Below are 72089 nucleotides of genomic sequence, written 5' to 3'. Positions count from 1 at the left end.
ATTGCCAAATTTGGGGTATTCCAAGCAGATACACAAGGCAGAACTGAGACCGGTTGACATGGGACTGCTCATAGCGAAGCGCCGGGTGGCGATAAGCTGGTCCAGAGGCCCTACACCCACTATGGCAAAGTGATCGCACTACATGCTGTACTGCAGTACGCAAACTGAAAACTTTAGTGAACTACTTCCTCCCTGAAGTCGACCCAAGAACTTCTGGGGACTATACACAACATACCTGTCCACTAGAGGGACCAACATGAATGATATGGGTGACTTCACGCTAGATAGCACTAACCCCACTCCTGATCCTTAGCTTGCTATTTGTTATTCATCTTCAGCTGCTTAATCTTGGGTGGCATGGGCCCCGACTCTATGTTTCCAATACAATACACTTGTGCGGGAGGGAGGGACTGTATATGTAGAATCTGCCAAAATGCTGTGGTTTTAAACCATAATGATACATTTATATGCAGTGGATCTGTAATCAACTGATCGTCATATACTTTATCTGCATTTGTTATGATGTTACACTGTGCACCTAGATTGTTATGTATAACAGCTCAATAAATATATTAATAAAAAAAAACGATTAGGGGGCGTGGCTAGCAGCCGAGCATGGCGGCAGCTTAGAGGACGAGCTCCGTGGTTAGAGCGGCCTCTCCACAAATCCGTGCACCCATCCGATTGATTTCAGACCTCTGTCGGGGGGACCCGACGCCCGGGACCGGGCGGTATCAGTGGCAGTGACTCCGGTTGTATTCGGACACCGGGTGGTCAAGTTATCACTGGGCGCTCCTGAGGCCTGCACGGCGACCAGGATCCGGGGACTGCCGTGTCCGAGGAGCCCGACAGGAAGTGCCGGTGGCCGGGGCAAGTCTGGCCGGAAGTGCCCGAATATCGGAAAGTGGAGCCGCGGCGCTCCGGAAAACGACTGACGGAGTGTGCCGGGGCAGTTCATAGGAGCGGACATGGTAGCGGTGTTACAGCAGAGGTGAGAGCTCCGTGAAATAAGGCCGGATTGCAGGCAGCGAGACTCCGACAATAGCACCGCCATAAAGACGAGCCGCCATCTGTAGGAACTGCGATCCACATATGGCGTGAGCAGGACCTCCATGTAATATTGGAGGGTGGTGAGGTCAAACCGAAGAAAGGGCGCAGCGGCCAAAGAAAACAACACCGACCTGAAGGAGGGCTCCCGGGGCCGGCTCTAGCCGCGAGCTGGGATCTGTGATCTCCCCGGCACCGCAACACATGAAAGTGTGGAGGGAAACCGGCTGCTCGCTGCCGGACCGGACGCACAAGCTTTGGGCTGAGCTGACGCACCCGAACATCATGGGGGTTGGAGGATATCGGCGCTCTGGAGGGACACGAGCCAGCAACTGAGAAGTGATAAGGAGAGCCCCGGTGACCCATCGCACAGTGGGCACCGCAGACTCCGAATGCGCATCGGCCGGTGAACAACCCCGAGCTGAAATTGGAGCAGAGGCAGTTGCCTGAGAGACGTTCCTGCTACCGCATAAAGGTGGGGATCGGCAGTGCATCCGTGAGCAACCCCGGGACCGAATAAACGTTGACATCCTATCCCGACCCCTGATTGCGCTGACCGGGGAGCTGCATGCGGTGGCCTACTGGGTTGCGTTCTTTCTCCTAAGCAACTGGGCCAGTGCGGTGTGGACACCTGGGAATCAGTGAGTCGGACTGCACAGTGTCACACGCCGGCCCCGGCTCAGACATCGAAGAGAGCCCCGAAATAATCACGCCGTAGTGTACGCCAAGATGGCAGGAAGGGGCTCCAAAGGTGGCACGGCACAAGCGCGCCTTGAGAAATATGCCTATGAAAAGGGCGCATCCTCCCCACTGGAGGGGAGACCACCCAGCGGAAAATCAGCGGACGCAGCAGGAGGGAAAAAGGCGACACTGGATGATGTTATGCGAACATTGACACAGGTACAGACTACAGTGGTCTCGATTTCTACCGAGATCACCCTACTAAGAGCGGACCTCCATAAAATGTCGGAGAAGGTGAGCTCGCTGGAGGTAGTCACAAAATCATTAGTGGAAGATGTGTCAGAGCTGCAGACGGCAATGTAACGTGTAACAGCCGAGAATAAAGTGTTGAAAGAAAAGCTTGATGACCAAGAAGGGCGCTCCAGAAGGAACAACATAAGGATCCTGGGAGTTCAGGAATCTGAAGGTACTGGAGCGACAGGCCTATTCATAGAAGACTTGATCAAAACAAAACTACAGCCTAATGGCCTATCCACCTTCTTCTCTGTTGAGAGGGCACACAGAGTACCGGGTGGCCGACCAAAACAGGGTGCAGCTCCAAGACCCATCCTAGCACGACTTTTCAACTTTCGCGACAGGGACGCCATCCTACAGGCAGCGAGGAAGTCCCCTCCTGTTAAGATACAAAATGCGACACTGGCCTTCTTTCCAGACTACACGGCGGAGGTCGCCAGGCGCAGACGAACGTTCTTGGATGTCAAAAGAGAGTTGAGGACGCGTGAAATACCATACTCCATGATCTTCCCGGCCAGACTGCGAATAGTAGCAGATAACAAGACTTGGTTCTTCAACACACCTGAAATGGCCCAGGACTGGCTGGAGGGATGGGGACCAGTCACTCAGCCACGCCGATCGAACAGGACACAGGGAGATCGACACGCAAGGGGTCGTGCAGACTCACAGACTTCAGGACACGAAGAGGGGGAGCGTTCCCCGGTGAGAGGCAGAGTAGAAGAAGATGCTGATACGGGACAGTGACCACCCGGAGAGTAAAGAACAGTTGTTGACGAAGATAGCTGCCCAGGAGACTGCCATTGGACACTGGGCGGAGGGCCTCCGGGGAGAGTAAGAGAGGCCGTCGACTGTGGGGTGTTCCTCACCTCAACGAGCAAGTATTTTGTACGAGGGATGGGTTAAGCACTCTGCTAAGTTGGGGGGGCGGGCGGTTGTAAGTCCGTATAGCACGAGGGCAGGGAGGGGGGAGTTCAAGGGGGGGTAGTTACTGACATTCACACCTTGGAACAAGAGGTATTGTTTATTGACGAGTTGACTCAATGTAGAAAGACACAACGCGAGGTCACTGATAGCATGAAGACTGTAATACAGATGCGACCACACGGGTACTCACCTACGGTGCACACAGGTGCCCCACTCCATGACACACATGGCACAATACAAACAGGCTGACACCCCGCAGGGAGGTCTTCGACTGACACCAGTGACACCGTTTACAGTTCATGTCCTGGAATGTAAGGGGCCTAGGGGATAAGATCAAGCGGGGACTAGTTATGCAGGGCATTAGGAGAGCGAATCCGGCCTTGGTTCTTCTCCAAGAGACGCACTTAGTGGGCACTGCAAGTCAGGCATTAAATAGGAGGGGTTACCATATGATAGTACACTCTGAGTTTACCTCTGGATCGCGGGGGACGGGTATTCTGCTGCGGAAGTCGTCTCCATTTATACTTCTGACTACCAAAACGGACGACCAGGGCCGATTCGCGGCTGCACATGGGCAGAGGGAGGGCAAACCATTGACCGTAGTATCGGTTTACATTCCACCAGCGTTGCATGCCATAGCGTTTCCTGAATTGGGGAAGTTCCTCCTGGAACTCCCAGAGGGCGGCCTAATCATTGGGGGGGACTTCAATGCGGTTGCACATAACACACAGGATAGATTCCCGGTTAGAACACAGACCCCTGGTCCTTCCCGATTCAGCGATTTTCTGGAGGCATAGGGATTGGTGGACGTATGGCGAAGATTACATCCCACTGAGCTGCAATACACATATTACTCAGCTCCGCATAATAGTTTGTCTCGCATTGACTACTTCCTCACTTTGGGCGATGGCCTCCTCACCATAGACGAAATGCAAATCAAACCCAGAGGAATATCAGCCCACTCGCCACTAACTCTTACTTTATCATGTTCAGAAAGGGCCTATAAGAGAATGTACCAGATACGTCCGGGATATCTTGCGATACCAGCTGTAAGGAAGGAGTTGAAGAAGGCGACTCAGTACTATTTTGCAGAAAACGTGGCCTCGGTAGAGTCCCCTACGATTTTATGGGAAGCCTACAAAACAGTTCTGAGGGGCCACGCCATTTCCACCATAGCGGGATACAAACGCGCTCAAGGGAGGGAACTCCTTAAGCTAGAATTCAACCTTACTGAGGCGAACAACGCACACATGGTAGACCCAACAACGGACACACTACACTCACTTCGGCTCTGTCAGCAATTACACGACGATCACTTAAAACAACGAACAATAGAAAACATAGCAGCAACCACACATAAAATATACGATGTGGGGGATAAGGCAAGTAAACGTTTGGCTTGGCTGGAAAAGAGGAAGGGAGGTGGTAGGAGTATATTGCAGCTAGAGGATGCAGGCGGGATGATACACACGCGTCCAGCGGCAATCGTTGAGACATTAGCGGACCACTTTCAGGAGGTATATACCCCAGAAGTTGAGGTAACGGAAGAGATAGCCGTAGCGGCACTCGGTGAGGTGCCGACGCCGACTCTGTCGCAGGACGCGGTAGACGAGCTTGACTCGGACTTTACGACGGAGGAGGTGCAAGCGGCCATCAATATGATACACTCCGGGAAGGCAATGGGCCCTAACGGCATCCCTATCGAATGGTATAAGGCAATGTAGGAAACGCTGAGCCCGCCCCTACTGGCCATGTACGTGGATAGCCTTGACCGGGAGATCCTGCCTCTCGATCAGCGACAGGCAACCATCGTAGCGATCCCGAAGCCGGGCAAACCACCTAATGAATGCGGGTCATACCGCCCTTTCTCGCTCCTTAACGCGGAGGCCAAAATGTTAGCGAAACTGCTGGCCACACAGTTAATGCCACACCTTACACAACTGATTCACCCAGACCAATCGGGCTTTATGCCACACAGAAGTACAGCATTGAACCTCCGTCGGGTGCACGGAGCAATGGCGCGTGCGCCGCTGCTGACAGAACCGGCAGCCATTCTCTCCTTAGATGCCAGGATGGCATTTGATATGGTGGAATGGCGATATCTCTTCGCAGTACTGGCCTATATGGGATTCGGACCCAAATTCATCTCCTGGATACGGCTCTTATATAATAGTCCGGTGGCACGAGTGACGGCTAACGGTCACATCTCCCGTGAGATACCACTGAATAGAGGGACGAGGCAAGGATGCCCGCTCTCACCGTTACTGTTTGCAATAGTCCTGGAGCCTCTGGCCACAGTCCTTAGAACCACCCCATTACTCAAGGGAATCAGGTGGGGGGACAACTGGGAAGATAGAATTTCCCTTTACGCTGATGACATGCTGATCTATCTGACAGACCCAGAAAAGGGCATCCCAGAACTCTCGCGCTGTGTGAAAAGCACGGACAGGCGTCTGGGTAAAAGATCAACTGGACGAAATCAGTGATTTATGAGCTGAGAGGACCCCCTCCAAATCTTCCAAGCGCCTGCCCACTGGAAATAGCGGACACCTCATTCAAATACTTGGGGTACACGTAACACGTAACGCTGCAGATTTCTATGATCTGAACTTATTGCCACTACCAAACAGATTGAGGAGGGATGTCGTACACTGGAAGACCCTTCCTCTGACGCTGCTGGGGAGGGCAGCATTGTATAAAATGGTGGCACTGCCACGGTTCTTGTACGTGATGGAGAATGCTCCGAGTCTGGTGCCGCCACGCTATCTGCAGAGGGTGACAGCAGTGGTGAATAGCTTGTTATGGGGAGAGCGCCCAGCGCGAATAGCGCATTTGAAACTCAACAGAAGCTGGTACGATGGTGGGATAGCCCTGCCCAATATATAATTATATTACTGGGAGGCACAAATTAAAGTTCTCAATCAATGGATACATGCCCCACAGGACGACCCGGCTTACCTAGCAGACAGAGCGCAGCTGGGCACACATAGCTTACTGGCATCACTATATCACAAGGGTTTGGCGGGGAAACTAATAGGTCCAACCAAACACACAGTGACACTGTGGCACAGGGCGCAGTCAAGGCTTAAATGGGGGGGAGTCATAACGAAACAGACACCTCTATGGGACGCCAGGGCACTGGGTCACTTGCGGCGCACCAAAGGCTTCACCCAATGGGACACTATAGGCATTTCTACAGTGGGAGACTTGTGGTCAAAAGATGGGGTGGTCCCGTTTTCGCAACTTCAACAGAACTACAACCTGGGTCCCAGCGAAACATACCGATATATTCAAATTAGGCATGCACTAATGGCAGTGATACCAGCAGGAACCAAGGTCCCGGAGTCCTCTCCACTGGAGGACCGCCTGCTTACTGACTATATGCAGACTAGCGCCACCTCCCTTACATACCGTAAACTGCTGAATAACTTGCCGGACCCCCTAGATAAGTTGCGGGAGACTTGGGTGAGCGAACTGGGAGACATGGATGAGTCGGAATGGAATGCGGCACTGGCGTCCCCGAGAGAAGCTGGCATTTCAGCAAGGTTTCGGCTGGTGCAACTTAAGATCCTGCATCGGGTGTATTTCACGAGAATCACGCTACATAAACTACACAGGGCGGACCACCCATATTGTTTGAGAGGCTGTGGTGGGGAAGGTTCATTTACACATACACTCTGGGAATGCTTGATTGTTACCAACTATTGGCGACAGGTATTGCGCACCATCTCCCAAACACTAGACACAACATTGCTACCCAACCCCCGCACATGCCTACTAAATGTATGGGGCCCTAAAGAACTGACACGTCAGGGTCAATTGTGGGCCACTGTGGGCTTCATGGTCGCCAAACGAGATATAGCACAGAAGTGGGGGGCGGTGGAAACCCCGACTCTGGCCCAATGGTGCAGGAATATGGATGTGCTGATGATGACTGAAAGGGCGGTATACGAAATGAGAGCTAACCCTCGCAAATGGAATAAGGTATGGTCACCCTGGAATAAATACCGGGGAGACCTATGTGACCCTCTGTCAGAGGACGACACAGAAAGCTCAGACGATGAGGAGGAGGAGGGATGAGGAAACATAACTGAAGTTCCATACCGGTGTGACGCCGGGTAGCCGGCAAACAATACACAACCAGACGGGTACACAGGGGGACACTCAGAGTAGGGTTGGGGAAGGTGGGTGCCTAGAATGGCCACAAATAGGAACTTTGCATAATTAGGAGCGATGCTATATGATATTTGTCACACTACTGAGTCAAAAGTTGAGTTATGTTTAGAAAAACACAAAAGTAAGAGACAATATGACTTCGTGATATATGAGGGTATGTTTTTATTGCCGTCTTGATTAATGCTGCCGGACCGAAGGTTGTCGGATGAACAGCTGTGTAACTTGCATCTACCATCAGTATTTACAAAAAGCAGCAGGCCTCAGGGTTGTAGGCATAAAGCTGTGTTTTGTTGGCAACTTTTAATAAAACTCTTACGAACCAAAAAAAAAAAAAAACTATTAGCAAGTGAGGAATGTTAGAGTGCTTCTGGTGATGTGTAGCGGTTACTCCGATGGGTGTAGCAGTGCTGTTACTAGTGCAAGACTGTTGTATGTGAGGAGAGTAAGAATGATTCCAGTAGTGCACACCTAATGTTGTGGTCTTAATTTGAGACTCTAGAGTAGTGCTTATATCAGTCCACGACCCCCTCACTATTGTTTACGGTTGACAGTGGTGACGGATAAACCTACCTATAGTTAAATAGGTATTTTCAAGCTTGATATTTAAAACGGTTTCTATTGGATTACTACCCATTTGTGCTACATTACTTTGTATTGTGCTTTTTTCTTCTGTTTCATTATGTCTACCGTTGACATCCCGCAGCATAGTAGGATGGCGGTTCGCAATCATTTGCAGGCTTATAATGTCTCCTTGGAAGGCATGGCAGTAGTTTTTGTTGTGAGTGCTGACGCGGCTTACCCGTTGGAGCTTTTCTACTCATGGGTTACGTTTCTGTGGTCAATGCAGATACCAATTTGTTTCATACTTACACTCACTCTGCCGTGCCTATGGAGTACACTCCATATTGGACACAGGAGGTTACGATTTCTGCTTGGCAGCACCACGTTTGGTTTAATGGCGCCCTCCCCTCTCTCTAACGGCAGTTAGATTAGGTCCATTGTACATTCCAGGCGCTTCTTGGCCTGTTTTGGCTTGAGGCCCCTTTATACCTCTGCAGTAGCGCTTATTAGGGCCTTAGTTCATTACATTTTCTGTAACCTCAAGGGCGAGGCCCCCGGTGTTGCGGCACATCCAGTTGGGCCGAACAAGTCAAAGCTTAGTCCCGTTATGGTTAATGCGGTTATGGGCAAGCGTCCCCAAGATAAGGATGAAATGCCTTTTTGGCTTGCCGAGAAATTTGACCAACTGGAGGCAGTATTTCCTAATACAACTCCTGTGGAGAAACTCAGGATTCTTACCATTAGTGTGCAGAAACACTTAGTGCCGGAAGTAACTGACTGTACCACTTGGGGTATGATTTTTGCGGCAGTCTATACGAGATGCTTCGGCACATCGTCAATGGCTGTCCTACCCTCTGTCATTAAACGTGTTCAGGATGAGCACGGGCCGGAGGCAGCTGTTGAATTGGGGATGCGACTCGTTGGAGTGTTTGACGTAGTTTCCGATCTGGTCCTTGCTAATGTTAATGGAGATGCGGTGAGCTTTCAAGTGTCTAATGCTTTGCGCGATGTCATCGATGCAGAAAAACCCTGCATATAAGACCATTGGTCATAATAGTTTGGGTGTTAAGCCTTTTGTCACACAAAAGCAAAAGCAAACTCAGGCGGCGAAGTCTGACAAAGATGATCGCCCCTCTGTTCCAAAACAGACTTGGAATAAAAATAAAAAACAGAGGGAAAAGCAACAGAATCAGGGGTCCCGTCCCGCTTCGCCAATACCTGTGTCTACTGAGCGCACTTATGAATTGCGCGACCACGCTACGATTAAGTCACCTGATCGTTTTCAGGTTCCTGATCAACGTTCTCCTCGATCTTTGCAGGATTCATCGGTCTCACCCACTGGTGAAGCAGACGGCATCAGAGGAAGGGGTGCGAAGCAAGAGCAACCCCGCAAGATGGACGGTAAAGGCAAGCAGGACGACTCTCCACGTCAGAGACCCTAGTTTCAGAAAAAGAAAGTTGCTGCTTTAACAGCAAGGTATGCCACGGATAGTGAGAACGCAGCTTCTGAATCTGACATTGGTACTGACGCTGTTGTACAGCATGGCGGAGGTTACCATAGTGCGAGAGGCGCTGCGTCCACTACTGAAGGTGACAGCGACTGTTACATTCATTGTAGTTGAGTCTGCTGACACTAGAGTGGCTCCCCCTGAAAGACTTTTTGGAAATTGTCGTTTTAATTGAAGGTGACACACATCGTACAATAAAAGGGGTATTTTGGGAGAATCTAACTACTACATATGACATTTTGTTGGCGGAGGTCGACTGGCCCCCACATTTTGTTTTAGCAGCTTCGCAAGGGGAGGAGGTAATCCTCCTTAGTTTTGCGCACACAGTGACGAAAGATCAGGCCATGCGTTTTGCAGAAGATTGGGCTAAGGTGCTTGCATCGGCTTTGTACCGTACTCACTGTGGATGGAGATTCCCTTACGGTCTATGCCACAGCCTCAACCCCAATACCCCATGCGACGTGAAGCGAAAGCTCGTGTGGCGGAAATCCTTGAGCAATTGGAATATCAAGGTGTGATTGAAACTTGTGTGTCTCCGATGAATAACCCCCTTTTTACTGTGACTAAGCCTGATGGCTCGTACAGTTTGGTATTGGATTACTGCCACCTGAACTCTCCTTGTAGTACGTGTGCGGTACAGAATACTCACAGTTCTGCTCTTGTGGATAGTCTCGTGCGCAAAAGGTTTAAAACCCCACTTGACATATCCAATGGCTTCTTTGCCCACAATCTGTCCTCAATTAGTAGTCAATGAACAGCTTTTACCAGCGGTGGCAAACAGGGCCAATTCCGCCATTTGGCTATGGGCTATAAAAACAGTCCAGGCGTCTTTGTCGCCTAAATAGTTTCTCTTTTAGAGGGGCTCGAGCCAGATGCATGTTCATATGTGGATGACATTTATCTCACAGACGATGAATTTAGGCCACATCTGTGTCGTGTTGACCGCATAATTTGCAGTCTTGCGGACTTTGGCCATAAATTCAACTTTGCAAAATCACACATTGCAGAGTACACAGTGTTGTTCCTGGGATACGAGCTCAACAATGAAGGTCGAGGTTTGGCTCCTCACTTCCTGGAGAAATGCGCACAGCTGCGCGCTCCTACTGAAAAAACTACAGTCTTTACTGGGCTTTTTGAATTTCGGGCATACTTACATTCCTGATTATGCCCAGCGTATCAAGCCTCTTTACACTTTGGTACAACCTACTTTTTCCAAATCTTGCTGGCTGCCTGCTCGTTCAGCCATCTTGCAATCTTTGCAGGCTGATCTTCTAGAATCTAAATTCTTGTTGACTCGTGATAACCATACCAACCTGGTGATAAGAATCGTACCTGGGGCGGTGGGTTTCACATACCTGACCTTTAATGAGGGTGACACAGTCCCTATCGCTTACAAGTCACACTTGTACGCTTTGGCTGAGTTGCGATTATCCACTATGGAAAAAGTTTTGACAGCAGTGCAAATGGAGATTCTTAAGGAATGTGCACTGTCGCAGGGAAAGCGCATTTTGATTGTTACTCCGTATCCTACCTTCGAGGCAGTGACGAAAGCCAGTGTACCAAATTCAAAGGCTTTGCACCCACGGTGGATACAATGGGCCACGTCCTTGACATCTTCAGATGTCACGTTCATTTTTGATTCCTCTCTGCAGACTCAGGAGTTTTTACAGTATAAATTCGTTCATCCTGCTCCTCTGGCCGTTAGAGGATTTCCATTGTATCATTTACACTGACGGTTCCGCGCAAGCGGCTACGGGTTCTAGACAGGCCTATTCTTCAGCCTCTGCAATAGTGGTTGGTACTATGGTGGATGGTGTATTCAAGTCCGATGTCATGCATACACTGACATTAGGGGACTGTACCGCCCAATTGGCAGCGCTTCGTGCTCTGATGCTTGCATTGGAGTACACAGATCCTAGTGTGACTACTCTTGTTGTAAGTGACTCTTACTACTGTGTCCAATCATACTACATTTATACTTTTGGACTCAAAACAACTTTCGTGATTCCAGCGGTTGCACAATAAAACATAAAATGCTCTGGGTTCGAGTGGCTGAACTAAAAGAACCGCTCCCACTCGTGTTTGTGATTCATACTCTTGGTCACCAGTGTGTTGGAGTTCACGCTGTAGGCAACAGTCTTGCTGATAAAGCGGCAAAGACAGCAGTTGCAACATACTCAGTAGCAGCAGTTACAAGTTCTGAAAGTAAGATTGATGATGATATCTTGGCGGCTATTGCCGCAAAAGAGAAGGGAGGTAATTACTCAAAAGGTTTCCCTTCTAAATACTCTTATCATTTAAGTACTGATAAAGTTCCTTATGTGAGAATTAACGACGTTGGTGACAGGTTGATTCCCAACGGGGACCGCAGGCAGACTTTGATTACAGCAGCCCACGAGGGCATGGCCTCAGCGCATACTGGCATGTCAGCTACTGTATCTCTCCTACAAGAGCGTTACTGGTGGCGGGGATTATACAAACAAACGTGTGATTATGTCCTGCATTGTGACATTTGCCAGCAGATTAAACCTTCTACTGCTGTGCGCACGCCCCTGACACAGTTGTACATATCTAATAAACCACTTGCGTGTGTTTATTTAGATCACTGCTGTCCTTTCTCCTCTGATACTGCGTATAAGTACATCTTAGTTGCAGTTGATTCTTGCACGTGCTTTGTTTGGGTGTGGCCCCAAAGGAGTGCTGATTCCAGAACTGTCGTAAGGGATTTGCGTGTCTTTGTGGGACTTTTTGCATGTGGTACCTTCCATTCGGACCAGGGTCCAGCGTTTGCCTCTAATGCATACAAGGATGCCATGCGTTCATTGGGGGTCCAAGTCAAATTTTCGTCTCCATATCGGCCTGAGGCCAATGTCGTTGTGGAGCAGATGAACCGTGACTTAAAGCAATCCTTGACAGCTAGGGTTTTAGGTACAGGACGGAACTGGCTAGCCCACCTCAATAGCGTTCAGCGTGCACTTAATATTCTCCCTAGAAGGTCTCTGGGAGGGCGGACCCCATATGAAATGCTCTTTGGTATCAAAATGTTTGTTCCTGACCTTGAAGGTCTAGACCAAGCGGCGTCTGCCGCTCCCTTTGACGTAGATGAACATTGTACTGTTTTACAGAATCTACAAAAGACCTGTGACAGTCTTGAAAAGGAACACTTGCCCTCCACATCTGATGCTGCGTTACAGATCCCGGTAGTTGGCTGGCTACCCTAAGTTGGTGAATTGGTCCGAGAAAAGGTCGCAAACAAGAAGGAGTTTGGTCCCTCATATCATGCTCCAGTTCCTGTGCTTGGCGTGTAGGGTACAAGAACAGTCATTTTACCTCCGCTTCCTGGTCGAAAGGAAAACAGGTACATCTCCATGGACAATGTCAAACAACACAGAGTGGCCAGTTCTTCTTAGTATGACACCTGCGGTCTCTTGTCCAGCCATGCTGCGAAACTCTGTTTTGGCTCCGACACCTGCTGCCGGACCTGACGTTGTCATCGAGATGCCTAGGGTTACCAATCCTTTATTGAATCCACCGGCTGCTGATCCTCTTAATGATACTGAGTACACTTATCCCACAGATTTGTCCATGCCTGATTTAGAGACCTGTGTGGCTAATCAATCACATTTTTCATTTGACACTAACTCTACCACCTAAGTCTCCCTCAAAAATGTCACTTTTTGCGGTTTGGTTTAAAAAACATTTTTTGATTCCTCCTTGGACTTACATTTGGCTGGTGCTGTTTTCAATTTTTTTGTTCATGTCCACTGGATTTGTGGTGTATTTTTTCTGTCTTGTGAATGGCCACTATGTTAAAGAAAGAACTACAATTAGACTAATTGATGGAACTTTGGCTCCCCACTCCTCATCACACAGAATGAAGAGGGACCTAACATTCCTGAATATCACTGCTTGGCCTGTCTTAGATGGGATAGTATGGGACGCTGTCAAATTCCAGATACACGGACCCACAGAGGTTATTAATGTCCGAAATGTACTTCGTGTTTCAATGGGGGATGTGGTTAAACAAAATATTCACTCTGATGATTGGGACGTCCGAGCCGTAGAGGCTCTATTTTCTGATTTGAAATATTATGCTGTCTTTAATGCTGAAGATTTGTACTTAGATTCTGCTAATTATGCTGATTTGTTCTGTTACCAACACTATGGCAATCATTTTCTGCACAAAGCAAAGACAATTAGGAATGTGGTTAATTACACACAATGGGAACATTGTCCCGCTCCCGTAGAAGGCAGCTCTAAAACTCTTTTGAAAAACGTTTCTTACTTTACTGATTTTAATAAATCCAACCATGATGCGTTTTATTTTAAGATGACTGAGAAGTCCTCTTTCAAAGTTAGACTTACCCACACAAAATTACTGTATTCAAAGTCCTTTATTGACCAGTTGGCTGTTGAGGGCTATGAACTGTGGAAATATACCATTGATCTTAAATCTGTTTGGGGTTCTAAAAGCTGGCAAGTGCAAGGTACTGAGGCTTTGCATCGTGCATGTCTCATCCCGACCCATATGTTGTTTCTGAATTCTACTATTTCACAAACCACCTGCTTTGGATTGGCTACATCTAAAAAATTAAATGCTCCTTCTGTTCCTGATTTAGGAGAATACTCCAATTTGAAATAATCACACCTGTAGGTCCCTTAGCGATTTACAGGCTCTGTTACAAACATTCAACTTTTAACATTTCCAGTTTGAATCCCCAAGGCTGGCTGTTATGGCTAAAAAGTGCGGATTCATGCCTGCATCGTTTTCTAAATTTGGCACCTGGCTACACACAGGTTAGGGTGGCTCCCCATTTTGAGAGTGACCATTCTGTCACTACCTATTCTGTAGGTAAGCTTTGTCAGAACTGGCTCAAAGACTCCACTTTAGCGTCAGTTAAGCTGCACTTGTCTAAATTGAATACGATGTTGATTTGAATGACTTTGTGAAAGGTCCTGCATCAGGCAGGTCCAAACGATGGATATATTCTATTTTCAAAGAAGTTTGGAAACTATCCCAAATTGAAGCTGCTTCTAGGTTGCGAGCTATTGGTCAAGCTAATTTTAAAAAAGTGCTTGCGGTTGTAGATAATAGCATTAATACACTCTCTTCCCGTATTTACACATTAGATAATATTGTTTCTTCTGTTGTTGATATTGTGCAAGATGAAGTCTCAGTCCTGTACCATGGTCAAAATCAATTGCGTTCCATTATGCTGTTTGCATGGACTTTACAAAATTGGAAAGCTGGGAAGGTGCCTTGGGACTATATGAACACTTCTTCACTGTTTTTACCATTCAATCTGACTGTTAAACAAAAATGTATGTCAATGAAAGATGCTACATTTTCACTTTTGCATATTGAAAAGTTAGAACCCTTACCATTTTCTGTGGCCGAGACAAATTCCGCAGTTTGGCTTATTTATGGGTTAATAATGCAACCTTTCCCGCTGTTTAAATTTGAAGCATGTATGAAGCACTATGCCATAGGCAGATATGAACCATTAGGTAGCACATATCTCCATTAGGTTTGGTCTCTTCCGTTCACCTATAGGTGTCTGAGGGAGGGAAAAGAAGTTTATTTAAAAGGTGAGGATTGCACTTCCGCCCCTGATCACTCATTGGTCTTTAGGAATTTACAATTGCACAGTTCCTGTAACACAGAAGCGCCACATTTGGCCTGTATTTTAAAAGGTACACCTGTCCCAGCTATTACACCTACTTTCAGGTTATTAGCAAATGGTAGTTAAGTAAGGAAGATTGCTGAGGTTTGCTGGCAGGGATTACGTACATAGTGACTGTTTCCCAACGTGTTGTCTGCTGTAAGAATGTTCTGTTTCCTCCTCCGCATGGGACGCTCGATGTATCCATCTGGCCTTCCATTCCGACCTTGAAAGCAGAGTTCAACAAGATGAGTTGAATAAGAGCTCTTTTGTCTCAAAAAGAAGTCGCCATTACATTTGCGCATGAAACATTTGTCCTTCACGTGGCAAATACTCGTACTGAGGTACATGCCTTACTAAACACAGATCTCCCCCTGCATTTTGGGGCGTTGATTCACACTATCTTTAATGCCTCCTCGACCACAGGCTTGGCACACTTTTTTAAAATAGTACGTTCTGGCCTTGTGACCTCTTTTCAAACTATATTCGGTGTAATACCGGCATTTTTTCATTCTATTTTTTCAAGCCTGTTTGGAGGTTTCCCGTTAATACTTGCTCATGCTGCCGGTATATTGCGTTGATTTTCTTGCTGAAAAATGGTTGCACATTCTGTGCCCCTCGACAATCTGTCCCGGCTCCGCCAGCTTCGTAACTGGATGCTTGAATACTATGGATAATAATAATCCACATTTGTAAAGTGAACAATCACCCGTAAGGGTCTCTAGGCACTGGGGGCCATCAGGAAGATTAAGCAAGCTATTGCCCAGAGTCACATGGTGCTGGGCTAATCTGCCGCCTGTGCCGGGGATCGAACCATGATCCCCAGATTCCGGAGTCAGTCACCATAGCCGCGGCGCCACACCTCTCCCAGATCGCTACCACAGGCTACTCTAAGTGTGGCGTATGGTTTGTCTTTCCGGATTTTGTATTTTACGTGCAGTCAGTTTTCCACTGCCTGGATTGCAATTTTGAATGGGCTCTGGGTTTATGTCTCTGCAACACTGTGTCTCCTAACCCGGATTATGATCTACTAATGAGTCCCTTAGTTGCTCATGAACAAGACTGTTCTGGTATCGGGATTATGGCCTGTGCAGCAGCTCATGGAGTCCTAGGCAATTGGAATATATGGACTGCAGCCCATGTCTTTCTGGCACGCAGTTATCTCGAAGAACATCTGAGTTGTCCTCTGATGGTGCTAGAGGCTCCGGCTGTTGAAGAACATGTGTGTTCTTTTCCATTACTGAATTGGATGGCTGAAATGTTCACTGACCAAAACAACGAATTCCTGTTGGAGGCGGTTGCAACGTACTGTGCCTATACAATGTTGGATTGATATTACAATTTTTCTGCTTCATAGACACGTAATGGACTAATGAATTTTTCCCTTCATTTTTTTCCATTTTCCCACTTCACGGGTTACATGTGATTTGTCATTTTACACCCTTGTTGGGTTTTACAATTTTTATTGTTCCTAATTTGGATTTTACTCCCAATTATCCAGTTTGGCAAAATTTTAAGCTTGGTTCATTCTGATTCGAACTTGAACTCTGCGTTCTGAAAAATGTGCCCCCGCTATTGTGTGTTCTCCGATCAAGGGAGGGCGTAGTGAGGGCTGGGCCTTGTTGCTCACACTGCTATGGTAGCATTGGCTTATTAGAAGTTTAAACGCCGTTTTACCTTTTTGCTGCTTTTCCACACAACACTACATATGAATGTTGTTGTAAGTTAGGCTGAGTGAAATGCTTCACATGAGAATGGCTTGTTTTCAGCTTTCCTAGACTTACATCGTGACTCTAGTGTGAACACTGAGAGCTAAAGCCTCCAAGGTTATCATAACAAGGTAGCTGTCGTTCGGGTTGATTGACTCACGTTCACACCATAACATATATGCAGCTGCGACCAACGTGATTCTGGTGCCTTTAATAATGCACTGTAAGCATGATTTCAGACACTTGGAAGAAGCCCGTTTTTCCAGAGAGACAGAGAGCTTTGGCAGATCCTGATGTGATACACTACTGCTGATCTTAGAGGTATGGGGTCCCCCAAACAAGCCTAAGAGACCTTCTATATTTTATAAAACATAGTTCCTATCTAGGGAGGATGTTATACTAGGCACTATAAGACCAGTTGTCACCATCATTGTAATTTAATTTTTCTATTTCTTTTTTTGGAATTGTAACAATGCTGACCATATTATTTCTAATCGAAAGTCTGCTTATGTTGGCAAAAATACTGCATCATAGAACAAGTCGTTAAAATAAATATTTTAATTTTGCCCGTGTGTCTATTTACTCCTGTTTTGGACTGGTATGAGAGTATAACGAAAGAGTGCTCTTGTTTCCCACCATTTCTGAGTATAACCTAAGTTGCATGTTCTGGGTTGTCTAATCATTGGTTCCTTTGCTATAGGACAAAGAGCTAATGTGACACTGATGCTAGCTGGTTAGGGTTTCTAGGCACTAAGGTGAGTTTTCTGGTACACCACAATTCAGTGAGGTCCTGGGTCTCTGTGCACAGTTCTGTGTAGGAGTAGAATCCGTGCGACAACCCCTAGTATGAGGAGTGGGTGTTATATTCCCAAGTTAAGCCCATGTAGCGAAGCAGCTTATTTCTTACATTGTCCTCACAAATAACATTTTCAGCTGTGACCTTTTACATATATTTCAGTGCATGACAATATGGATTATTTTCCCTGAAACTAAACTTGTTTACACATCTAGCTTCACACAACATTATCACAATGCCCTGAACACCATGTAGAAGGCCTCGTTTAGCACTACATACAAATGTCATCGCTATCTTCATCCACGGGCGACAGGGCTATCTACATATCCATAACTTCGCTAATTTATACACACATAACAAGGCTGCTTTCTATTATTAAATATGAGCATCCCAATAGATTAGCAGAGGAGGCTGTTTTGCTGACACTGAGGGTCCTTGCATGTTGAAAAATCACCATGCAGCGGTCTCACATCTTGTGAGTGGTGTCCAGTGTGTGACCAAGACAGGGTCCTTCATTCTCTCCCAAAAGGTAATGGAGTTGGATCGTCCTTTGGGAAATTCTTGTCTCTACACTTACACGCACTCTAGGTACACTTAGAGTAGGGTTTGCATTGTAGGTGGCTGCTCGATTTCTGCCTTTTTTTATATGCCTGCATATATGCATCGTTTTAGCACCATGGTAGAACTATATCAACTATTGACGCTTTTGGTGCTTGTAATCACTTTTATATGCTTCTGTCTGTTAATCATTGCAGCACATGTATTATATACAAGAATAATGTTGGTTCAATAAATATACTGAAAACGTCCCACTGTTTATTTTCTGTATACTTCTCTGAGAACTAGTGAGCACGAGCGACTGGGCAAAAGGTTCTGTATGGTTTCCGCGACAACAGGGGCGGCAAGATCTTGCAATAATGAGCATGTATTTCAGTTCATTTTTATTTTAGGTGAAGACAGATTAGGAAAGTGATGTTGTCTGGTCTGTAAGGCCTACTTCTGCATTTGCAGTAATAATATTCTTGGTTATATGAAGTTCTATGAAGGTATTTTTTCTCACTTTATTCTTGGATTGAATGTTGTTTTATCTACATGCTGCCAAGCTAATAATACTGATATGAGGATGTCACAAAAATACTACGGTCTTATTTATGCACACACCACGGCGATTCAACTAGCATCATTATATCGAAGCACAGCTTGATGTAACAACACAGCCTTGAATGGGATAAGGTGGAGCTTAACTTTAAATGTATTGTGGAGATTAATACCAACACAAGAGGGTTGAAAAAAGTTGGATCAAGGCAAAAATTGTCTTTTCTTACACCCTATCCACCACTTGTCACATCTGTTAACCCCAGAGATAACTTTTCCTAAGAGATATGAAAACCTTCTCTGGCTTTAATAGAAATAAACCATTTGCAACGATTTGGCATTCAGGCTTGAAAAAAACCTGTTGCTTCTCATCAGGCATATGCAGCTCCGTTGGTCAACAGGCAAGGGTCCCTCAGAAAAAAAGTGGTTGCATAATGTCAGAGAGTCTTTGATTAAGGTTCTGTTATCATCTATCGTCCTGAACATAGAGATAACCTTTGCTATAGCTTGTTTTCAATTACTGGGTGTACTCATATCTTGGGTGTCATCTAAACCCCCGAAGACCCTGCAGTGCAGTGGTAACAGTCCTTTAAAGGGCACCCATTCAGCCCAAGGTGAATAAATGTCTGAGAGATATAGGAGAGACCTAGGGTCCCCTCCTCACATTCTGCAGGGTTTATCATTTTGTATTACGTCATTGACTCATTCAGTTATGCACCAGGCAAGGCTGCATTTGCATGTCAGGATACCGTGCACAGAAGTATTGCCTCACATGAATGTCGTTTAGAAAAATATTGTAAACTATATTTAAGCGAAGATATTTATGTCAGACAAGAGTCTGACAACAGTATTCTGGCACCCTATCAAAGCAGCCCTTCCCACATAAACATCCGAGTGCTGTGTTTGCTTGAACACTTCAGAATGACAATTTAATTTGAGCACATCAAAGTACATAGAAGTGAAATATCCTGAAGATAAGCTCATATATCAGTCGTATCAGCTACTATAACCCATTACTGAGAAAGGCAAATGGAGTTGCCAACGTCTTTGGACCAGCATTAAATATGGCGCAATTACTGGCATTATAGTCCAAAATTTCTACTTTACCAGTGAAAACCGGACTCTTCAAACGTATTCAGTAATCTGAAACCTGGCTTAATGGACAGGACAGACAATTGAATGAATTTACACCTTTTGGTGTAAACGCCTTTTGAAGTAAGCAAGCCTTATTACAATGTTGCCTGTCATAGTCACACTGATTGTTAGTAAAATAATGTTTCCAGCATTGTTAGTGAAATTAGAAAGAATCAAATGTAAACTCCTGACCTTAACATCAAGAATGCTGTTTTATTTGTTTCTTTCTGTCCTGTAAACAGGGCCAATGGAATAATGCAATTCAGCGGGTGCAGTTTTTTTCCCGCATAACTACGAATTTGCCACATTTTTCTCATAATGCATCTTCTCCTGCATAATCTGCAGACTTTAACAAAAAAATTGTTTCTAGTGCAAACTGATCTAAAGGTACTAAAAATATGACGAATAGTGGCAGTGGGGCGTCAGGTTTACCTTAATGCAGCATCTCTCCTCCGTTTCTCCTCCGCGTCAGGCCCGAACAGAAAGCACTCAGGCTCCCATAAGCCAATTACAATGCTGAAATGCAGCGTTGTGTTTGGTCTGAGCGCCGTGGTTTGGCGCTCAGGTGGGGCCTGGAAGCCTGGGCATGTTCTGGGACCAGGCTGCAGGCTGCAATGCAGCTTGGGTGGAGAACATGCAAAGTGTGCATTACTTTTTGGCAAGCCCAGGACGGCCGCCCGAACATTCTTGCTCACTTACATAGTGCCCACTACTCCCCACACTATGAGCAGAGCAGCCAGCCCTGCAAAGCTGCTGCAGCAGGAGAACATAAAATGATAATAACATTGAGTTATTATTATTGAAAAGCAGTGGGGCGATGCTCCCCTGGAGCCGCCACACTGGCTAAGTGGGTTTGTGTGCAGTAGAAGGCCATTTGCAAATGTTAACTGGGCACCTTTCAGTTGCTCTTTTCTATATTTGGTTATTAAAGTGGTACTAATGAGGTGAAATCTTTGCCCAGGCAGTATTACCATGGGTAAAAATGACAAAATATTTAATGATTTTTAAAAAATTGCCACATTATGCTGCACAATTTGCTGTTTCTTGCTACATTATATAGTCAACCCCGCCACATAATTTGGTGCTCCACTGCCGCATCATTCCAGCGTCCCTGCCTGTAAAGTACCACAGTACTAAGATAATTCATGTAAGTAATAATCGTTTCTGGGTTTTTATGTGTTAGGTAGTAGTGATTTTAACTGTTTAGCCGAAACTGTTCTTACATAATGTGGCTGTGATTTCTTTTGCAAAAAAAGTGGCATAAAAAAACTACAAAAGAAAATAGCACTGAACAAAACAAGGCTTTGCGACACTTGCATTTTATAACGTTTCGGCAGAAAGTTGACAAAATGGCTTGGATGTCCGCAATTAACATCGTGCATTGCCACAGTACCAGAAAACTAATTAAAGAAAGAGAACGTGTTTCTCATCAGTTCTATACACCGAACTCGTGGAAAAGGTGTCCATTGCGCCAAGCTTTGGAGTGGTGCGTCGGGCTTACCTTATTGCAGCCACTTTCCTTGGTCTCTCCTCCGCATCAGCACAGGACAGAAAGCACCCAGGCTCCCATAAGCCAATCACAATGCTGAAATGCAGTGTTGTGATTGGTGTGAGCGCCGTGGTTTGGCGCTCAGATGGGGACTGGAAGCCTTGGCATGTTCTCGACGCAGGCTGCAGGCTGTATTGCAGCCTGGGTGGAGAACATGCAAAATGTGCATTACTCTTTGGCAAGCCCGAGACGACCGCCCGAACATTCTTACTCAGTTACATAGTGCCCACCACTCCCTGCCCCCCACACTATGAGCAGAGCAGCCAGCCCCGCAAGGCTGCTGCAGCAGGAGAAAATATAATGATAATAACATTGAGTTATTATTATTAAAAAGCAGTGGGGCGATGCTCCCCTGGAGCCGCCACACTGGCTACATGGGTTTGCGTGCAGTAGGCCAGCCGCAGTCGGTTGTAGGAGTTCCTGCAGGGCGGTGACGTGGGGTGGGGCAGGGTGGGGGAAAGTAATCTATGGATTACTGAGTTTAACAGGCAGGGCCGGACTGGCTACCGGGCAGTTGTGTGTCTTGCCGAGCAGGCAGGGCTGGACTGGCTACCGGGCAGTTGTGTGTCCTGCCGAGCAGGGCAATGATTTCTCTGTGGTGTGGGCTTATTTCGTTGATGGGGACGTGCGTGCGCTTTGAAATAAAAAAAGCAAAACGAATTTCATTTTGCACACATAGGTCCCCATCAACGAAATCATCCCCCTGCTCGGCAGGACACACAACTGCCCGGTAGCCAGTCCGGCCCTGTTAACAGGTAAGTAAACATATAAATAAAGCAAATTTTGTTGCGGGCACTGCATTGCATTTGGTGATGCAGTGCACGCAATGAAATTCGTTTTATTTATTTATTATGTTTACTTACCTGTTAAACTCCGTAATCCATACATTACCACCCCCCACCCTGCCCCTCCCCCTCCCACGTCACCGCCCTGCAGGAACTCCTACTACCGACCCCGGCTGCAGTAGGCCATTTGCAAATGTTAACTGGGCATCTTTCAGTTGCTCTTTTCTGTATTTGGTTATTAAAGTGATACTAATGAGGTGAAATCTTTGCCCAGGCAGAGTATTACATGGGTAAAAATGATAAAATAATTAATAATTAAAAAAAATTACCACATTATGCTGCACAATTTGCTGTTTCTTACTACATTATATAGTCACCCCTGCTGCATAATTTGGTGCTCCGCTGCCGCATCATTCCAGCGTCCCTGCCTGTAAAGTAGCACAGTACTAAGAATATTAATGTAAGTAATAATCGTTTCTGGGTTTTTATGTGTTAGGTAGTAGTGATTTTTACTGCTTAGCCGAAACCGTTCTTACATAATGTGGCTGTGATTTCATTTGCAAAAAAGTGGCATAAAAAAACTACAAAAGAAAATAGTACTTAACGAAACGAGGCTTTGCGACACTGCATTTTATAACGTTTCGGCAGAAAGTTGACGTGATGACTTGGATGTCCGCAATTAACATCGCGCTTTGGCACAGTACCAGAAAACTAATAAGAGAAAGACAACTTGTTTCTCATCAGAACTATACACCGAACCCGTTGAAAGGTGTCCATTGTGCCAAGCTTTGGAGAATGTACGATCTTCCTTTCAACATAAAACGCTTTATTTTCCGACCTGCACAAAGGCACTAACTTCAAAGGTTAACAGGGTATTAAGTAAACGGTTATTATTATTATTATTAAGTAAACGGTTAACTACTATTTAAACCAGTTGAATGACAAGTAAAAAAAAACAAGCTAACGCTGGTCTTAAAGGGTTTACGTTAAACAAACTGTCTTTTACATTAGGTTGTTTTGTTTAAACCGTTGTTTTCTTGTATCAAGTAGAAATAGAAATTCGTTTCAAGATAATGTCAAGAAGGAAAGGGAGCCATCGAACTCCAAAGTAGTAAGATCAACCAAGGCGACACATTCCGTTAGGATTGCACTGCCTGGTCTCAAATTGAAGGCTGTTAGGAGCTGTGCGACTCACGTTAAGAAAATGTGACAGCATTTTTATGGCTGTTGATGGGTGTCCCGTGTCCGGATAGTGAAGTGAGGATACTTTTAAGGAAACGAGCGAGAATATAAACGCGAATATACACCGAGAGTGTGCCAACACAATGCTCTAATGTAGGCTGTTGTGAGGGAACATAGTTGGAGTACAGAAGACGGAGTTTTATGCTCACAATAAAGCTCTGTTTAAAATCGGCTTGCCAATACACGTCGCTATACCTCATGTTAAGAAAAGTGTTTTAAAAAAATGTTTGAAGAGTCCGGGGTCCACCTTGTTTGAAGACTGAGTGTTTTAACATAATTATTGAGGTTTTTTTCTCACAATTTTGAATTCACGCCTATCACACTAATCACCACAAGCTGCACTGACTATAATATTTAAACGTTTGTTTCAAAGCGGGAAAAGATGTGCTTAATTTAACTTTGTACACATAGCGATAAGGCCACACAACCCCCATTATTTTTATAGGCAGCAAAACTGGCACCGCGCTACAGTGTTTTCATTTTGCACCATAAATATGACTACGGCGAGTGGGGTTGATTCGTTGTTTAATGATTTCCTGTTCCTGGGTTAGGGAGATGAGGTGCCATCTACTAGGACCTAGTAGATGGCACCTCATCTCCTATCCCAGCTACTCTGACAGAACATACAAGCTGATGTTATTTCAGCGATTGTCATATGACACCGAGATTAGCATTGAGAAATCAAATTACAAGGCTAAAATATAATGCACAGTGGGTGTGCATAGTGTGTAGGCTTCGCCAAGTGCGGGGGTTGCATTTGCCAAAATTGCCAGTAAACACGCAGAGAAGGGAACAGGACGACCAGGTGACGAAAGGTCAGGGACGGATGTTGCTGCCCGTGTGAGTGGGCGAAGGACGAGGCAAGGTCCAGAGGCAGCAGCTTGGGACTCGAATGTCTCCTTCCGGAAACCCTCGTCGCCTCCTGCAGGATTTACTGGGACGTCATACCTTCCAGCTTCTAGACGAGGCGATGTGAATCGAGACTGGAAGTATGACGCAACGACGCAACGGCAGTCTCACTCCCACGTCACAGAGAGACCACGCTCCCAACAGAATCTACCGTGGCTTCATGCCGCCAGTCACTCCCACAGTGGCTCCGCCCATTCGCGCCTGTTGACTGCTGCTGGGCAGCGCGTGCCCGCTCCAGACACCAGGTGCAGCCCCATAAAGCTGACAGTAGCCGAGAGGCGCCTGTCACTCGCTCACCTGACGGCAGCCAACATGCTCCTGCTGCTGCAGTGCGCCATACTGCTGCTCCCCGCCTGCCTGGCGGTAAGTCACCCTCGCAGCTGGACACCTGCCGCCCCAGCTCAGCTTTGTGGTCTTAAGAGCTCGCCCTCACCCTTACACTTTTCTCTTTACAGCAACCGCCACCCAACATAGAGAACTGCTGTATCCTGGACGGACGATTTGTAAGTACAATGTCTATTTATTGCGTATGTGCAACGCTTATCAAAGAGACCCCCAAGAGTCTGCAGGCGTGAGACCCGAGAGTTTATCCCCCAAGCCTAAGGATTTGTAAAAAACATAGAGTTCCAAGGTGTCAGCATGTCTTGAGTATATCAGACTGGCCAAGACTGAGCCTAAGGAGTTTAATGTCTAAGGTGTGAATTTGACCTAGGCCTGAGCTATCTATTATCACAGCAGGACAGCAGCAGTGTCTAGACTTGTTTTAGGTGGGGCACATAAAAGGCCACAGATAAAACTGTCAGGGCTACCTACAATGGGAGGTTATAAAGATTGTGCGCATGTGTGCTAATAACGCACGCACACAGTAATTTAAACGTTCTAAGCAGACTGTAAATTAAACATTACTATGATCTGTACATGGACAGGGTCTTCGGAGTGTCTCAGTCACACCTGTTCTCTTCAAACCAATCTCTCTCTCAGTCTATTTGTTAGACATTTATGCTCTTTTTTCTCCTTATATCTTTTCTGAAGCACCCAATCTGAAGATTTCACACCTCATATTTTTCCTCTTTAGCACTCTCTTTTCACTATCTCCTGCACTACTTCTTTTCATCTCCTTCACTAACATATACAATGCACATACTCACATATATGCACTACATTTTCACACTGTCAGTCTCTTGATACCTGCGTACCTTACCTCCTTTGCACATAATCACAATAACTGTTGGCACTCCTGCCCACTGCACTGTGCAATCCTCAGAGAGGCCAATGATTTGATTTGTATTTTTTAATTTAAGTTTGTGGCCCACCCATGAACTCACACAGATACACAGGAGTGTTTTTTTCACACTATACATGAGTAGTATGTTGAATGATAAAACTACAGAAACATACCACCCTGGAAAATGCAAATACTCTTCCTAGGGCTGATAAAGCGTGTCTATTTTTGCTGTCACTGGTGATGGGACACTCTGGAGAGCCTGGAAATTTACAGACATCCCCCATCACCCCTGCGATGCCTGTACAGGGAAGGTTATCAAACAAGACAAGATGTCCTGATATTTATATAACACTTCAGTGAGCTCATAATGAGTAATTCTTTGTCCCAGTAGAAGCCCCCCCCACCTAAAGATGGAATGACTCCTTCATTCTTTGCCACATTTTGTTCGCCCCCACCTTTCCAAGGAAGTAACCTTGCTTGACTTTCTTCGTGAGCATTACTTTATTTTGAGAATTTTATAACAATCAAAACACCTTTTGGTCACTTGGGATATTAATGTGAAAATATAATCTGTCTAGAAAACACTTGCACACCTTGCAGGTCCTTACAACGAGCCCATTCCAGACCAGTGTGAGTGATTGAAGCAAGGGATTGCTTTGAACTCCCTCTGTATAAAGACATAATGAATCCCCAAGGATTCAGTATTGCAAACACTTTCTGTAATTCACTTTGGCTAGAAAGGATCATGTTGATCTGGTCTCTAGTCTTACGGAATGTACATCTTCAAGTTTATTTTGTTTCGGATTCCCTGCTAATCAGCCATGTATTTGTATGTGCTATGAATGCAGGGAGAATATTGTCCAACGACATGCGGTATTGCGGATTTCTTGGAGAATTACACGCCAGACGTAGAAAGAGAACTTCAGATGCTTGAAGGCCAGTTGCGGCAGATCACTAACCACACTACTGGAGCACAATATCTAATCAGAGAAATAAAAGAAACGAGTCCACAGCTTGTCACGTTTCCTGCACAAGGTAAGAGCTCTTTTGTTACTGTTTTTCTTCCTTCCTTCCCCCCTCACTTCCTTTGTCTCTCCCTCTTGCTGCCCTTTCTTCCCTTCCCTACCTTCTTTGCTTCATTTCGCTCCATTGCTTTTTCCACTTCTATCCTTACTTCCCTCCATGAGTTTGTTGCCTCCATTCCACACTTCCATAACTTTCTTGCTTCGTTTGTTCCATTCCTTCACTTACTTCCTTGCTTTCCTCCCCCATGATTTCTTCCCTTTCTTTCCATGTGTCATCACTTCCTTGTTTCTATTCGTTCCTTTCTTTTCCACCTTTTTAATTCCTCTCTCAGTAAACGCCATCTTTTAAGGAACTAAATGTGATCTCCTTCCCACAGACTTGGTAGATCCTTACATCAAAAAGTCCAGAACCATGGTGCAAGACATAGCTAAATATGAGAACATGGCGACGACCCTGGAAAGTCAAATACAGTGGGTGTTTCAACCTTAAACACTATTTTATAATTAAATGCATCAGACCAACATATTTGTTAAATACTTATAGCAAAATGTCATCTGACCCTTCTCATGTAGTTGATGTATTTCATTTTGAACCTTCGGCTGTCACAATCCAACAAGACCCTACTTCACAACTGCATTTGTCAGTGATACCAAAGTATAATTTAGCACAAACTATAAAATGCCCCACAGCTTCACAAATTAAGGCAGGAACCGAGGGCACTCCACAAATCCCCCGATGCTTTGTGGCCCAAGGTAGGATGCTTCTTAAAGCACAAAGCTTCACGGTGCTGAAGTAGACATTGTTCAGAAAGACGAACTTAATATTTAAATAGGTAGGTCTTTAAGAAGTTCCTGAATTATAGCAAACTCGGCTTCGGTGATCCATTCCTTTGCAGCGACCGTAGAGAGCTCTGTAACTGAATCTGACTTCTGATTTTGGTAACTCAGAAAAGTGATTGTGAGTCGGATGGCAGAGTGTGATTGGACGTATTACAATTATTTTTTGTCAAAAACTCTGAGGCATAAATATTGCAGATTTGTGTCTTGGATCCAGTGATGACTAGTATTTTAATCCTCAGCCTGTCCACTGATCCGCCTATTGAGTTTACCGTGTTATGCTTAGACAGTGGCGAAGCAGCACTCGGTCTCGCTGCAGCTATCTTGCATCCGTACCACCCTGCGTCACATTAATTCATTATATTACTAACTGCTGCCTTGAAAGCGGGAACAACATAGGGGCATATTAGCAAGAAACTCGTTTAAATTATCGCCGTTTTAGCGGCAGGAAACTGCAGCTAATACGGCGATAATGGCCTTGCTAATATGCCTTATAGAATTCCAATAGAAGCCCAGGTTAGATGTGCAGGACATCTAACCTGGGCTTCTATTGGAATTCTATAATGCATATTAGCAAGCCCATTAACGCCGTAACGATATGCCCCTAAGGGGAATTATTAGCAAGGGCAATATCGCCCCTTTAACATAACTTTTTGCCGCAAAGCGGCAATATTTTTATCGCCCTATCAGCAAGCTGTCGCTAACAGCCGTTAGCAACAGCTTTTAGGCGATAGCGACCGGTTTGGGGCCCGCTTTGCATGTCAGCGATATTTATCGCTAATGACAAGCAAAGTGGGCGTACCCAAACTGTTAGCGACTGAAAGCAGTTGCTAACACAGCTATCACCTATTAGCAAGGCAGGCAAAGCAATATAAAAAATCGCGCTAAGCACGATTATCGCTATAATCTAACGCCTGCTAAAAACATGACTTACCTGTTTATCCAACGGGAGGTGGATTGTCAGGTTAAATCCCCATTGGCGTCTATGCGTAAATATCGCTGGATTTCCAGCGATATTCACGCATTTCACCGCTATCGCTGGATATTTTAGCACAATGGAGGAAAACGTTGCTAATAGCATATTTTCTCCGCTAACATATCCAGCGATAGGAAGCGATAAAAAAAAATGTGCTAAGCACATTTTGCAATAAATATCGCTATTCCTTGCTAATATGTCCCTTAGTTCTTTATTTAAGGTGTTTGCTGCTCCACACACTCTTTGAAAAGCACAACAGATTTGCCCAGCTTTCCCCAGTAACATCGGGGCATGTTATCAAGATCAGAGTTAAACTTATCGCCGCTTTAGCTGCAGCAAACTGCCGCTAAAGCGACGATAATGGGCTTGATAATATGCCCTTGAGAATTCCAATAGAAGCCCATGTTCTGCTGTCAACATGGGCTTCCATTGGAATTCTCCAGGGCATATTATCAAGCAGATTATCGCCGCTTTAGCGACAGTTTTCTGCCGCTAAAGCGGCGATAATTTTAACTCTGTGCTTGATAATATGCCCCTTCCACCCTATCCACCGGTCAGAATTATCAACCCTTTCCCCGTATTTAAAGCCGTTTTCACTCTGTTTTAGGTCAGACTGAAATATACACACTCTAGTTTGTTCTTTGCTATTTTAAGTAAAGCAGATTTGATTGCATTGATTATCTTGTGCAGACTAAAAAAAAACTGCGAAACACGAGGCAAATAGAGTCTTCCTCAATGGCTTCATTTTTTAAGGTCGTGTTATATTCAATGTAGTCACGTGACGAGTAGGAAAATCCAGGCCTCAGGACAGGCTGTTCCTAAAGTGTATTGGGATGGAATGAAGAGAAAAGCTTGACATCTATTTGCAGAAAACATGCACAATGCTTTCATAAAGTGCGTTTTTTGGGTTACTGAAAGTTACAGAAGAGGACCCAATTAGCATTTTAAGTTGTAAGAAATAAAAAAACGGTACTTGTGTACATCACTTCCTGTTGAATGTAAACAACAAAAATAAGTTAGCTGTGTTCTTGGAAGCCAAGCACAACGTGGGTTTTAGTAATTTTCATCTGCTTCCCCGCAGGTATATGCAAGAGCTGTATTCAACAAATGCAGTGAGAATTACGCAACTGGAAGAGAAGGCGGTCAGACTAGCAGAGCAGTGCCAGGAGCCATGCAAGGACTCCGTGCAAATACAGCCAACGACTGGGAGAGGTAGGAAGAAGACCTTGATGCTGTGTGCAATGTTTGCTTTGGCTAACATTTTCACTAAATAGACCTGAGCGGGCAGTTGCTTTGCTAATCTTACACGGTAAACAGCTGTGGCTAAGATTTCGTAATTCACCTTTTTGTTTTTGTTGGGGGGAACACCAATGTGCACTGAGAGCCAGGATACTGATTTAGAGACCAATGAGTTGATCCGCACATAATTCCCAACACAGGCCCCAAGATGAAGAAGGATTATCAGAAGATAGATGGCTCTCTACAATTTCTCTGCCATTTCATTTGTTCAGCAGACTTCAGAGATTCTATATGGCCAAAGAGGTTCATGAATTCAAGCAGGTTTAAAAAAAAGTCTTGAAGACCTATGTTATGCACCTCCTTTCATACACACAATTACTGAATGAGTAGATCAGCAACATTTTGTACTGTATCTTTTCGTTAATGGCATAGCATAGGCATTCAATATAGAAGATCTCGGGTGCTCAATGACGCATAAATCATTGAGCAAAATGTACCTCATCACTTCATTTATTAATTTTAATCTTTATTCAGTATTATACCCCAGTGTAATTTGGACCCGATAGGGTTTAGCTACTCCATAGCTTACTGTGATACCCATGGACTTTTGATAGACGGCTTTTTGTTAATGATGCTGAGAGAACAAGCGTATTTTAATACAAGGATTTTGGTAGTGTGATGAAGAGGCAGCAGAGTATGATGGTGCAAAGGCTATAGTGTACTTACAAGAGTAGCTCTTCATTTATCCTTAATGTTTTGATTTTGATATTGATAACCCAAAATCAATTTAAGGTGGCATTGCACAGCGCCAAATCAGTGCATATCTTGAACACTCAGTGCTTCCAGATTTGAGTTTCTAATCAGGTCTTTCAGTAGTATAACCCAAGGCTCCCCATGTCAATGCAACTCTCCAGTCAATACTCGTGTACCCACACGATAAATCTGCCTTTCAAAGAATTGGTTCCACGCACAGGTTTTTTTTTCTAGTAATACGGGAGCTCACGTTTTCCATATTGCTTTTTCATGTCTACACTTTCCATTTCGATTTTTAAATTATTTTAATCGTGATTTTAGGTTACTAAATGTTGATGCCCTCTTTTTTAGGGATCTTAATGAATGTTAGAATGAACTGTATATAACGACAATGCCACTTCACGTATAGTCAAAGAAATCAAGGTACATTTTTCAATCAAAGAAAAAAGGGTAAAGTCAAATCAAAAAGCAGTATTTCCACACTTCATGAATATTTTCTGCTGGTCTTTGAATACTCCAATCCAACCAAAATAAATCCACGAAAAAAGCACATTGTAAAACCCTTGTTAATTTGATCTCTGGGCAGAAAACAAGCATTGATTTCATTGAAAAAACACCAATATTTAAAACTCTTTTACTATCTCGAATTGACCTTGTTAATGTTGCAGTTTCACCAAGAATAAGAGGCAAAGACCATTTTTGGTACTAGGGTGTCTTGGCCTAATCAGCTGTCACTCTATGCCTTCTAATCCTCCATTGTACGATTAGGGGCACCAACTTTGCCTTAGACACCCAGCTTTGGCCATACACCTTCTTAGAGAGTGAAGAACATTGGGGTAACAAAGGATTAAGAAAACTCCACCACACTCTCACGTTAACAATGTACTGAGAAGTTATTTTGTCCTCTCCACACCACCATCATATATTTCACCTCCTGGCATACTCTCAAACACTTTAGGCCATAATCTCATCTGTTCTCTCTTGACTTGGTTACTCAAACACACTCTTCATGGACCTCACAGCATATCTCACAGGAAGACTACAACAAGTGCACAATGCAGTGGCCAGGCTCCAAATTCAACTTCAACTCCAGCTCAGAGAACACATTCCCTCTACCCTCAAGTCTGCACACTGGCTGCATATCACACAAAGAGTAAGATTGAGAACCTTGTGCGTCAATCACAGAGCTTAAGTAGAGAAGAACCTGAATTATTAGAACTGCTTTGTTTCAAATATAAACAATCACAGTCTCAGATTCAACAGTGCTTCCAGGAAAGTGCCTCATTCTGACATGGGGCCCCCACTTTTTGTCTGATCCCTGGTGTGATTTCGAACTGTAAGTGCTCTGGGTCCCTGCTAACCAGATTCCCAGCGTCTGATCTCTTTCCCAAATACTGTTCTACAATTAGCACAACTTCAGCTACACTTGTACATGCCTAGTAAATGGTACCTCTGTCACCTAGGCTATGGATACTGAAGAGGGGCCTCTGAGGCTGCATCACCAATTTGCCACCCCAGGGACTCCAAACCAAAACTATGCATAGAGCCATTGCAGGCTGCTTGTCTTGGTGTAGATAAATCCTAAGAGTCATCATGGCACACAGCCCTATGGTGTGCCATGCCCCTCATACACTGCATAAGGTCACTCCAATTGCAAGCCTTTGTCCCTAAGACAGGGTGCACTATATCCTTCATGTGGGCATATCAGCATGAGCAGATATGCCCTTACAATGTCCAGTCTATTCTGAGAAGTAGTCAGTGCACAGGAAAGCCATAAAGAGTACATGGTCTGGATACTTGTCAAAACGAGTTTCCTACTTCAATGATGGTTTCACTGATTTCTATGATGTATGGTACCAAAATCTTGTTTTAGTAAATCCTCACTGATGCCAGTGGTGGATTTATTAAGTTCACACAGGAGACCTTTTTAAAGGATCTCTTAAAAACCAACACAGCACTATTGCGGTTTCTGACTTAATTTCACCAGTCTTCCACAACTAGAAGTGTGTCTGAGCTCATGGGGTGAGAGCCAACACTCTCAGAGGACAGAGAAAAAGCCTGCTCTGGGCTGAGGGGCTTCACATTTCCTCCAGGACAACATGGCCTTCCTGGGCAGGAAGCTTCAAAGGCGATGCCACCTTTGAAATCCAACTCAGGAACCTCCAGAGAGTGGGGGAGGCCAAGCCTCCTTTTCTGCTCCACTTTTGGCGGGAGAAAAGGCGGGAAACTTAGTTAGATTAGGAGAAGGGTCCCCACTTAGCCTACGCCACCCCTAGGGCGGGACAGGCCAGGTAAACCCCTCCCCTAAAATTCCACCATCTTGGGATTGAGGACAAACGACATAACGGGGCTAGGGTAGGTCCTCTTCCCACAGGAAGGCAGTGAGCCGGAGTTTACTACCGCCCACCCTGCCTCTCCCCCACCGTGCGGCACTCTCTCCACGAGCCGCTACTGGTTCTTGGTCTCAAAAAAATTACATAAAAATCAATATTATTTTTTATAAATTGGTCTCGGATTTATTCTTGAGGGTGTGTCTCATTTATGGCCTCTGTGAGTGCAACAAATGCTTAACACTGTCCTCTGATAAGCCTAACTGCTCGCCCACACTACCAGAAAAAGAGCCTTAGTATTATCTGCTTTTACCTCTATATACCAATTGGGGACTCACTGGTCTCTTTACACAGTGTACTTCGTTTTAGTACACTATAGAGAGAGCCAGGTCCCTACAGTGCTCACCTTCATAAGAGGATAGCATTTAAGATGAAAAGTGAAGAAGACCTGCGCTTACCCATCCTCATAGCTTACCTAGGTAATTCTCTTGTACTCTTTTTGTGCTCAATTTCAGATCACCCATACTTCAAAAGAACACAGAAAGCATGGCTATTTGAAAGCACATAAAAACTTCTTCAAGTTCACACACATCCCACACACAATAAGATATTCAATCAGCTCACCTCCCCCACTAGCTCTCCTCTTCCTGGTTCCTTTTTTAGGTCGAGCCTAGCGCAGGTTATTGGCTTTTGCGTGCGTCTTTCTAAGAAAGACAGCACGCAATTGGGCAAAGGCGGGCGCATGTCCTGCGTTTGCTCCACCCACGGCCTATTGCTTGCGGTTACCAGCACAGGCGACATCTGTTTGCAATTATCGTGCCCAAACGCGTGCGCGATAATTTAAAACAGATGTCTCGCTGTGGCACGCGTGCGTGCACCACTCGCGTTCTTGTTTTGGCTGCAGGCACCTCATGTTTCCTCGCTGCTCGACTATTTTGGTGCTCACAGTCACAGGATCTCTGCTTCCATACTTCCCCGCTCTCTGCATGACACCCTACCCCGAGCACCCTCGGCAGGACGACGGTAAAACACCCATCTTTTGTATGTGTGTGTTAACATGCTGCAGTTGAGTTTTCAGTAAAGTTTGTTTGTTAATTGACGCGGTACTATTATATATTTCAGTGGTTGTGTGGTGTTCGTCGCCGTCACCGGTTTCCACCAGAGGGCACGTGACCCTCTTGTCATGGCCCCTGGGGTTTCATGGAAGTAGCGTCACCCCTCTCCCGAAGCCCCCTAGCAGTGAGAGTTTTCTGGTCCATCCAGGACGACCAACAAGCAGCATTCACACCCCGCGCTGCTCTCCGTTATTTCCGGTGTACTGCGCCGGACACCGGACCTTTAAGAATCACAACATCGCTGGGTCGCCCGCAGCCGCCTCGGTGCTCTTGGAAGCAATGACTTGTGGAAAACAGGTAGTTCGTTTCTGCCCGGGAGACCAACAAGCCAAGACTCAGCGGGAGGCAGCCTAAGCTTTTAATCGTGCTTTGTCAACCCCCGCCCTGAAACCAGGCGGATTAAGCACTGCCACATCCTGGGCACCGGTTGCGCACCACCGTCCGAAGGTGCGGTTCTGATGCCCGCCTGGGTGCGCTCACGGGTGGGGAAGGGGCCGAGGTGCCACAGCCCGAGCTCAACACTGCAGAACAAGAGATTGGTTTGAGATGTTGACTTGATTACCTTCCTTTTAGTAAAACCACCTAGCTACTGTGTTTTGCAACTGTGTGCTGGAAAGGTGGGGGATTGGCGGAATTATCGTAGTTTTAAATCACGTAAAATACAGCGCTGAAACCACTCTGGATTCATTTGTGAGACTGCAGTGAACTACTCTAAATAGTATCCAAATTAGCAAGTATTTAAAACTCGGTAATGTAGCATTGTGTGCAATTAAAGAACAGCAGCAGTGATGTTTCTGTAGTAGAATAGAACCTCAGCGCTTGTTCTGTTGAATGATTCCTGTTATCTACGTCAGCGGTTAACATTTTGACTGCTGTGGACCCCGACTGAATGAATCCTCGGCCTTCCCCCACCGAGTTAGTATGCAAAGCTGGTGACCCCCAGCCTAAGCAATTTCTACGATTTGAACCACAAGACAATACACTAAAATACAAAAACATAAATACAGCAAGCATTGGCATAGCCAATAGGTCTCGGCTTTGGGACCTTATAAGTGTTTAGCCATGCAACAGTTGATGTTGTTGCACCAAGGATATTGTGCTGTATAACTAAACACTTATAAGGTCCCAAAGGCGAGACCTATTGGCTATGCCAATGCTTGTTCTCTATTCCTATCTCCCTGTTTTCTCCCTCTCTCTTCACAACTCCCAGACAAACAGACACTGTTAGACCTGGCATCTTTTGGCGTGTTTCCCCTGTCTTTTTGCTTTCTGACCTCCCTGTTTTGACTCTGTTTTTGCTGGTTTAGTGTCTCTGTGCACTTTTTCACTGCTGTTCAGTATTAAAGTGCAAGTGTTCCTATTTTAAATTGGACGATGGATTGGTGTTTCCATGAATAGCCTATTTGATTTACGGGTAAGTCCCTAGTAAAGTGCACCGAGAGTGCCCAGGCCTTTAAATCAAATGCTGCTTGTGGGCCTGCGGCACTGATTGTGCCTCCCACACACGCAGCCTTTCAAAGGGTTCTCTGACCTGCCACTGCAGTGTCTGTGTGCAGTTTTTACTGTCATGTCGACTTGGTAAGTGCACCCACTTGCAGAGCCCTAACATTTCCTTTTATTACATATGAGTCACCCCTAACTTAGGTAGGCCCAAGGTACCCTTCTGGGCAGGGTGCAGTGTATTTGAAATGTAGGACATGTACTGGTGTGTGTGACATGTCCTGATAATAAAATACAGTATATTTAGTTTTTCACTATTAAACAGCTATCTGTCTCATAGAATAGAATGGGAAGTCTGGGTAACATTTTACGAGTATATCTTCCCATTGGGACAAGATAGAGAAATGGAGTTTAGTATGCCTGAACTCAGAATGTAAAAAATTAACTTTTGGTAAAGATAATATTCATTTAATATTTATTTATTTTTTAGAAGTTTTATATAGCGCTAGCCTGACCCGAGGGTATCGGAGTGCTTTACAGAGGATACGTTGCAAAGATAACAAACTAGACAGGAGAAAGAGACAATAATAATGCATGGCAAAGTTGAGGGGCCAGCTTCGTAGTCGAGGGAACATCCTTTTCGTAGTCTCACTGACATGATGATGGAGCGGTAATTAAGAGTCTTTTACCCCACTCTGAGTGCTCCTATCGACTCCCTTGGGACTGGATTGAGGAACAGGATTTTGAGTTGGCTTTTGAATTTTACAAAGGAGGGAATGGTTCTGATGTGGGGGGGGGGGGTAATGGAGTTCCAGATATTGGGCACGCTTCCGGCGAAGGAACGAGTCGCAGTTTTTATTTTTCGAGTTTTTGGCGGGATGAGAATGAGGGAGTTTGAGCTGCTGAGGTTCCTGGCCTGACCGGCTTTTTTGAGTTTGGCCGCCAGGTATTCAGGTTTGCCGGTATGTAGGGCTTTATGAGTGAGGCACGCTACTCTGAAGGTGATCCTTATTTCAAGTGGAAGCCACTTAAGTTTACTGAGTCCAGGAGAGATGTGGTCAAATTTCTTGATTCCGGTGACCATTCTGGCTTCCGCAATCAGAGTTGTTTTGATGGGAGACAGGTGTGACTTTGCAATTCCTGAGAGGACTGCGTTCACATAGACCAGCCTTGACAATACCAGTGTTTGAGTGGCCTGTTTTAGATCAACAGGCGGAATGAAGGGTTTTATTTTGTTCAGAAGTTTAAGGTTAAGGAAGGCGCTCTTAGCCGAATTCTTGATGTGTCTGGTCATGTTTAGTTTCGGGTCTAGTATGATGCCTAGTGATTTGACAGAGTCAGCTAGGGTGAGATTCCTGTTGAGCCCATCTACGGCCTTTAGCCATTCAGCGATTTGAGAGTTCTCCTCCTTGTTTGAAATGAGAAGTATCTCGGTTTTGTCGGGGTTTAGTTTAAGATGATTCAAAGACAGGCAGTGTTGGACATCATTCGGTATGTCATTGAGTCTTTGAATGTCACTGAGGGAGGAGGTTTCCAGATGGCTGTTCTGAGTAGTTTGATGAGGGGTTCCATGTAGATGTTAAAGAGTTGCGGGGAGAGCACTGAGCCTTGAGGGACTCCCTTCAACTCCCATCAGCCGGCACTGCCGCTTTCACCGCATCTTGCACCGCGACCTGTGGGCACCGCACTCTGCCTGTCTCACTTTACTCTGTCGCCCTGGTCTTACGGGCGACATTGCTGCACGCTGACCTCGACACTACACCATTGTTTGGGGGCACTGCTCGTAAATCACACGGCGCACTGTCCCATCCCATTTTGCCGTCTGGGCCGACCGACTCCCGCTCCCATCAATCGGCACTGCCGCTTTAACAGTGGCCTGTCAGCACCACAACGAGCACTGCGTCACTCCGCACCGCATCCCTGGTCTCACTGATGCTGCTGGACGACCATCACCGAGCCGTTGCCTGTACCACGACTTGAGGACACCACACGCCGCACCGCTACGCTTCACATTGCAACCCCAACGGTTGCCATGACCATCCCTGAACCGACACGGCTGGGTGGAACAAAAGGTACTGTTTACGAGTCTGCTGACACTAACACCGGTCCGCACCGATGTGGTCAGCGGGAACTGTTGGATTCTGTTGTTTTCAGCACTGCGGTCGCCTGGGACGGAGATACCTGCTTCCTGTAACTGCATTTTAAAGTTATTCTTGCAAATTGCATATTTTTGATTACTGTATGATGGTCTTTTATTGTTTTGGGCTTGTTTGCAAGAATAAATATTGGTTATTTTTTCTAGGCGTTGTGTCCTTTTGTAGTGCGTTCACTGAATTACTGTATGTTAGGTGCAAATGCTTCACACACTGCCTCTGAGATAAGCCTGACTGCTCGTGCCAAGCTACCAAAAGGGTGAGCAGGGGTCCGAAGGACCTCAAGACCTTCCGGCCCATCTCCCTGCTCCCATTCCCGGCAAAGGTCATCTAGAAGACCGTCAACAGACAACTGACCCGCCACCTCGAGGAGAACAGCATCCTGGACCAGTCCCAGTTCGGCCTCCGCAGCAACCACAGTACCGAAACTGCCCTCATCAACTCCACTGATGACATCAGGGCCCTTCTGGACAACGGCTAAACCGCGGCCCTCATCCTCCTGGACCTATCAGCCGCCTTCGACACTGTCTGCCACCACACCCTATGCACACGCCTCCACTACGCAGAGATCCGAGACAAGGCTCTGGAATGGACCACCTCCTTCCTTTCCGGCAGAATCCAGAGTGACCGCCTCCCCCCTTTCCATTCCAAAGGCTCCGAGATCATCTGCAGCGTACCCCAAAGTTCATCCCTCAGCCTGATATTGTGCTACGTCTACATGGCACCGCTCACCCACGTCGCCTGACTGCACAACCTCAACATCATATTTTACGCCGACGACACCCAGCTGATCCTCTCCCTCACCAAGGACCACCTCACCTCCCAAACCAACCTCCATGAAGGAATAAAGGCCATTGCCGAGTGGATAAAGAACAGCCGTCTGAAGCTGGACTCAGACAAGACGGAGGTCCTCATCCTCGGCTCCACCCCCTCAGCCTGGGACAACTCCTGGTGGCCGACTGCACTGGGAGCAACACTGACACCCACCGACCACTCACGCAACCTGGGGCTTATCCTCGACTCAACACTCTCCATGACCAAGCAAGTCAACGCCGTTTCGTCCTCCGGCTTCAACACCCTCAGCATGCTCCGCAAGATCTACAGGTTGATCCCCACCGAAACAAGAAGAACAGTCACCCAGGCCCTCGTCAGCTGCAGGCTGGACTACGGAAACCCCCTCTAAGCAGGAGCCTCGGCCAAACTCCTGAAATGACTACAATGCATACAGAACGCCTCTGCACGCCTGATCCTCGACATCCCTTGCCACAGCCACATCACACCCCACCTGAGAGACCTGCACTGGCTTCCTGTCAACAAGAGGATCACCTTCAAGCTCCTTACCCACGCACACAAGGCACTCCACAACATCGGACCGGCATACCTCAACAGACGACTCACCTTCTACACCCCGAACCGCCAACTCCACTCCACCGACCTCGCCCTCGCCACCGTTCCCCGCATCCGAAGAGCGACCACCAATGGCAGATCGTTCTCCCACCTCGACGCCAAGACCTGGGATACCCTTCCCATCCTCCTACGGCAGACCCAGGACCTACTAACCTTCAGGAGGCTACTCAAGACCTGGCTATTCGAGCAGTAGCAGCACCCGTCCCCTCACCGCCTTCAGACCCTCACGGGTGAGTAGTGCACTTTACAGATGTTCTGATTGATTGATTGATTTCAGTAGTGTATCCCCCTTATCCTGACTAGAAGGAATGGTCTATATTTGGACAAAGGTGCAAACCATTGCCACTAGAGACCCCCATTTCTAACACACACACTCTCTATCTTTCACTCTCTTATGATTTGAAAAAGTCTCGGACCACTGCCCCCTCACTCAGCCTCTTTCAATTTCCCCACTTACAGGCATGCCCTGGTCTGCACTACTTCATCACCACCTCCTCAATACAAAGCTGGTCATACTGCTGGATGATGTGGACACAACTAAGTACCTTCTTACAACACAAGTGAAAGCAATATAAACATTTTTTTTTAAGTTTGTGTTTTGCCAGCTACAAAGCTATCCTGGCACCACCCATTTTCTCCAACAACTTAGGTCAAGCTTCCATGTTTGAAAGTTAGCAGGAATATCTTGGCATAAATATAGGAAATGTTAATAGCTATGAAGACTAATGGAGACATTTGTTTGCGGCTCTTGCTTGATCTTCCCTCTACCTTCAACATGTTTAGACCATTCAGCGCCAAGACTATTCGTGTGCTTTATGAATCCCGTTAACATTAACATTCCATTCTTTTTTAGGTCTCCCCTAGGCAGCAATTGCGCTGTATCTTCGAGGCATGCTGTATTCAGGTTATGTGCATAAAGCTCCGCCTACTTTTCACCCATCTTTTTAATTGGCTCCTGTCCTTTGTGAATGGAGGTTTTTCATTGGTCATTAAGCTTAGTAGTCCCTCCTTAGTATCGCCTTGTCTCTTCTTGTAACCACCCACGAGGACACCCCCTGTTACATGTGTTGTTACGCCCTAGGTTTTAATTACAGCTTCAAGGCACTATTTTCTTAAAGGCATTCAGACAGGACACTCACCTGGTCCTAAACTAGTTTGTCAGTGGTTACTTTACTCGCAAGCACATCTCACATTTATATTAGACCTTCTATACATTTCCCTTCATCAGCTCTACATAGAGTACAACCTAATCCGGAACTAATATAATAATTCTTTAGTCACATTTCAAAGCTATTAGTTGTAAATATGGACATAGCTATTTGAATGTACTCGTGGTAATGTCTTGCATGCAATCCATTATGGGTAGGCTGGATTTACCATATCTTCTGTACGGTACAGTACTGTATGTGACCAAAAGTTTATGATGCTTACTAGGGACCTCTAGGAGTAGCTTGTAGTAATGCACCCAGAAAAGCAGTGCTGGTGCCTTGCTCACTAGGGACCTCTAGAAGCAGCTTGCAGTACTGCACCTAGACATGCAGTGCTGGTGCTTTGCTCACTAGGGATGTGTAGGAGCAGCTTGCGGTCCTCCACCTACACATGCAGTGTTGGTGCCTTGCTCACTACGCAAGCATTTGCAATGTATTAGGTCTCGCATTACTGAAAGTATGAGCTATTGGCATTGCATTATTATTTGCAATGCCAATACCTCAAACTATCAGAAATTTGAGACCTATTGCATTGCACATGCTTGGTTAATTTGTTGTGGGGGGAGAGAGTTGGCAGAGAGGCTGACCAGTGTTTCCACTCCTTCATGGAAAGGACATTTTAAAGTGTTGTAAAGAGTATATTTTTAAAGAATAAATTCACTCACAATAGGAACAAGCATCCCACACGAGGACCTGCTATTGAAGTTCAGTTTAATTTAGTTGTGTCCCCTCATCTTTCTCTGATATCCTAATTTGATATGTCGGATCTTTCTTGGGCGTATTAGAGGGGTAATGTGAGAAACACACTTTGAGTCCACAAGAAGGTTTATAAAAGAAACAGAAGAGTGGGTGACCCAAAAGAATTTGCAACTAAATACTACTAAAACTGAATTCTTCCTCTCTGGGCAAGTATGATTAACAGTTTGTAGTTAACCTACCTGGAGTTTGTTCTTCTACCTGTGCTAGTTATTGCAAAAATAAAGAACGTAGAGGTATGATGTGATTAATGTGATTGATGTGATTGTGTGTGATTGATGTCATTGTGTGTATTTTAAATATTTCTCACTTACCGACCCCCCTGAGCACCTAATCTTCTTGGCGCAAGCACCCCCTGACAGCCGATTTAACGCTGCCACTGGCGAGTGTTTGTTCGTCCTCCTTGCCGCCATTCCCAAAGCCACACGACACGCCCACTTGGGTTGGCCACGCCCCCTCCAACAGGTATATAGCGCGCGCTGAGTGCAAGCGCTGCTGCATAAATCTGGAACCTCCTGAGGCACAGCCGGGAGTAGCGAGAACTCTGTTTTTTACTGTGTAATACTTTGTGTATTTTAAATATTTCTCACTTACCGACCCCCCTGAGCACCTAATCTTCTTGGCGCAAGCACCCCCTGACAGCCAATTTAACGCTGCCACCGGCAAGTGTTTGTTCGTCCTCCTTGCCGCCATTCCCAAAGCCACACGACACGCCCACTTGGGTTGGCCACGCCCCCTCCAACAGGTATATAGCGCGCGCTGAGTGCAAGCGCTGCTGCATAAATCTGGAACCTCCTGAGGCACAGCCGGGAGTAGCGAGAACTCTGTTTTTTACTGTGTAATACTTTGTGTATTTTAAATATTTCTCACTTACCGACCCCCCTGAGCACCTAATCTTCTTGGCGCAAGCACCCCCTGACAGCCGATTTAACGCTGCCACCGGCGAGTGTTTGTTCGTCCTCCTTGCCGCTATTCCCAAAGCCACACGACATGCCCACTTGGGTTGGCCACGCCCCCTCCAACAGGTATATAGCGCGCGCTGAGTGCAAGCGCTGCTGCATAAATCTGGAACCTCCTGAGGCACAGCCGGGAGTAGCGAGAACTCTGTTTTTTTTACTGTGTAATACTTTGTGTATTTTAAATATTTCTCACTTACCGACCCCCCTGAGCACCTAAACTTCTTGGCGCAAGCACCCCCTGACAGCCGATTTAACGCTGCCACCGGCGAGTGTTTGTTCGTCCTCCTTGCCGCCATTCCTAAAGCCATACGACACGCCCACTTGGGTTGGCCACGCCCCCCTCCACTGGCTCCTCTCCCACTATAAAGCATGTGCATCTATAGGAAGCGCAGCGGACGAGCGCAGCGGGCGCGCCGATTGCGCGCCGAAAGCTCGTCTGCGCTCGTCCGCGCCGAGACCGGGCCTCGGGCTATACCCCTTACATCTCTGGCTCAAAAGACCATACAATACAGCGCGGATACCCTCCGCAGCATAAGGTCTTTAGGACCTGACTGCGATATGCACCGTTATCATGCAAAAGTACTGCCAGATACCTGTCCAAAATGCAAACTTTCCCTCAAACCCAGGCAGGCTCAAGACACGAAGCAGGAATACTGTATGTTCATGTTAAACTGCAGATCCCTGCCTTAGCATAGGGTGGAGATTGCCCTCCTGTTGGAGGATCGCATGCCAGACGCAGTGTTTCTTACGGAAACATGGCTCGCGACTGACTCCGACCCTGTCTTAGTAACAGCCCTCCCTCCTGGCTTCCAAATCATCCGGCAGGACCGTCCGGAGGGGAGAGGAGGAGGACTAGCAATTATATTCAAAGAGCAGTTCCACTGTCGAGTCATCTCGGAGACAATTCCAGACTGTGAGAGCTTAGCCTTCACTCTGGAATTCTCTCCCAACCACTGCTTTTCGGGCACAGTAATATATCGCCCCCCGGGCCCCCCAAAACAATTCCATAAGCTCCTCCCTGCAACTGTGGCCGAACGCGTCAGCACTGCCGCTAATTACACTTTGTTAGGAGATTTTAATCTCCATTTTGACACTACGCTGGATCTTACGGCCATGACACTCGCTGACGACCTAGCCGCTCTACAATTAACCCAACGAGTGAAGACCCCGACTCACGTGAAGGGCCACCTACTGGACCCAGTGTTCAGTAACTGTGCAGACCTTGTGGTTGGATCTCCAATCTCCCTTCCATGGACTGATCACTCACTGGTGCCCTTCACCTTGTCTACTTTTAAGCCACCCTCCGTAAAACCTACGATAAGACGCGCCAGATCCTGGGCGCGGATACCAGTGGATGAATGGATAAGTAAGCTTGCTAGCGATCAACCTTCCTACAACGAGGATTCATGTCTGGCCAATCAGGCTTACGAAGATTGGATCACACAATCCCTGGAGGCCACCCTTCCTTTGAAGAAAATAACGCTAAAACGCCCCCATAAAACAGCCCCCTGGTATTCAGCGGCTCTCAGGGAAAAGAAGCGCCAATGTAGAAAAATAGAAAGACAATGGCGTATAGACTACTCCGTGGAGGTAAAAACTCGTTACCGAGAAGCAATTAAAGCTTACAAAGCCGAAGTCAAAGCTGCCCAATCTGTATACTTTTCTGATAGAATCATAACAGCCAAATCCAAACCCAGGGAAATTTTTCAAATTTTGAAAAAACGTACTAAACCCCCTCCCTCCAGTCTGCACGAGGAAAAAACCACAGCCCAATGCAACGACTTGGCTGAATTCTTTCATCAAAAAGTCAACAAAATGTATGCATCCTTCCCCCTCACAGCCCCTGCCCCTCTAGCTCAGGCTCAAATAAATCTGGTGGACACTGTCCCAGTGTCCCTACCTGTACTGGATCACTTTCCCTGTTTAGATCTCGAAGCCTTGGAGTCTGTGGCTCGCAAAGTAAAATCGGGGTCCCCAAGCGACCCGGCACCTCCTGACGTCATGATGTTAGCATCCCAGGTCACTTTACCAACCATTATGGACCTCCTGAATGCATCCATCACCTCTGGCACTGTCCCTCCTGCTTGGAAATGGGCCATGGTCCGAGCCCTGCTAAAAAAACCTAATCTGGATCCAGCGGACTTTAGCAACTATCTGCCCATTTCCCTGCTCCCCTGGGTGAGCAAAATCCTGGAGAGGTACATCAACCTCCAGCTGGTGAATTTTCTTGATGATAACCAGTTGTTGGATGTCACCCAGACGGGTTTTAGACCCAGACATGGAACAGAGTCCGCCCTCTTAGTGGTCACCGAGGAGTCCAGAAAAATCCTAGATCGGGGAGGATCAGTGGCAGTGATCCTCCTTGATCTCAGTGCGGCATTCGATACGGTCAGCCATGACACCTTGCTGAGCCGTCTTTCGAATATCGGAAGAGTGGATAAGGCTTGGCTCTGGCTCAAATCCTTCCTGAGCGACAGGTCGTTTCAGGTATTTGATGGGGAGACAGCGTCCACCAGCAGGCCTTTGAAGTGTGGAGTCCCTCAAGGCTCCTCCTTAAGCCCCGCGCTTTTCAACATCTATATGAGACCACTGGCTGAGGTTGTTCGTCCATTTGGGGTTAAGATTATTTCTTACGCGGACGACACCCAGCTGGTGGTCTCACTGGCGCAGGAGGCTGATCGGCCGCTATCAGGTGGGCTAATAAAATGCTTAGAGGAGGTAAAGGCCTGGATGACTTCGTCATCCCTCAAAGTCAACGGAGATAAAACGGAGCTGATGCTCCTGGGCCCCTTGAACCCCACCTGCTTCAACTCACTCTGGCCCTCCTGTATAGGCACCCCCCCAGTGCCGAAGGATAACATCAAAAGCCTTGGGGTGTAGCTGGAGAGGAGCCTTTCATTTAACACCCAGGCCACAAAGCTCTCGGCTACCTGATTTGGCCTTCTTAGGATGTTAAAGAAAGTCCTCCCCCTCCTACCCGTGGAGGCAAATCAGGTAGCCATACAGGGTCTGATACAGTCACGCCTAGACTCCAACAACGTCCTCTACCTTGGTGCCCCGGAGTACACCCTACATAGACTGCAGATAGTGCAGAACTGTGCCGCCCGCACACTGCTACAGCTTCCACGCAGACTGTCAGTCAAAGCTGGACTGACTAGCCTGCATTGGTTGCCAGTGCGTCAGAGAGTCACCTTCAAGGCCATGTGTATTGCCCATCAGGCTTTTTGGGACACAGGGCCTATGATTATCCTCGGTCTAGTAAACCAGTACCAACCAAGCACAAACCTCCGATCTAGCCAGGCTTTTATGGCTATAGCCCCGAGAATAAAAAAGGCAAGGTCCGGCGGAAGGACGTTCGCCTACAATGCCGCAAAGATTTGGAACTCACTTCCCTTTCACCTAAGATCTAACCCCAACCTCTCCTCATTTCGTAAACAACTAAAGACGTTTTTGTTTAACTCCCCTCAGTAAAACTTAGCCTGCTACTCTAGCTCGCTACCTCTTTTTTTTTCTGGTTCCTAGCGCTTGGACGCCCCCGGGCAGCCACCGCGCTGTTATAAATTTACTTTTCATTTCATTTCATTTCATTTCATTAAGAGCCAGCCACGAAACATCAAATTAATGGTACTGTAAAATGTATCTTTTTTGAGCTGAGGGTCTATTCTGTTTCGTCTGCCAAGGGATGGCCATGCCGTTATTATAGTTGTTAATTGCTATTGAGGCTTGACTACTGTAATCTAATCTTTAACTCGCGAGACAGTCCCAGGACATCGTTCACCAGTTGTATGCTGCTTTAAGTGGCTCGGTAAAACTAGTGCGGACAGAGATGGAGGGCTTGTGTCTATGAAACCAGATTGACACAGCACTGGTTGCTGATTGGAGCCACAACCAACCTAAATAGGGCCTTTAACAAACCATGGAGCATTGGTTGCCAAACCACCGAATAGCTTGGAAACACGAGTTATAAATAATCGCCTCAACAAGCATTTTGCCTGGGGGATTTGAACCTTTTTAGCCTTTTGGATGTCAACTCACCATCAAAGAGATATAAAGATAATTTCATGCAAAACTGAAACATTTTTATTCCCCTATGGTTGAAGATGGAAGAGAGGTATAAAAGTTCAGAAGGGCATACGCCTCGTGCCTAGAGAGCGCTTACTCGTAGTGCTGGGCTCTACAAAATCTACTCAGTTTCACTCATTTCTTTTAAAACTATTTCTTTATTGGCTCTTTCAAATCTAAACATCAGTGTTCAAAACATCTGCAAATAACAGCCTTGTCAGCACAGAATACAGTAGAATGTACCATATAAACAAAATCACAAAGTAATAGCATTAAATTACATGGCAACTGGGCGAAATTCGTGGTGCATATGTAGACCATACTTCTAGTGTTCAAGCTTTAGCCCCCAAAATACAGAGGTGGGTGGGTCAACACAGCCCCAAACGTACACTAACAAAGCATATCTATTTACAACAATGATGAAAACCAAGCAATTTCTAACATGCTTTAACATTCTGGGAACTGAGAAATAGGGAGCATGGGGGTGGCCATGGAAGCCCAATGGTGAAACCTATATAAGAGCAAAAAGAAGAGAAAAGGTATGCAGGGGGAAGTGGCTCCTCCGTTAAGGTGGAGGAGCATCGCCCCACTGCTCTTAGAGCAGTGAAAAACGGAAAAATAAAAGGATAATGGCAAAGTTATTATTTTATTTTTCTTTGATGTGGGGCTGGGTTGAGGCAGGGTGGCTCAGGTAGTAGGAGTGGTTTGTGCACACTAAGGGGCCGATTAGGATGGCGGACGGACTTGCGTCCGTCCGCCATCCCAGAGGTGGAGGGACTGTCCGCATGGGCTGCGGCGATCCCTCCGTGCAAATTAGGATGTGACCGCCACCCTGGCGGTCACATCCTGGATATTTAACATTGCGGCGGTTGCTGCTTCAAGCAGCACCCGCCGCAATGTTAAAAGTGCATGTGTAACATTTACATGCACAAAGCGGCAGGCACCGCGCGGTGCCTGCCGCTTTGTGCATGTAAATACTGGGGGGTACCATAGGTACCCCCCATGTGCACCCCCCACCCGCCTACACCCTGGGGGCCCGCAACAGGCCCCCAAAATCAAAAGTACACATGCTTTTCCACGGCGGAAAAACCGCCGCGGAAAAGCATGTTTACAAATGCATCCTAATTTGGCTGGCGGTGTCTGATAGACACTGCCAGCCAAATGAGAGCTTTTCCGCCGCGGTTGTAATCCGACCGCGGCGGAAAAGCAGCGGACAGAAACCAAGACCCACCAGCCATCGTAATGCGGTGGTGGGTCTTTGGTGACTCCGCAGAGGATTTTCCGCCTCCTCCGGGCCGGAGGTGGCTTCCGCGGGCCCGGAGGAGGCGGAAAATCCTCCATCCTAATCGGCCCCTAAGTGTGCATGACTACTTGGGTCAGCCAAACAATCATGAGCGCTTTACATGTTTCCCACAAGGCTGTAATGCTCAGCCTGGTGGGAAACATGCACAGGCTTCCTGTCCCTGCTTGAACACAGATTTACGGCACTCAGACCAATCACAATGCTGTATTGAAGCATTGTGATTGGCTTAGAGGAGCCTGTTTGCTTCCTGCTTCTTTTTGGAGTAAGGAAGAGAAGAGAAGCGGAGACGACAAGGAGAGACAGCAGAAAAGGTAAGTGTTTAAAACAAATATTTTTCGAACTTGCCCACCCACTTACCCCCTGCCCGCCACCCCTGTTCCCTACCATCCGCCACTGGTTTTTCTGGTGAATCAATCACATGGAAGGACCCCTTTTACCATGTATTGTACAATGCCATTAAAATTTTACATATGTCAAAATAGCTTATTGCATTTATGTAAACGGACGACGAAAATATATTGTCATTGTTTAACACAGCATTTATGTTTTATTAATAGATTGTCAAGACGTTGCAAACAAGGGTGCCAGAATAAGTGGACTTTACTTCATCAAGCCCACCAAAGCAAGGCAGCAGTTTTTGGTCTATTGTGAGATAGACACCAATGGCAATGGCTGGACCGTTTTTCAGAGGGTATGTATGTAATTTATAAATGTTGGTCTTGGCTCCTCGGGCCATATATTAGCTCAGCATTATTGTTGTGCATTTCGTTTCTAAATAAAGTAGCTGTAGGTGTTACCACATTGGTTATAAACGTCAACAACATTTACTTAAGAACTTTAGCTTTCTCATTTGAAACATGATTGGCTAAGACTTCACAGCGAGTTTTTCGCTCAATTTCCATTAGGATCAACCCATCTAACCACTTTAGCGACCCTCTACCACCTCCTTTCTTCAAAGAAATAAAAGCTACCATCCGTATGGTCTAAGATTGTCAGTGCTTCACTAGTGCAAGGCACAATCTCCAACTGTCTGAGAGCAGCGCAGATATGCCCCATTAAAAAAAACGAACGCAGACAGCTCTGATTGAATAACTGTTGGATCATCATCAATCTGGTTTCCAGGGAAGGCACAACACCGAATCTTCTCTCACTGACATCATGGATGACATTTTAAAATGTCTAGTCCAAAATTAATCTTGCCTCCTGATCCTCCTTGACCCATCTTCTTCCTTCGACACCGTTAACCACATCAAACTACTAGAAAAAAGACACGTAGGTAGTAGTGTTCCCTAAAAGGGAAGAAACACCACAATCAATCTATAATATATTGTAGGTAATAACAAATTTGAGTGTGAATAAGTCTAGTCCTAGAATCTGGTCGGGGTGCTTGAATAACTTAAAACACCTATTACCTAAACAGGTGTTGTTAGCATATTAGAACATAACATGCATGGTAATGAAACAAAGAACAAAGCTGATACAGATCACCCTAAATAATTACCAATCGCCCAAAAATTCAATATTGGAAAAGTTTTACACAAATCTATATTTCAATGCATAGGGCAACACCAGATCCTACGGGCAATCTGGTAAGATGTCCAGCATACAATGAGTGATCCAGAACAGTCATCTGATGATTTATCAAATTATCTTTATTATTTCTCTTAAAACAGTTTTCCCAGCACACAGGCTTGCCGACACGTGCTTCGTCTATCTTAGACTTTATCAAGACGAATTGGGAAATTCGTCGCGGTTCGCTCCAATGTAAATGAATCATGAGTCGTACTCCATTTGTTGATATTCAAAGACCAATATCGTGAAAAAGAAAAACCCTAAAAAGTTCCAAATGAGCACGAAATAGTAACAAGTCCAAAAGGGTCCTTTTAGAGAGTCCTTAATAGCGTACAACCTAACAAGCGTAAGATCCGATATAGTATGCCATAGAGGGAATATGTAAGATAGTCCCAAGTAAAGTGTCACGGGAGTAAACAAACTGACGAGTCCTAGTCCAGGAATAAGGCAACAACTGCCACGGAGTCAATTCAATAAGGAGGCATGTCCATGATAAGTATGCCACCTCAACCAAACACTATTGGTCCACCGGAGCTACACGTGTTACCGCTATCAGTACTACAGATTGCACGTAGGATCTGGAGTTGACCTATACATTGAAATATAGATTTGTGTAAAACTTTTCCAATATTGTATTTGGACGATTGGTAATTATTTAGGGTGTGCTGTATCAGCTTTGTTCTTTGTTTCGTTCACATCAAACTACTGTTCACTCTAGAACACAGGATGGGCCTATCAGGGTCAGTATTGAAATGGTTCACTTCTTTCCTCCAAAACAGGTCCCAAAGAATCTAGATGAATCAATCCCTATCTCAGCCTTTACAGTAGCTATGGGTGTTGCACAGGGGTCCGTCATGTCACCCATGCGCTTCAATTTTTTCTTGGAGCCATTAGCAACTTTATCTGTAAATCATCCCCCCTGAAGACTTAATTTCACTCAACTCCATCCTGATGAACACTCAAAACTGGCTCACTGACAACTACCTCATGCTCAACACCTCCAAAACAGAATTCTTTCTCATTGCTCCCCCTAATCACACTCCCAAGATTGACCTGTGGATGAAACACCTTACAGCCTTCAAGTGCTCCCTCCACATCATTGTGTCAGCGTCATCCCTCAGAATCACACTAGACATGCACTTGAACATGAAGAACCATATCATCAATGCAACCAAGGGAGCCAAACATCAGCTGAATATACAAAGGAATCCCAAACCATTCCTTCCAGGGTTTGGGAATGTTGAAGTAAGATGCAATCTGATGAAGTAAAAAGATTAGAAAGAATGAAAGGTTATTATTAGCTATGGGCAGGTGACATAAATTGTTCTCTCTTATTTTGTTCTGTTTGGCTGTTGGTGGTATTGATACTCTGTGTTATTTTTATATAGATAGTGATCAATATTGGAATTGTTTGATTTTGAACTTGATTTTTAATATAGAGTACTGAGTTATGTGGCAAGTCTGGATAGTGGTTTGTGAAGTATGTCTTGAGATTTTGCTGAGTTTGCGGTTTGCAATGATCATACTATTATGTGCTTTATTCAAACCATTATAAATACTTTTTCGTCAATACAAAATTCACATGTTCACATGTGTAAGTAGATATTTATGTGACCAAATTCATTTTGATTGCTCAAATGCCTTTGAGAATTAAACTCTGTTCTTGCTGAGTGTAAAAAAAGTATTCTGGAATGTTTTTGCAATTTTAATTGATTTTTTACAAATAAACATTTGGTTAAATTGCAAAAAAAGTAAACAGTTTAGTGTGTTAGGAAGGTTGTAAACATTTCAGAAAGGAATTAAAACAAACAGGAACCCAATTTGGATTTTTACTATCATAAAGTTTAGTTTAGGTTTGCATGAAAGTAAGTACCTTTTAACCCTTTCCGCATGAATTTACGCGCTTTGCTGGCTTTTTATTGAGTGGCGGAGTATGGACGGCCCCCAGCCATCCTCCGCACACGCCCACCATGACGTCGGATGGCTGGGGGCTGTCCGAAGCACACAAGGGGTTAAAGAAGAAAACATTTATTGAAAGCTTACCATTTTTTGCCTGTATGGGTGGTGGGTTTGATTACTGCTATTTTCAGTACTGAGCTAACTACATACAACTCCTTGCATAGGAAGTTTATGTTTAATTTACACATCACGGGGAGATTGCTGATTAAACGTAGGGGAATTTGCTTTACATTAATTATTCACTAGGGAAAATGCTACAAAACAACTTGTTGACAAGAGGGAGTACACATAAAATCTGTATTCTGGGTGCAATATGTACATATTATATTAAGAAATGGTTCCATTAATGTTTGGACTAAGACATTTTAGAGGATGTGTATAATTCCAAGCTATTCGTGCACTGGTGCTAAACAACTCGTTAGTGTCACATTGGTTTATTTTTGTATACATAGATGTATATATTATAGTAAGTAAATAAAGAATGATGAACACATATTGAATCTGATCATGAAACATTATTCTAATCCGTTTGTAGAGACTGGATGGCAGTGTGGACTTTAAAAAGAATTGGATTCAATACAAAGAAGGCTTTGGATACTTATCTCCAAACGACCAGACCGAGTTCTGGCTTGGAAATGAAAAGATCAATTTGATAACCACACAGTCGGCCATCCCATATGTGCTTCGGGTGGTACTGGAGGACTGGGATGGTGTAAAGAGGTATTGTATACTTCGGTCATCACCACAGCTACAATTAATCAATCAATCAATCAATAATCAATCAGCGAATTGGATCAAAATTGCCCAGATATTTTTAATGTTTTTGTGCTGCGAGTAATTTCGTTGTGCTCCTTTTACAAATAACTCCTGAATTCCTCACCCAACAGCTCTGCAGATTACTCTACATTCAGAGTAGCACCAGAAGCAGACAAGTACCGTATGACCTATGCCTACTTCATGGAAGGTAGTGCTGGCGACTCCTTCGATGGCTATGACTTTGGAGATGATCTCAGTGACAAGTTTTACACTTCTCACAATGGCATGCAGTTCAGTACGTATGACAGTGACAACGACAAATTTGAAGGCAATTGTGCCGAACAAGATGGATCTGGGTGGTGGATGAACAGATGCCACGCGGCTCATCTAAATGGCAGATATTACAAGGGTAAGGCATTTTTTATTTCTGTTTCAGTATAAGCATGCACATTATTTACAGGTTGTTTCCCCACAAATTCACGTGACTATGGTTTGCATGAACCAGACGCTAAATCCTAATTTTCTTAGAGGTAGAGAAGTCTTGATGATCACTGCAAGTAGGTCATTCATTAAAATGGCAACATCTTTTTCTGTTTAATTATCTCTGTTACGTAAACTTTAAGAATTTTCTTTGTTAATTTACAGTAGAATTCGTGATAAATTCTGTGATTTAAAGAAGTCAGCAGTGAAGCAAGGAAACTATTGTCATATTTAAAAAATCTATTTGACAAACTACGTCTTATAGAATGTGACAAAAAATATAAATGAAAGTATTTCTGTCGGGAGAATTTTATGGTGAGCCAATTGCTAAAAAATTCTGAAGTCAACCACAAAAACTTGCTTGGATGCACAAATGTCATACTCAAACATTTAATGTGTCTATGTTATGTAAGCATGTGGTATTCGGATACCACAAATTTTGCCAACAGGCAGCAGACTGAGAACTGGTGGTGAAGCTGCTATATTTAAAGCCGTTTTTTTCATGCTATTTACATTTACTGTTGTTAGGATGTCTTTGACAATCTATTGCATGTGTGATTTGATCAGAACACCTTTGTTTAAAAGCACGTAGAAATAGCAGTGTTTACATAAAAAGTAGCAGTGTCCCACAGAAGCAACCATCATCTAACTGCCGATTTCCTGTGGACAACCTCAGCTGAGCAAAAAACACACTTTTCCTGCTCTGTTATGTGTTTCTTTGAGTGACCTATAGTTCCTGTGTTTTAGCCATGAATGTTCTTCTCCCCTTTCAAATGAGGAATCATGATTAACAGTATATGGTTTTAACTGACTAGTAGCTTATTGGGCAAGCTGACTTTTTCACTTTAACAAGTGTAGGAAAGGGTAGGTAAGGTTGGTGGTAGGTATTTGTACACGTGGGGGGTAAAGGGGAGTGTCAATGAAGAATGTGTGTAAAACTCACGAATTAGAGATGTTGTGGAGTTCTCAAAGGCCTAGTCCATTGTTTCTCTTCCTGAAAACCTGCAAATGGAGACCAACAAAATATTTGGCTAAGTGCGTCTCCAAGATGGGCGAAGAAAGGCTGCACACCCGTATTTCTTGGAGATTTTGAGCAGTATATTCTTTCACAGGAACAATGTTTTCTGTGTGTGGTGAAAAATAAAAAAAATACAATACAAATAGAATATTAACCATAGTCCTAAATCTGGTCGATCTCAAACAATATATACCACCTGAGGCTTAAGTGTAGAGCAGAAAAACAAGTCCTGGAAAACTTCAAGAGTCATAGCTTTCCAATGTGTTTTTACCGGTGAACAACCTTTACAACGCAACTTTTACCACGCAGTGCCTTTAGGACGCAACTTTTACAACGCAAACCATTACAACGCATTGCGCTGGGGCGCGCTCTAGGATAGGGAATAGGTTTAATGTACTATCCAACACCTTCCCTACTATCCACGGGGACTGGAGTTGGAATAGTAAATTAAACTATTCACTGTCCAGCGCCCAAAAGCATTATGCATTGTAAAGGTATTCGTTGTAAATACCGCGTTGTAAAGGCATGCGATGTAAAAGCATGCGTTGTAATGTCATAAATCCGTTTTTACCTGATGTGAATACCAGATAGTGACTTGAATCGATTTGTTTCAGCAACAATACATTTGAACTTTTTTCGTAAAGAGACCCCATTCTAAGTGCCAGGTTCCTTCCACCTCCAGCCTAGTCACAGCTCCTGGCTCTTTGCTTCTGGGTTAGACAGTGAGAGGGGAAGTGAGCCAAGTGGCGGGCTCTAAAACCGCCATTGTGGACTGAAGCCTCTTCATCAGATTTGTTTTCACCGAAAGTCAAATCTGTAAACAATGTGTACTTTATAGCAATTCTCCTAAACAAAGTATTACTAATTATGTTATATTTAAAAGGGTCCTCCGTGGTATCCTGTCAAGCCTCTTGTACCAGATTACATTGCGACATATGCTGTCTTCCTGGTCAGCACTTACGGAATAAGTCAAAACCATCTTCTGCAAAACCACTGACTGTAATAAAACATAGATAAAACATAGAGGAAGGTCACCATTTAATGTGTTGCTAAAGAGTCTCCATATTTTACTTTCAGGTATGCTGACCGCTAAACTGTCAGGCATTAAGTATAGCACAGGGACTCACTTTTAAAATTAAATGTTATAGTTCCTATCCAAGTGTATGTGTAATCTGAGCTGGTTCTATCATTTTGAATAGTATATCATTTGATTTTATGAAAGAGTTGCATTTCAAACCCATATTTGTAACATAGAGAGACCTGGTGATCAGCATAATTCCCACTTTTCGTTTGGATGCCAAGAAATAGAACATATTGCAGAGAAAAATCATGAAAGGGCTGTTGATATCAGAGAAATATTAGGTACTGCTTGCTGGCATGATGAAGCATGTGTCCCGTTACACAAATGGAGATTACCTTAAATAGTGTACAAGTCTAATAAGGGGTTGATGATATCATAGAAAAAAAGGTACTGCCAGCATGGGAAAGCATGATCTCCTTGTGTGCTGGTCTCTGGTGGTTTCGGGAGGTTTGGAGCAGTATGTTGTGGAATAATTGTTATTGTAATCTTTACATTTTAGGTGGAGCATACACGGAGTCTGACGCTGGAACAAGTGGCTATGATAATGGCATTATTTGGGCGACATTCCGCAGTCGATGGTATTCCATGAAGAAAACTACAATGAAACTTCTGCCTATCAACAGAATTGGAATGGAGGGACAGCAGCAAAATCTTGGTGACACCAAGAAGACTGGTGCAACAGGCCGAGGAGATATTTAATACAAAAATCGATTTAATCCACCTGGACAATTTTATAAAGAAACAATACTTACCAATTCCAAATAAAAACATGCTGCTTGACCTCGATGACAAATAAATGGATAAAGACCTACAATCAGAAATGTTTCATTGTGTCTTTATACACTTAGTGACGTAGAGAAATGCCTCAGAAGATCGCAGTGAATAGAACTGTTTCATCATACAATAACCATGAAGTTATCCTGAAAGCCATATGTGCTGTGTTAGTCTTGGGAACTAGATTATGTGTGCCATAATAGACGCATGCAGGAGACTGTGATATTGTGTTCATTAGGCTGTGCATTACCACTGAGCACTACATGTCTATACACAAGGAAAGGAAAAACTTGGAAAACATCCCTAGAACAGAATTTGTGTGCTTCCTCAACAATTAAGCCGCAGCAGTCACACTGGGGATATTTTCTATTGAGAGACTTCCATGTATAACCTTTTTTTACCAATAGCATGACACCATATTGCTTTCCTAATGTAGGTGCCCTTTTCATTTGTTTCTGGGTTGACATTGATCAGTTGTGTATGGGTGTTTGGTTGTGGTTTGGTAGAATAGATGGTAATGGTTCTTACTTGTTAATGTAAAAGTACAATGATCTTAATGCAGATAGAGATCTTTGTAGTGTGTTGCCTAAATGGGTAAGTATACCAAAGGACTTTACCGCTTTTGTGTTGAGATTTCTGGTTTGTTGTCTATTGCAAGGACCGAGCTTAATCTTTTCTAGTAGGACATCACTAGGTAAGATTATAGCCCAAACCAGTTTTGTGCTTGTGGTAATATGATATTTTAAACTATTTTTATGTAAATGATTCTAAGATGCATGTAGGCTCTTAGCTGCCAGCATTAAACCAACTATTTGGTGTTGGTGCTTCAGTCTGTTCATGAACCTTACAATGTTCCGTCTAGCCTTTTCTATTTTTGAAAAGCAAATTGTAGGTGTAGTCGGATATGCATCGGACCAGTTCTCCTGACTCTGTGTGAATCAAGGAAAGGTAGGTAAGCCTTGTTATATTTAATGGAACTATCCTTAAAAAACAGAACTACTCACTGAACTGCCGAGTACCTCCTTGGCTTGAAGGGTTTATTCCTAGAGGGTGATATGGGGGAGGAAACCTAGTTACGGTAAATTGGGTATCACAATAAAATGAATGTCTAAGCAATGTTCTCATCTAAGAAAAGATATATTACTTGTTTGTACTAATGAAATATGCTTAGTAACCTTAAGATGTTTTATGGCACAAACATTCCTTTGAATGTGTATGTAGATAGTGTGTAACTTCTCTGTGCCCTACAGGGGCTGTGCACACTAAAGAAAGCATAGATTTGAAGTACTAACATCTGACTACTACCAAGCATTGTGCCTTCTTCTGCTTGTAATTGCACAGCACCTGATTCAGTAGTCTTGTGGCAAACACAGCTTCTCTGAGGCCTGATCAGGGTCTTCGTCTGGGAGCTGGTGCACAGTCTCTGGATGGCCAAGTGAAGAGGAAAGAAGCGTCAATCTCAAAACATGGTGAATACGGGTATACTGCGATGTCGTATATACAAAGGAGCTCATGTACTGGTGGCTAGTCGATCAACAATTCATGATTCAAAGCTGGGGTTTGGGACTTGATCTCCCACTGACACTGGTGTTGCTGAAGAAAAAGGTGACAAACAATAATGCAGGCTTGCAGGCATAAGCACTTCACACTGGCATTAGTTGTGCTGAACAGTGAGTGCAAACTGCAATGTTGAAGGGCAAGTTCGTAGGTCTCACAATGATATAGATGTCACAGAAGAAAGCAATGCACTTGGCAATGTGGCAGTGTAGACATACTGCCTGACTTTGATGTCATCAGTGCTAACACAAGTTTGCATAATAAAATGCAGAGGTGTCAGAGGTGTAACGACCCAGGTCTCATGGTGGCACTGATATTGCTAAATACTTTCTTCAGAAGCAGTAATGGGACTGAAGCATTCGTGCTCTCAAGCTGACATTGGTATATTCTTAACAAAATACCTCTGGTCTGGTGGGTGATCTCAGGATTCCCATCTTGACAAATAGCATGTTCCTTTCAGGTGTGCTACAGCTCCCCAGTGACTAGCGAAAGGGGAGCTGTCACTCTCTGGAAGTGGATTGAAATCTAGACGAACTCTGCACAATGAGGTTTTGCCACTGGGGTCTCATGTCAATCAGAACAGGAAACCACTGTTAATGTACGGTCTCAGCTGTGCTTTTAGCAGCTGTCATTGTGAGTTTGCTCCTGACAGTCCACAGGCTAACCTGCTGCAGTTGGCTTGGTCCATGGCCAATGAGCACAAAAAGTCCTTACCATTCAACTCAATAATGTGAATTTAGAGCCAGGTAAATGCACTTGGCTTAACAAATAATTATACAGGTTGGGGAGATTTGAAAAGCAACAGCAGTGATTATGGAGGGAGAAGGAGAAAAAGCAATTACTACCTCTGAACCCTGTGAAGCACCCTCCAACCTCTGAGGATGCATTTATACAAGGGGGACCAGGACACAACTTCATATGTATCCAAGTACTCTTATGCACACGACATACAATACAATGGAATTAGGGAGCCCAGTTCCAACATGGTGCATGGAACTTCCAAGAATCCCAGTAGTCCATCTCCACTATAGGATGCAGGTAAAAAGGCCTGTACTTAATTATTAATAAGGTTCTGCCTTCAAGCACTATTAGCAAAGGCATTGGTGTCATGACCTGGTTATCTAGTGGTAGAACAATTATTAAAAGGAGCCCCATTTTAGGTTTACCTCTTATCACCGGTTTAAATGGTGAGGAACATGCTAGAGTCGTGTGAAGGTCTTTTTGGAGATTCAAGAAACAGGTCTCTGTACAAGAAAATGTACAGAGTATGCTAGAAGAATATGTTAGCAAATGAACATTGAATGGATCATTCGCATCATGGATTTCGGAGATGGCACAGTACGGAGTCGGCCCTTGCCATAGTGCTTGATAACATCCGCACCAGAGTTGATAAGGGCCAGACTACCCTCCTTATCCTGTTAGATCTTACGGCTGCGTTTGACACTCTGTCTCCCTCGGTGTTAACATCTCGACTGAGGGAGATAGGGGTGGAGGGGTCCGCGCTTAGTTTGCTGGCCTCTTTCCTGGACCAGAGGGAACAGAGAGTTAAGCTGGGGGAGTTCCTATCTCCATCCCTTCCTGTGCATTGTGGGGTCCCTCAGGGGTCGGCATTAAGTCCGACCCTTTTTAACATCTATGTGACCCCACTTGCCAGGCTTATTAGATCATATGGGATGGAGTTAGTCTCCTCTGCCGATGACACTCAGATTCTGGTGTCTCTCGCCCAACCTGTCATCTCTGCTGCCTCCAATTTTAGACACTGTATGGAGGCAGTCGCTCAATGGATGATCTGCAATTCATTTAAGCTTAATGGCGAGAAGACAGAAATTCTGGTGTTTGGAGGAAAGGAGGACATTTGGTCTGCGGAATGGTGGCCTACATCTTTGGGAGTCTGTCCTGTACCCACCGCCCTGGCAAGGAACTTAGGAGTCATGATTGATCCTACCTTGGGGATGGGTCAGCAAGTTAACAGGACTATCTCCACATGTTGGGGTGTAATAAATATCTTGTGGAAGATTAAGCACTATCTGTCCCCACAAGCTAGAAAGCAAGTTGTAGTAGCACTAATAGGTTCCAGACTTGACTATTGCAATGCCTTATAACTAGGTATAAACAAGGGTCTGTTACTGCGACTTCAAATGGTGCAGAACGCTGCGGCCAAGTTTGTACTGGATTTACCTAAGCGTGCCTCAGCCACTGCTGCGAGAAAGACATTACATTGGCTTCCGATTGAGGCCAGGATCCCCTTCAAGTCCCTATGTTTGATCTATGGGGCTCTGGCTACAAACAGGTCTGGAGGCATAAGAGACCTGCTGGTCTCTTATAACCCTTCCAGAACTCTGCGCTCTGCCAATAAATCTCTGCTATCAGTCCCCCGCGTTCGTAGAGCAAAGTGGGGTGGCAGAGCTTTTTCGAGCCTTGCTCCGAAGTTGTGGAACACTTTGCCGGCTGAAATTAAGTCCCTACCCTCAATGCAAGCTTTTAGGAGGGCTCTTAAGACCTGGCTATTTGCCAAAGCCTACCCTTAGCTCTGGATTTTGCCTTTTTATGATTCCCTTTTTGGTTAGGCGCCTTGATGCCTTCGGGCTTAGTAGCGCGTTTATAAGTTGCATTTTCATTTCATTTCATTTTCACTACTCTAAGGAATTTCAAGCAAACAGTATTGTTGGATTGAAAAGTATGTTCCATGATTGCTCATTACGGCATCCTAGAGATGTGTTCGGTGTACAGGTCAAGGTGTGTCTACTGTGTAATGATTATCATTAGTATGTCCGTAGTCTCATATATGTTGCATCTAAGTTGACTGGAGTATATGTAAATATAAGCCTCAGGTGCTCCTCATTACTGGAGTTACCCTCTCTGCTGGTTTCCTGTTAACCGTAAAAATTATGTTGGGATTTGAAGAGGGCGCTCTTCTAGGTACTCATACACTTATTAAAAATGTAATAATAATAAACAACTGCATTTCACATTTGTCATAAAATGGGTTTATTTATAAAATAAACCCACTAAAGGAAGATTGCAAAATGTTGTGTATTATTATCCTAGTGCAGTCGATGTAGCTTATTTAAGCTACCGCTTTTTATTTCCAACAACACAAACACAACAATAGTATACTTGCAATTGACAACAGGCAATGTCAAAACTCAAAGGTCTCTCCTTTTGACAGCCAATGCAGACCTATTGGCTTTGCCACTGCTTTTTACCAATGCAGTTCAGCATGGACAAACAGCTTCCTACCAATATGGGTGCATGCTTTGATTGTTGTAAGTGTTCTGAATTCATTTAGTAAGTTTAGTTAAGAGTGCTGTAGATATTAGTCAGTCAAAATATGTTTATTCAGGGATTAACCACATTTAACAATTCATATATAAAAAATAAACCATCATTACACTTACAATGTTCTTGTCAACATAACATTCATACATATAATACAAAAACATATATACAATTAGCAATAACATTTAAATCCCATAATTGTTTTAAAAACAATCACTGCAGCAAAATGTCCTCCTTTTGTGCTATGCAGTTGTTAAGACCTTAGAGTATTTACAATTATGAGGGCAGTCCTATATAGTATCACCTCAAGCTGCTGACAGATCGGAATGACTCATCGCCTACAAAAGGCATGTATCATCAATTATCGGAGCGACTGACTATTGGCTGTAGAAGCTTTTTACCAGTAAAATTTGCAGCTTAAATTTAATTTAAAATAAAATTGTCTACTAGTCTATGGAGGTATGATTTCTAAAAAAAGACTCAAAACTAAGGGCCTCCTTTATAGGATTTTGGCATATGGCATCGCTGTAAGGCACCTTGCTCTCTGCCGTATGCCAAAGTGAAAGGACAGGAATGCACCATGTTTAAGCAATACAGTACTTTTCTGTCCTTTCTCCCTGTGCTGGTGCCTTTTCAGCTGTCTAGTGTCAATGTAGGCACCCTTGCAACATGGCGCAAGAGTGCTTCCATTGAATGCAGGATTGTTTTGTGCAAGAAGGGGGTCCTTCCTGCCCAATAACAATGCCAAGAGGCGTTTTCCTCTTTCTATGAAATAATGCAGCACACATGCAAAGAGGAAACAAACAAGGAGGCGCATGGATTTGGAGCATCTGTATGTTTACATCAGTTTGTAAATATTGGGAAGTGTCAAATTCCATGGCTGCTGCGTCTGAAAACCATCCTCAAAACCCATGGAACGGCTCCTGAGTGCAGAGTACGGCGATGCGTTAATTTGCGCTGTGTTGTCTTACTCTTGAGTCATTGAGGGCGATGAATTTTGTTTTAGCTGGGTTGACTTCTTGCCATCGCTGCTTGCATAAGACACTAAATCGGTCTAGCAAAGTCTGTAGTCCGATAGGTGTCTTAAAAGTGTGCTGTCTCAACCTGTACTAATGCATTTGAATTTTTGAGAGAAAGGTTTTTCTGATAAGTAATTGAAGCAGGTGCAACTCATTGTAGTAAAATAATTTAGCAATGAAGTAAAACTGGTTTTGCACCATATATACATGGTTAGCAGGAGTGCACAATTGTATAGGTGCAGGTAGCATTTTTATGTTGCATAATTACTGTTGATATTGGTTAGTAAATTTGTGTAACACTGTTTCTTGTTATATTTTAATTGGTGCATTAAAATATTGTGCATATCGACAACTAACCTTCAGGAGCCTTTTTCATCTTGGGAAAATTAGGTGCATAATCTAGCGCCGAGACGCCTACGGGTATTCGTTCGCGCTTAATAAATTGCAAAAATAAAATAAATAAAAATAAATAATAAGTATATCGTGCAGATACATATTTTCAAAGGCTTTTATGAACATGCTCAGCCTTTGACGAATGTTGTCGCCATGTCCCTGAAATACTTGGGGCCTCATTTACTATATTTTGACTCAGGGCAACACAAGCCTTCCTGCTGCTCTGCTGTGCGTCAAAATAAAAGGGCAAGAAAGGCATCCTGCTCCTTCTATTTGTGCTGCAGAATGCAGCACACATAGCGCAATAAACAAGGAGAAATAAAAGTATTTTTCCTTATTGCGCCACTCCTGTGCCTCCACTGGATTCTGACGCATTCCTAGGTTTGTATAACAAGGAGAGAGGTAGGGAGAGTAGATTGACACTCTTGTTCCCCGGTCAATAATCAATAATCAAAGGAAGAGTGTCTTCAGGAAAAGCTAGGCCATTATTGGAAGCACAGAAACAACCACACTGGGATGTTGAAGGAAAGCCCTCACTCACCACCTAGTGATGACATGCTTCATCATCGGGCCCCACCAAAGAGACCGAGTGTCTCTTTGGTGTGCTGCAACGCCAGGATTACTGCGGAGCGGGATGGTGATTTCAGGGCGTGTTGAGTGCAGTTTAGATTAGTGAGTGGTGGAAGTATTAAAATAGTCAGTAGTGTATCTGAGGTAATAATTTTATTCTATGATCACTAAAGACAGAGATATTAAAATATGTGAGGAAACAGTCCACTATAATTGAGTGGTGGGTTCCTATAAGTTTGTCAACATGTTTCTTGCCATCGAAACGGTGTTAATTTACCCGGCAATTCTTCAGGACTGTGTGTGATAAACCCTGGCGGTATGGGCACGCTAAGGCCCACCCTTACCTAGGGGCGTGAGAGTGAAAATTAAATAAAAGTGAAAAAAGTGCAAAAAAATTAGGAATGAACAAACTCTTCCTAATTACTCCTGGTTTAGGAGGCTTCTACTTATCGGTTTCTGCACCTAGGAAGTAAAAGGACAGAGACACACAAGTAGGACAGAACAAACACTTAGTATTGATACTGGTTGTTACTGTAGATATCGTGCTCCAAAGGTGATAAAATTCTAGCAGTGGTTGAATAGCGCTATGGTTAACACCACCTCTTAGCCCAGGGTTCGTATGAACTAGGATAGGTGCGGTGCACTATTCGTGGTACGGACTAGAAGTGACTATGGATTTAAAAGGTGAAAATCTTCATAGAAGATCGTCAACTGAGCGATCAAAGTAAATATCCTAATGAGATCGCAAACAAATTAAAATGTCTCACTTTATAGGTGTTGGAATCAAACACCATGGGTCTCAGGAGGGGGGTGGAAGCGTATTCGGCACACCCTGAAAAAATGGCAGTACGTAGGGAGAAAGAAAATGGCATAAAAGCACTGTAATGCCCATTGTTAAAAACAGAGCGCGATCTGTACTTAGCTTGGTAATGTTAAGTGGTCTCCACTTACGCCCTTGACGCTTAGCACCCTCAGTCTGCCTACGTCGCCCTCGTACCGGACCCCGACGATAGTGAAGCGGGCTCGGTTTGCTGTTTAAAAGCAAAACAGCGAGGCGGTGATTGCTTCCGGGTGGGCGTGGTTCCGCGTCAGTGCACGTCGTCAGACGCGCATTGCCAATCGGATTGCTGGGGAGTGAATGACGTTTGGTCACATGGGGTATTGGAAGTGGTTGCTAAGTGACCTAGGGTAAACCATGGTCGCGCTAAACACGGAAGTGTTTCTAAAGACTGGAGCGGCCGATTAAAGATCTCGCATGTGAGTGCCTTTGCTAATGGTTGACTGAAATCAGTTGATAAATTGAAATGAAAAGCAACCATAAGGTTATGAGACCCAAATTACCGCCAGTATTATGTGAGGGGCTTATATTGTTGAGAGCCTATAGATAGGTTTACAGCTTATTGATGAAGATAGATAGTTAATATTAATTCGTGCCATGTCAGAAATTGCTTGACTCCTTATTAGTTCACTTCATCACAGTATTCCAGGGAATATCATCATTCAGACCTATAAGGTGGGTACCAAGCCTGTATACCCACCTTTGTTCTTTTTCAAAAGGCGGTTTGGAGTGTTCATTCCGCCAATCACATGTTCGATGATAGTCCATCGCATGTCGTTGGGAGTATGGTTCCGTTCCAAGAAATGACGGCTCATTTTGGTGGTCAGTTTCTTACATCTAATGCTCGAACGGTGTTCACCTATCCTTTGCTTAACTTTGCGGGTCGTCATGCCTACATAGCGTAGGTCGCAGGAACAGGTGATCAGGTAGATGACGTCTTGAGTATTGCAATTTGTGTGACCTTTCTGTGTGCAGATTTTGCCTGGCTCAAGCTCAAGAGTTTTGGAGTGTGTCGTGAGGTGGCAGACACTACAGTTTGCGCAGGGGAAGTGTCCAGTAACTCTCGGTAAGCCCCAAATGTCTGTGATCGATCTCTCTGTGGTCGGTGCTTCAATTCTCGGTCGAGTATGCCCCAAAGTGTCCCTCAGGCTGCGTCCTTTTTTAAAAGAGAATAATGGTTTCTCCCAATCTGTTTTTATACTGGACACAATGCGCCAATTTTTGTTGATTGATTTTTTCATGTGGTTGGACATTGTGCTATATGTAGTTACGCAAGTCAGCGGTATGGTTTTATTGTCTGTAACCCTGTCTTCAAGGAGAGATTCTCGTGGTTGGTTGCGAGCCCTCTTGTAACCTTTATTCAGTATTTTTGATGGATAGCCTCGTAACTTGAGTTTGTCAGTTAGATCTGAAGACTGGATCTTAAAATCTTGGAGATCAGAACAGTTGCGTCTTATCCGCAAATATTGGCCATATGGAAGGTTTTCCTTTAGGGGCCGGGGATGAAAACTTGTGAATTCAAGTAGGTTGTTGCGAGCAGTCGGTTTTTGATATGTTTTTGTGGTCAATCTTGTCCCGGAGACCTGAATCCTCACATCCAGGAAGGTGACCTCTGTTCTGCTCAGTTCAGAAGTGAATTTTAGATTAGTGTCTAGTGTGTTAATCCAACCTAGGAAGGCCTGTAATTGTTCATCACTGCCTGTCCATATTACCAGGACATCATCAATGTAACGTCTCCATATTTTGATGGAAGATGTGAAGGGGCCATTGGGTTGTATGATATGCCTCGCCTCAAAATCCGCGACGTACAGGCCTGCCACGCTGGGGGCAAATGTACTGCCCATAGATGTCCCAGTTGTTTGCAGGTAGAGGTTGTTTTTATAGGCAAAGAAATTCTCTTTTAATGCTAAGGTAGCACAGTCTAATATGAAGGTCTTGGATGCCTGGTAGTCCCAAGTTATGGAGTCTAGGGCCGTACCCAGGACCTTGATGGTGTCGTCCTGGGGGATGCTGGTGTATAGACTCTCAATGTCTAATGTAACCAGTGTCACTGTATCTCCTGAGAAATCAAGGTTTTGAAGCAACTGAAGTAAACTTTTAGTATCCTTCAGGTAGGTCGGAGTGTTTTGCACTATAGGTTTGAGATAGTGATCGCAAAACCGTGAAAGAGGCTCTAGCAAGGAGCCAATGCCTGATACGATCGGCCTTCCTGGTGGTGGTAGCTGGTTCTTGTGTATCTTTGGTAGAGTGTAAAAATAGGGTGTTACATTTTCACTCATACTCAAGAAATCAGCCTCATTTTTGGAAATTTCCCCGTTCTCTTCAGCTCTATTGACCAGGTTGGTGATCCGAGCTCTCAAGTCGTGTGTGGGGTCTCGTGTTAGGGGGGTGTAGTTCTTCCTGTCTGCCAGGAGAACTTCACATGCCTTCTCATAATCAGTAGTGTTTTGAATTACCAAACCACCGCCCTTGTCTGCTGGTTTTATCGTGATCTTAGGGTCATTTTGCAAAGATCTTAGTGCCTGGTATTCCTCTGTACTGAAATTGCTATAGGATGGGGTGTCCTGATAGTTTTCTAGGTCTAGGAATACTGCTTGTTCAAACGCAGTTATAGCTGCTGGCACTGTCTGAGTCGGAGGGTTAAAGGTAGAGTTCAGTCTTAATCCAGTATCACCTTTATGTAGCGCTTCATTCGGGTCCTCCTTCCCTTCGAAGAAAGCTTTGAGTTTTAGTTTCCTAAAAAACGCTGAGAGCTCACAGTGTAGCTTAAATTTGTCAGGGCGAGCGGTTGGTACGAAGCCTAGGCCTCTTTCGAGGACTGTGGTTTCGATTGGGGACAAGACTTTGTCCAACAGATTGTTTATAAGACTCAGATTCCGCTCGTCCCTGGTTGTTGTTCCCTGTTGCGGGTGTGATTGCTCACTGCATCGTTGTCCTCCCATGACACATGGTTCATTGGTTGACTTGTTCCTCTTCTCTTTCCCCTTCCTCTCCTGCCCTGGTCTAAAAAAGGCTGGCGATAATGAGGTTGGAAGTTAGGAGGTGGAAAAAATCCTGGATTCCAGCCCATCATGGGGTATGGTGGTTGGTGGAATGGGAAATGATGACCCATTGTTGGCATTTGGGGTGGCGCTGGCCATCTTGGCGGTTGATTGTGGAAGTTCTGTTGGCCACGATTGTTTCGGTTGCCCCTATTCCCTCGTCTCCTTCCCTGTTTAAATGACCCTGTGCTAGATCCACTGCTATTGGATGTGCTGTCATCAGGCTGGTCATCATTAGTTGAGTTGTTGGTAGGTGGAGTATATGCTGCAGTTGAGTATGGGTATACCTTATCATACTCAAATTTTTTCAGATCTTTCTGAAATTTGTTGACTTTGGCTTGTGTCAGATTGTCTTTGTACTCGTTTAACTCTTTGTTTATTTCGTCAAGTTTTTTCTTGTACCCTGTTATTGTTGTTTTAAATTTAGACTCAGTTTCTTGTATTTCTATCTGTAGGGCATCGGAGAGTCTCAGGGCTGTTTTTATAATCAGGATGAGCCAATCGCGGGTGCAATGCCACGCGATCATGGCCCATTCCTTTCTAAATGTGGCGTCATTTAGAAAGATTCGAGGGGCATTCGTGACAAGTAGTCCTCGTGGTGCTATGTTTTTAAGGAGATATTGTTTCAGTATTGTGCCATGAAGGATAGTTCGTATCCTGTCTCGTTTGATTTCTGTGAGTTTGTCCCACTCTGAAGTATGTGCTATTGCCTGTGAAATAACTGGATCGGCGAACAGATCAGCGTCAGACAGGATGTCAGCTATTTCTGATTCAGAGAATGTTAGTCCTAAGTTAGCCATGGTGGACTAGGTTTGCCACATTTGGTAAGTCTGGGAATGTGGCAGGTTCCATGGATATTGCGTCGTAACACCCACAGCACACATGGAATGCCCCTTTCATGCAATGTGTGAAATGGCCCATATTTACAAGGTAATGAAAGGTCACGCAGGGTGGATTTACGTGGCCTTGTAAATATGGGCAGCAACACTGCGCTGCGTCTAAAAAAGTTATGCACTGGCAGCGCAATAGGCTTCCAAGGGCCAGATGTAGGTAATTCCGATTTACCTACTCTTAAATACCAAATCATACCGATTCGGTATTTAAGAGTAGGTAAATTGGAAGTAGGCAGATGTAGGTAATTTTTCTTTTACAATTACCGATTCTGTTTCCCATTGATTCCTATGGGCCTTGAAGCCCATAGGAATCAATGGGAAATACCGAATCGGTATTTACCGAATCGGTAAATACCGAATCCTGGCAGGGGGAACGGGGTGTCACTTTGACACCCTGTAGCACCCCAATTGCAGGCTTGTGTGCCATGTGGCACACAGACATGCCCTAAGGGCATGTCTGTGTGTCACATGGCATAGGTGTACATGCACAGATGTGCATGTACACTGGAATTCGGTATTTTACCACCCAATAGGATTGGGTGGTAAATCAAGAATTCCTAAGGGCCTGTGGCACTGCAAACTGTGCCACCTACATATGGATTTACAGAATCGGTATATTTACCGATTCGGAAAAATACTGAGGCGGTAAATTTACCGAATCGGTAAATATACCGATTCTGTAAATTCCGGCCCACCTACATGTCAAAAGCCAAATACCGGTCGGTAACGGCGGAAATCGGCCGTTACCGACCGGTATTGGGCGACCTACATCTGGCCCTAAATGAGGCCCTTTTAGTGCTTTATTTTCAATGGAGATTTAAACTTTGCAAAGGTTTTCATGTAATATTTACATTGTGAGTGCCATTGGTGTCAGATTTGAATTGAATGTGGTAAAGGAGAGTAAAAACCCTAACATTATGCTTTGTTGACATTTAATTACGGCTATTTGGCTTATCAACAGGACTCTGCCAGCGCCTGACTACCCTCATGGGTGACAAGAAGTGCTTTTCAAATCTACTAATTGATTGAGTGACGGACACAAATCGATTAGAGTTACATCTGCAAATAATGCAGTCGTTGAGTCACAGATCCTCAGTTTTGACAAAATGTTTACACCGGAAGTCAAAATATTTACTTGTATTATGTTGCTATTACTTGCTATTACTTGGGGTGTGCTTTCTTTGCATAATTGTGTCCGCCAAGGCTTTGCTTTTACACATCTGTTCTAGGATTGCATTCAAGGTGCTGGAGTTAGCAGGAAAGCAGTGCTACTAGGAATGCACCCCTCTGGCTGACTTGCAGTTGGATAGCTTTTAGCAAGCACATACAAGCTTTTAGCAACTGCCCTACGTGTTACATATGTTCCGTCAGCCCCTTCAAACTCTTTAGCATATGATGTCAAGCCAAAGTACCAACATTTGTTTTACAAAGGAAAATAGGGTCTAATTTTGAGCTTGGCATACAGGATACTCCATCACAAACGTGAAACACGAAAATCTTTTCAAATGTCTATCAGCCACATGCATCATTGTAGGAATTTGAGATTCCTAAATTGCGAAAATTAAGGAATCGCAATTTAGGAATCGCAAATTTCTATGCGTTAAGAATTCGCAAAAGTTTTTGCGATTTCTTAATTTTCCTTATTTGCGATTCCTCAATTGCGAATCGCAAATAAGGAATCGCTTTACATTGATTCCTATGGGCCTAGAGGCCCATAGGAATCAATGGGAAGGCATTCTCATTTTGCGAATTCGCAATTAAGGAATCGCAAAATGAGAATGCAATTTCAAGGGTGCGGGGGGGGTCCAAAGGACCCCCCCTGCCCCCCTGAAATGTCACGTAAGTACATTTTACTCACACACATGTCCCAAGGGCATGTGTGTGTGTAAAATATAAGTTTCAAAAATGCATTTTTTTGCATTTTTGAAACTTTTCGCAAATTACCATGAAGGTTTACTTCATGGTAATTTTCCCCTTCCTAATTGCGAATTCGCAAATTAAAAAAAATCCCGCCACATGCATCATTGTAGGAATTTGCGATTCCTAAATTGCGAAAATTAAGGAATCGCAATTTAGGAATGGCAAATTCCTATGCATTAAGAATTCGCAAAAGTTTTTGCGATTTCTTAATTTTCCTTATTTGCGATTCCTCAATTGCGAATCGCAAATAAGGAATCGCTTTACATTGATTCCTATGGGCCTATAGGCCCATAGGAATCAATGGGAAGGCATTCTCATTTTGCGAATTCGCAATTAAGGAATCGCAAAATGAGAATGCAATTTCAAGGGTGCAGGACTCCCCTGCACCCCTGAAATGTCACGTAAGTACATTTTACTCACACACATGTCCCAAGGGCATGTGTGTGCGTAAAATATAAGTTTCTAAAATGCATTTTTTTGCATTTTTGAAACTTTTCGCAAATTACCATGAAGGTTTACTTCATGGTAATTTTCCCCTTCCTAATTGCGAATTTGCAAGTAAAAAAATAATCATGCATAGCATTTAAAAAATCGCAAAATTTGCGATTTCTTAAATGCTATCGCAATTTGAGAAATCGCAAAAAATTGCGATTTCTTAAATTGTGAAAAATGAAAAAAAAATGATGCATCGCAAATAAGGTTTTTGCATTCGCAAACGGACGAATTTTGCGATTCGCGCCGTTTGCGAATGCAAACAAGCTTGATGCATGTGGCCCGATCATGCATAGCATTTAAGAAATCGCAAAATTTGCAATTTCTTAAATGCTATCGCAATTTGAGAAATCGCAAAAAATTGCGATTTCTTAAATTGCGAAAAATGAAAAACAAAATGATGCATCCCAAATAAGGTTTTTGCATTCGCAAACGGCCGAATTTTGCGATTCGCGCCGTTTGCGAATGCAAAAAAGCTTGATGCATGTGGCCCTATGTGTCCTGTGAAAATACAATTCCAAAGACATCCATGTTCATGCGAATGGTGAAAAGATTACCAAAAGCCACTGCAAGTGTTTAGGGACATAATAACAACATTACATAAAAGTAATACTTCGTACATAACTGGAGAAACATATTCATAAAAGCTTTTGGAAATATTCAGACGCAGCTGTAAATATTTATGCACATGTTGCCAATATTATCCAAAAGTCGTCAATGTCCACATGGCTGAGGTAATAAGTCATGTACTTAGGAACGGGGTAATTATTACCTAAATGCCCTGCAACCAGTGTAAAGCTAAATGCCAAAAGCCACAAAAAAGTTCTCAGAAATCAGTAGTGGAAAGATACAACTAAAACCTCTTTGTGGAGCTAAAAGAAGGTCTAAAATGAAAACAAATACTGAAAATAACAGAGAACCCCAAACAGGACGTATTTGGGCAGGAGAAGCCACAGATGAGCTGGAGAAGGCAAGGAGGGGAGTAGAGAGAAAACATGAAGCAAACAGATGAGGGTAATGAAAAACAGAAGAGTGTAAATGCAATGGAAAGATGAAGTACAGAGTATGAAGCACTGAAGTGTGGTAGAAGAAAGTTTTATGACGCAGTGAATTGTAAAAGAAAAAAAGAAAATACATGGGCCGCGAGGAAGAAGAATCATGAACTTCATGAGAGAAGGAATGGACACATTAGGGAAGAAGGACCTCCTCATTTTATGGAAGGAAACTGCAAGAGCAAGAACACATGCACTCCCACGAAGTGCTGAGAGTAAAAGGAAAAAGTAGTTCCCTGAATGTAAACAGAGGCAGGATAATCTCATCCAATCAAAAGGATGGTAAAGAAGTTTTGCTCTAGACGAGGGACAGAAACAGGAAAAGAAAGGAAAACCATTGAATAAGAAACAAGGAAATTAGATTGACAAGTCAACCAATGGTAATCAATCGGATGGACCAAAGTCCTCTATAACATTTAGTATGAGTCTCTTATTCATTCATTTAAAGACAGTTCAAGCCAGAGGTCTGTGCACAGGTACAGCTCCTGTCAGGAGAAACCATTAAAATGCTGAAGGAGTGTCCTCTAGGACTCTGTAAGAACATCCGCATCCTAAAGATAATTGTGCATGACTCTTGTTAGTAGCCCCTGTCTTCAACTTAGTATACCTGCTTTGGTGCTGTTTAATCATTTCAGGAATGATCCAGATCCCTATGCCAATTTGTCATAATAGAAGACTACCCAGTTTATGTAGGACTAGTGCTTGAATATATCTTAAAGTACCGATGAATATCATCAGGTTAATATAGTTTATTAGAGAACCATTTGTCCTTTTCAGCAATCTTAAAACGCAGCCATATGCATTTGATCCCTCTGCAGTGGTAAGGGTAAGAAGGATGAGACAAAAGCTCCTGGAATCCAGGGGTCTTGCCCAAGACAATATAAACAGACTTGAAACGGCAATGAGTAGTTTGACTTTTCCCAACAAAGTCTATAGGGATGCAAGGCCAAAGTGAGTAGACATGAGCTGCAGTGCCAGCAGAATAAAACAAACTAATGCAACTGCCATCTGTCTCCAACTTGCCCTTTCCTAGCCAAAGCTGTAGGCAGTTGCCAGTCCTGCGGGTAAGCATTGTGGGGCGGGCGGCGTGGAAGTTGACAGACGACGGAATAGGATTTATTTATTTATTTCATTTTCCCTATTCAGTCATCTGTTGACTCCCCCAACTGCCCCACCCGCCACGCTTACCTGAGGGGCCGCAACTGGCTGTAGGTTTAATGCTCCTAGATGACAGGACTGAACGGGGCCTTCAGCCTTTTAAAGTAGTTACAAAGCAGAATGGGACCAAGTCTACAGGAATCTGTGAGGCAACTGATAACTAAGCAAATACAGTCTGATTAGTAAGGGTAAGTTTGATTCCTCCCCAAAAGCCCCAATGTCAGCAGGATGGGACCAAGGGGCAGATTTATGTCAGACTTGCGTCACGTTTACGCCGCCGTTGCGTCACGCAACGGCGCGGAAACGTGGCACATCCCTGCGACCAATTTACAACGTGACGCATCTAGGCAGATGCGTCACGTTGTAAAGCCCTGCGCCACATGAAACCTGCGTCAGGTTTCATGTGGGCGTTCTGTCGCAGGGTGGGCGTTCCCTCGTAGGAAAGCCCCGTAAAACTGACGCAGTGAAATCTACAAGATTTCACTGAGTCAGTTTTACGACGCTGCTAGGTCAAATCCTTACGCCTGCTTGAAGCAGGCGTAAGGAGTGACGCACCACGTTATGTATGGGTGGCCTCTGTACATTGCAGGAGTTGCATCGCACTTGCGACGCTACTCCAGCAATGTGCCGCCCGTACACCACAAGATGCGTCACGCATCTGCCCTTCCTTGCACCATGGTGCGCCGCATTGTAAATGCGGCGCATCTGTGGTGCCGCAAGGAGGGAATTGCGTGACGCATCAGTTCTGGCGCATCCCTGCTGATTTGCAGAGATGCGCCAGAACTCATAAATCTGCCCCCAAGTGTCCAGGAATCAGAGATGCTATAGAGACCATTTGAACACTCTTTAAGTAGTATAGGTAAGCTTGATTTTTTCAAAAAGTTCCTAGGGTGTCCAATGTCGGAGTTCTTGAATGAACATAGTGGATACAATTCTCCTCTCGTACAAGACAGCAATGGGCAGCAGCACCCATCCGACTTAACCTACTTACTTTATTGAACAAACCAAGAACATTCCTAGCCAACAGTGTATATGTTTCAAGTTCCAGCAGAGCACAGCAGGGTCTTCAGAATTAAAATGCTGATTTAAAGCAGGTTGTCTTTAATATGTCTGCTATAGAAAGGGTTAGCAGGATGGGATCAATTGTCTCAGAATCAGGTAATCTAGCCCAATACAACGTTAGCACCCTTGATGTAGTATGGAGTAGCTGGATCTTTCTCAAATACCTACATGGGGGGCTCAAGACTGGCGTTCATGGATGAGGAAGGTGGGCAAAATGCTTCTTCTTCCTAGGGGATGTATGATACAGTACCTAGCGGACTCCAAAAACACACTTTGCTGACAGAAGCTGCCATTAAGATAGGCTGTCTGAAACA

At 44.6% G+C, this 72089-nt stretch overlaps 1 protein-coding gene across 1 annotated transcript; it reads left to right on the top strand.

Annotated features, from left to right (window-relative positions):
- The first annotated feature begins 24294 nt into the window (after positions 1 to 24294).
- On the top strand, positions 24295 to 54541 carry FGG (fibrinogen gamma chain). The gene is made up of 9 exons (XM_078676961.1): positions 24295 to 24436; positions 24529 to 24576; positions 26147 to 26333; positions 26701 to 26794; positions 29218 to 29348; positions 47419 to 47552; positions 50928 to 51112; positions 51280 to 51557; positions 54227 to 54541. The coding sequence occupies exons 1-9, from the start codon at positions 24386 to 24388 to the stop codon at positions 54424 to 54426; spliced, it is 1308 nt and encodes a 435-aa protein (XP_078533087.1). The 5' UTR covers positions 24295 to 24385; the 3' UTR covers positions 54427 to 54541.
- Positions 54542 to 72089: the final 17548 nt, after the last annotated feature.

The sequence above is a fragment of the Lissotriton helveticus genome, chromosome 2_1 (assembly GCF_964261635.1).
Source record: "Lissotriton helveticus chromosome 2_1, aLisHel1.1, whole genome shotgun sequence".
In the NCBI taxonomy this organism is placed as follows: domain Eukaryota; kingdom Metazoa; phylum Chordata; class Amphibia; order Caudata; family Salamandridae; genus Lissotriton; species Lissotriton helveticus.
The sequence above is the reverse complement of the archived record's forward strand: the minus strand, read 5'-3'. Positions and strand labels throughout refer to the sequence as shown.

What these genes read in the sequence shown, in the direction of transcription:
- FGG (XM_078676961.1), top strand. Translation starts at nt 24,386, where the DNA reads ATGCTCCTGCTGCTGCAGTGCGCCATACTGCTGCTCCCCGCCTGCCTG. An exon ending in GCTGGACCGTTTTTCAGAGG is followed by an intron (nt 47,553 to 50,927) that starts GTATGTATGTAA and finishes ATCCGTTTGTAG; the next exon opens with AGACTGGATGGCAGTGTGGA. An exon ending in AAATGGCAGATATTACAAGG is followed by an intron (nt 51,558 to 54,226) that starts GTAAGGCATTTT and finishes TTTACATTTTAG; the next exon opens with GTGGAGCATACACGGAGTCT.